At 44.1% G+C, this 57,435-nt stretch overlaps 2 protein-coding genes and 3 non-coding genes across 5 annotated transcripts; 2 read left to right on the top strand and 3 right to left on the bottom strand.

The window, feature by feature from the left end:
* The first annotated feature begins 408 nt into the window (after positions 1-408).
* Positions 409-16,583, top strand: LOC137310789 (zinc finger protein 664-like). Its single transcript, XM_067978405.1, has 2 exons — positions 409-656; positions 10,922-16,583. Exon 2 carries the CDS (start codon positions 11,272-11,274, stop codon positions 11,731-11,733), a length of 462 nt encoding a protein of 153 aa, XP_067834506.1. The 5' UTR covers positions 409-656; positions 10,922-11,271; the 3' UTR covers positions 11,734-16,583.
* On the bottom strand, positions 15,656-15,749 carry trnay-gua (transfer RNA tyrosine (anticodon GUA)). Its single transcript has 2 exons — positions 15,713-15,749; positions 15,656-15,691 (listed from the first exon to the last, which is right to left on the bottom strand). It is a non-coding gene; the product is annotated as a tRNA-Tyr (tRNA).
* A 12,659-nt stretch (positions 16,584-29,242) lies between the features above and the next one.
* trnay-gua (transfer RNA tyrosine (anticodon GUA)) lies at positions 29,243-29,336 on the bottom strand. The gene is made up of 2 exons: positions 29,300-29,336; positions 29,243-29,278 (listed from the first exon to the last, which is right to left on the bottom strand). It is a non-coding gene; the product is annotated as a tRNA-Tyr (tRNA).
* A 20,295-nt stretch (positions 29,337-49,631) lies between these two features.
* On the top strand, positions 49,632-55,488 carry LOC137310791 (zinc finger protein 79-like). Its single transcript, XM_067978406.1, has one exon. It carries the CDS (start codon positions 49,974-49,976, stop codon positions 50,955-50,957), a length of 984 nt encoding a protein of 327 aa, XP_067834507.1. The 5' UTR covers positions 49,632-49,973; the 3' UTR covers positions 50,958-55,488.
* Positions 55,489-56,777: 1,289 nt separating this feature from the next.
* trnas-cga (transfer RNA serine (anticodon CGA)) lies at positions 56,778-56,859 on the bottom strand. The gene has a single exon. It is a non-coding gene; the product is annotated as a tRNA-Ser (tRNA).
* Positions 56,860-57,435: the final 576 nt, after the last annotated feature.

The raw sequence follows: 57,435 nt of genomic DNA, 5'->3' as shown, positions 1-57,435 counted from the left end.
ATTATCTGTAATCACCAGGCATTGTGCTCTGACTATGGAATCCCACACTCACCTGACAAAGGAGAAAGCCTCCGAAAGCTTGTGATTTTCAGATAAAACTGTTGGACTATAACCTGGTGTTGTAAGATTCCTTACATAATATCTCAAAGGCTGAAGCAGGGAGCTCCCCGGGGGTAGGGGATGGCCGTGTGTCTCGTCCCAAACCCTCCCCAGGGGCGGGGACAATCTCTCAGTCTGCCGGGGTCCTCCAGCCTGTCCTGAGTGTATTTCTCTCTCTGTCTCTCTCCCAACTTTTCTCTCTCTTTCGATTCTCTTGTTTGTAACCGGGATTTGTGTTTCAGTGTTGGGGCTGAGGGATTGTCGGTGTAACTGGGAGAGGGAGTGGGAGGGAGGGGGGAGGGAGAGAGAGGGGGAGTGGGAGGAGAGGAAACTCTGGGCTCTTGCTGTGCCTTTTTAATCCCTTGCTTTTGTGTTGTAATCAATTCCCTCTCTCCCCTCAGGAAACTTTTCGATGAAATGCTGCAAGGAGATGATCCAGGAAAGAGACATTTTGTGAGAAGGAGGAGGATGAGGGGGAATCCTGGGCCAAGAATCGTTCTCTCCGCTGGGAACTGACTGACAGACCTTCACCGCAGCCTGGACCCGATGGGGGCCACGTGAGTCATGTCTGGGTTACTCTGGGGTCACTGGGACATTCTGGGGATCACTGGGACATTCTGGGGACACTGGGGGATCACTGGGACATTCTGGGGACACTGGGGGATCACTGGGACATTCTGGGGACACTGGGGGTTCACTGGGACATTCTGGGGACACTGGGGGATCACTGGGACATTGTGCAGGAGCTGACACTGAGACACACACTGACCGTCTGACAGTGCAGCGCTCCCTCAGTACCGACCGTCCAACTGAATATCACCATCTGTTCACTGCAAGTGCAACTTTTCAGAAATAACACAAAGTGGATCAAACTATTCTTCAGAGGCTGACAATGTGACATATCTGGGGTCTTAATTGAAATTAAAAGCTCTTTCAGGGAGCGTCCTGCAGCACGCAGAGGGCCCAAATGTGAAAACAGCCTCCAAATGTTTTCTTAGTTTGAAGTTTAATTTTTGAAAAGGTCACTGACAACTCAGAAAGAAATCGTGTTAATTCTCAAGCCATTTTGGGCCCCCATGTGAAATTGTATTGTAATGGAATCACACAGACACATGGGGAAGCTCGGGTGCAAACTGATTGGAATTTGAGATTTTAATCCCATATTCATTTGTGGCACAGCTCAGCTCAATTCAAACCCAATGTCTGTGCAAGGGACACGTGTCTCCTGACTGTACAGTCTGTGTCTGTGTGTGTGTGTGTGTGTGTGTGTGTCTCAGTCTCACTGGTCTCATAACATAACTTTAAAGCAGTAAAATTAACCAGAACTTGCTCCAAAGACAAAACCGATCCGCACCCATGAGGACGGCCTCAACCGGGATCTTGGGTTCATGTCACGCTGCACGTAACCCCACCAGCGAACAAAAGCTATCTGTTTTTAATATAACGGGTCATATGCTGGCTTTCTCTGCCTTCTGGATGTTTCTGCCTCTCTCTTTTCTGTTTTTATTTGTGTTGACTGTATATTCGGGGGCTCTGTAGGTAACACCTCTCTGTCTGAACACTGTGATTGCCTTGGCAACGGGCAGTTGCAAAGATTATCTATAATCACCATGTATTGTTCTGTGATTTATAAATGCGTAGGCTTCGAGGAGTTCCTGACATTTACCTGAGGAAGGAGGAAGCCTCCAAAAGCTTGTAAATTTCAAATAAAATCGTTGGACTATAACTTGGTGTTGTAAAATTGTTTACAATTGTCAACCCCAGTCCATCACCGGCATCTCCACATCATGGCTAAAACCGATCCAGATCTTGAAGGTGTGATGATTTCCTCCTTCTCTCTGCTCTGTTGGTGGGAGGCTCATTTCCAGTCCCAGGTATTTGTCTATTCCCCATGTCTGATGGGTTGGTTCCTGTGAACAGTTTGTCAGAGAGTGTTTCACTGCCTCAGGGTGTTTACAGAGAGTGCCTCAGGGTGTTTACAGTTTTTTTCTACACCGTTCACGTGAGGAAGGAGGAAGCCTCCGAAAGCTTGTGGAATTTAAAATAAATTTGTTGGACTATAACTTGGTGTTGTAAAATTGTTTAGAATTTACAGAGAGAGAGATAAGCAGCTCCCATCCTGGTCTGAAAGACCCAGTCAATGAGAGATTTATAAACAATCCAGCCCAGTGCAGTTAAACCTTGTCCCCCATTAATCCAAACACACCATATTGTGAGCAAAATTCAATATTTCACAGGGCCAGTGAGTCCCAGACACGGATTGTACCCACCTCCCTAAACTCAACTCCTTACTGTAAAAAGTGTCTGTCAAAACACAGCCCGTTTAGGAACTGAACCCCTCAAATAACCGTTACAGTCAACATTGCAATCTCTCGGTGAATCGTTCCCTTTTACCCACTGTGTGCTGTACATGTACAGGAGCTGACACTGAGACACACACGGGCCGTACCGTACCTGAGTACTTTTCAATCAAGAGAAATTCAGAAAGACAAGAGAGAGAGGGGGCGAGAGGCAGAGAGAGAGAGAGAAAAAGGCAGAGCGGGGAGAGAGTCAGAGAGAGAAAGACAGAGAGGGTGAGAGAGAGAGGAGGCGAGAGGCAGAAGGAGAGAGGGGGACAGAGAGAAAGAAAAAGAGAGAGAGGGGCAGAGAGTGTGGTAGAGAGGCAGAGAGTGGATTGGTCCTGCCTGGTGATTTACCCGATTCCCGCGAGCAGCCAGGCCTCTCTGGGCTGTTTAATGGCTTCTCACCAGCAAGGGAGGGCCCCATCTCCCACCTCGCAATAAACTCTTTCAATCAGATGCTTCCTCTCACCCTCACACATTACCACTGTTGCAAGCCGCACACCCACAACCCACAGGTCACACACACTGGCAGCTATTCAACCATGACAGGCACATCACCCAAACAACCACCAGGTCCCTCACCGACACACGTCCCGTTTTCTTGCAGGGAGTCCCTCTCTCTCTCTCTGTTCCCCCCTCTATCCATCCCTCTCTCTCTGTCCCCATCTCTCTCTTTCTTTTTCTCTCCACCTGTCCCCCTCTCTCTCTCTCCCCCCCCCTCGCTGCCGCTCTTCCTCTCTCTGTCCCTATCTCTCTCCCCCTGTCTCTCTCTCTCTCTCTCTTGCTGCCTCTCTCCCTTCTCTGTCTTTTTCTCTCTCTCTCTCTCTCTCTCTATCTTTTTCTCTGTCTCTCTGTCCCTCTCTCTCCCTCTGCCTCTTTGCCCCTCTCTCTCTGTCTCTCTCTCTGTCTTTTTCTCTCTCTCTGTCCCTCTCACCCCTCTCTTTCTCTCTCACCCCTCCCACTCTGTCTTTTTCTCTCTCTCTCTGTCTCTCCCCCTCTCTCTCACCCCCCCTCTCTCTGCCTCTCTCCTGCTCTCACTCTGTCTCTCTCTCTTTTCCCCTCTCTTTCGCTGCCTCTCTTCCTCTCTCTGCCTTTTTCTCTCTCTCTCTCTCTCTCTCTATCTCTCTCTGCCTCTCTCTCTGTCTTATTCTCTGTCTCTCCCCCATCCTCTGTCGTTTTCGCTCTCTCTCTCTCTGCCTCTCTCCCCCTCTTCCTCTGTGTCTCTCTCTGTCTTTTTCTCTGTCTCTCTGTCCCTCTCTCTGCCTCTGCCTCTTTCCCCCTCTCTCTCTGTTTCTCTCTTACTCTGTGTGTGTCTCTCTCTCTGCCTCTCTCCCCCGTCTCTCCGTCCTTTTCTCTCTCTCTATCCCTCTCTCTCTGTCTTTTTCTCTCTCTATCCCTCTCTCCATCATTCTCTCTCTCTCTCTGCCTCTCTCCTCCACTCTCTCTGTCCCTCCCTCTCTCAGCCTCTCCTCCTCTCTCTGACCTTTTCTCTCTCTCTCTCTCTTCCCCCTCTCTCTCTCTGTTTTACTCTCTATCTATCTGTCCCCCTCGCTTTCTCGCTGCCTATCTCCCCCTCTCCCTCTGTCTTTTTCTCTCTCTCTGTCCTTCTCTCTCTCTCTCTCTCTCTCCCCCTCTCTCTCTCTGTCCATTTCTCTCTCTCTCCCCCTCTCTCTTGGCCTCTCACACCCTCTGGCACTGAGACACACACGGGCCGTACAATACCAGACAGGAGTGAATCGTTCCCTTTTACCCACTGTGTACTGTACATGTGCAGGAGCTGACACTGAGACACACACGGGCCGTACCGTACCTGAGTACTTTCCTAACAAGAGAAATTCGGAAAGACAACAGAGAGAGAGGGACAGAGAGAGAGGGGGTGAGAGGCAGAGAGAGAGAGAGAAAAAGATGGAGACAGGGCGAGAGAGAGGCAGAGAGTGGATTGGTCCTGCCTGGTGATTTACCCGATTCCTGCGAGCAGCCAGGCCTCTCTGGGCTGTTTAATGGCTTCTCACCAGCAAGGGAGGGCCCCCATCTCCCATCGACCAATAAACTCTTTCAATCAGATGCTTCCTCTCACCCTCACACATTACCACTGTTGCAAGCCGCACACCCACAACTCACAGGTCACACACACTGGCAGCTAGTCAACCATGACAGGCACATCACCCAAACACCCTGCAGGACCCTCACTGACTCACGTCCCACTTTCTGGCAGGAGACCCCCCTCACACTCTCTCTCCCCCTCGCTCTGTCTTTTTCTCTCGCTCTCTGTTCCTCTGTCTTTCTCTGCCTCTCTCCCCTCTCTGTCATTTTCTCTCTCTCTCTTTCTCTCTCTCTATCTCTCTGCCTCCCTCTGTTATTCTCTCTCTCTCCCCCCACTCTCTCTGTCTTTTTCTGTCTCTGCCTCTCTCTCTGCCTCTCTCCCCTTCTCTCTCTGTCCCTCTCTCTCCCTCTGCCTCTTTACCCCTCTCTCTGTCTCTCTCTCTCTGCCTCTCTCGCCCTGTCTTTGCCTTTTTCTCTGTCTATCTCTCGCTCTCTTTCTATCTCTCTCTCCATCATTCTCTCTCTCTCTCTCTCCTCCACTCTCTATCCCCCTCTCTCTCTCTAACCCCCTTTCTCTCTCTCGGCCTCTCTTCCCCTCTCTCTCTGACTTTTTTTCTCTCTCTCTCTCTCCCCCTCGCTCTCTTTCTCTCTCTCTCTGTTTTTCTCACGACCTATCTGTCCCCCTCGCTGTCTCTCTGCCTATCTCCCACTCTCCCGCTGTGTTTTTCGCAATCTCTGTCTCTGTCTCTCTCTCTCTCTCTCTCTCTCGCTGTTACTCTCTCTCTCTCTCTCTATCTCTGTCACCCTCTCTCTGTCTCGGCCTCTCACACCTTTGACACTGAGACACACACGGGCCGTACAGTACCAGACAGGAGTGAATCGTTCCCTTTAACCCACCATGTACTGTACATGTACAGGAGCTGACACTGAGACACACACGGGCCGTACAGTACCAGACAGGAGTGAATCATTCCCTTTAACCCACCATGTGCTGTACATGTACAGGAGCTGACACTGAGACACACAGTAACAAACTTTATATGGTATCAGGAGTTAACCCCTTACATGCTGTTTCAAGCAATACAAAAATATAAGTTAAATTAGATGGTGGGGAGGGCAGGAATGCTGTGGACCCAATCGCTCATCTCTGCCCAGCTCCGTCATGCCAGAATATCACCATCTGTTCGAGCCCAAATTCCTCCCTTCGTTCATTACAAGTGCAACTTTTCAGAAATAACACAAAGTGGATCAAACTATTATTCAGAGGCTGACAATGTGACATATCTCGGGTCTTAATTGAAATTAAAAGCTCTTTCAGGGAGCGTCCTGCAGCACCCAGAGGGCCCAAATGTGAAAACAGCCTCCAAATGTTTTCTTAGTTTGAAGTTTAATTTTTGAAAAGGTCACTGACAACTCAGAAAGAAATCGTGTTAATTCCGAAGCCATTTTGGGCCCCCATGTGAAATTGTATTGTAATGGAACCACACAGACACATGGGGAAGCTCGGGAGCAAACTGATTGGAATTTGAGATTTTAATCCCATATTCATTTGTGGCACAGCTCAGCTCAATTCAAACCCAATGTCTGTGCAAGGACCACGTGTCTCCTGACTGTACAGTCTGTGTGTGTGTGTGTGTGTGTGTCTCAGTCTCACTGGTCCCATAACATAACTTTAAAGCAGTAAAATTAACCAGAACCTGCTCCAATGACAAAACCGATCCAGATCTTGAAGGTGTGATGATTTCCTCCTTCTCTCTGCTCTGTTGGTGGGAGGCTCATTTCCAGTCCCAGGTATTTGTCTATTCCCCATGTCTGATGGGTTGGTTCCTGTGAACAGTTTGTCAGAGAGTGTTTCACTGCCTCAGGGTGTTTACAGAGAGAGAGAGAGAAGCAGCTCCCATCCTGGTCGGAAAGACCCAGTCAATGAGAGATTTATAAAACAATCCAGCCCAGTGCAGTTAAACCTTGTCCCCCATTGATCCAAACACACCATATTGTGAGCAAAATTCAATATTTCACAGGGCCAGTGAGTCCCAGACACGGATTGTACCCACCTCCCTAAACTAAACTCAACTCCTTACTGGAAAAAGTGTCTGTCAAAACACAGCCCGTTTAGGGACTGAACCCCTCAAATAACCGTTACACTCAACATTGCAATCTCTCAGTGAATCGTTCCCTTTTACCCACTGTGTGCTGTACATGAACAGGAGCTCACACTGAGACACACACGGGCCGTACAGTACCAGACAGGAGTGAATCCTTCCCTTTTACCCACCGTGTGCTGTACATGTACAGGAGCTGACACTGAGACACACACGGGCCGTACAGTACCAGACAGGAGTGAATCGTTCCCTTTTACCCACTGTGTACTGTACATGTACAGGAGCTGACACTGAGACACACACAGGCCGTACAGTACCAGACAGGAGTGAATCGTTCCCTTTTACCCACTGTGTACTGTACATGTACAGGAGCTGACACTGAGACACACACGGGCCGTACAGTACCAGACAGGAGTGAATCGTTCCCTTTTACCCACTGTGTACTGTACATGTACAGGAGCTGACACTGAGACACACACGGGCCGTACAGTACCAGACAGGAGTGAATCGTTCCCTTTTACCCACTCTGTGCTGTACACGTACAGTACAGTTGTGGTGGTTGTTGTGGCGGCCCAAACGCAAAGGCCGCCGCTCTGGCATCGCTCTGGGATCCCCGGCTGCACCCTGGCCTCACTCTGGGCTGACTGGGTGCACGCTGGGATCCCGGCATCACTCTGGGGTCACTGGGACATTCTGGGGTCACTGCGGGATCACTGGGACATTCTGGGGTCACTGCGGGATCACTGGCGACACTCTGTCGGCCTCTTGCCGCCATCTGATAAGATGACGGCGGCGGCCACTTTTTCCAAGATGGTGGCCGTGCTTGCCGCCATTTTATCCAAGATGTCGGCCGCGCCTGCCGCCATGTTTTCCAAGATGGCGGCCGTGCTTGCTGCCATTTTTTCCAAGATGGTGGCCGCGCCGGCCGCCATTTTGTCCAATACGGACTCTGCGCTTGCCTCCATTTTGTCCAAGCTGGCTTCATTTATTATATAAATAATTGAAAAGTTTAAAATGTAAAATAAATAACTCAATATTTTAATTCATTAAATAAATGCTTATTTTATTATATCAATAATCAAATTGTTTTCAAGTGTTTAATTTATTATATGAATACTTCAAATGTTTCATTTATTATAAAGTGAATTCAATAGTTTAAATTATTCGATTGATTAATTTATTATGTAAATAACCGAGTTTAATTTATTGTATAAAAAATTCAACAGCTAAATTTATTATGTAAATAGTTCAATTGTTTAATATTTTATAAATAATTCAAGCGTTTAATTTTTATGTAAATTATTGAATTGTTTAATTTATTATATGAATAATTAAATTGATATATTTGATAAATAATTCAGTAGTTTAATTATATAATTGAAGTGTATAATTTACTATATAAATAGCTCCGTTTAATTTATTGTATAAATAATTCAATTTGTGAATTTATTATACAAATAAACAAGTGTTTAATTTATTATATGAAGCATTCAAGTGTATAATTTATTACGTAAATACTTCATTTGTTTAATTTATTATCTAAATAATTCAACTGTTTCATTTATTATATAAATAATTCAATAGTTTAATTCATTATATAAATAATCATTTGTTTAATTTCTTACATAACTACGTCAGTTGTTAAATTAAACTATTGAATTATTTTCATAATAAATTAAATATCCAAATCATTCAATAGTTTAATTTATTATATAATAATGCATGTCTAATTTATTATATAAAAAAATCAATTGTTTAATTTATTATATAAATAATTCAAGTGTTAAATTTATTCTATGAAGAAACAATGGTTTAATTCATTATACAAATAATTTGTGTTTAATTTATTATATAAATAATTCAACAGCTTAATTTATTACATAAATCACACAAGTGTTAAATTTATTATATAAATAACCAATTATATTGTTTAGTTTATTATATAAATAATCCAAGTGTTAAAATTATTATATAAAGAGGTCAAGTGTTTAAATTGTATAATTAATTCACAGGTTTAACTTATCATACAAAGATTCAAGTGTTTATTTAATCATATTAATAATCCATTATTTAATTTATTGAATGAAGAATTTCAAAACGTTATTCATTATATAAATAATCAAGTGTTTCATTCATTATATAAATAATCAAGTGTTTCATTTATTATATAAATAATCAAGTGTTTCATTTATTATATAAATAATCAAGTGTTTCATTTATTATATAAATAATCAATTGTTGACTTTATTACATAAAGAAGTCTCGTGTTTAATTTATTATATAAATAATTCACCTAAATATTGAGTTCTTTATATAATAAATTAAACGAAGGAATATTTATATAATGAATTAAACTATTGAATTATTTCTATGATAAATTAAACACTAATTTTTTATGTAATAAATTAAAGAATTGATTATTTAATGAATTGAACTATTCAATTATTTATGAAATGAATTGAATGATTGAATTATTTAGAAAATAAATTAAACACTTGAATTGTCTGCTTCCAATGTTTTTGTTTTCCGGCCTGATATTAAGATCATCAATGGCGGCTGCATCACCCAGCATGCAGCGCGGTTCAGATTGTGCCCTATCTGAATCAGTGGAGCCCAGTGCGCAGGCGCAGTAGTGACTCATTATCGGGCAGTGTGTCCTGAGCATGCGCGGCCAGTCGAGGCTGCGGGAGGAGCGCGTTCGGTGCAGGTCAGAGGATCGGAGCAAGAGGCTCAATAAACCCCGGGGCCCGGGTCCGGGCTCAGGCCCAGGCTCAGGCTTTACAAACCCCGAGTGCGGCCCCAGACCCGAATATAAAACAGTGAACATTATCCCCCCCTCACTACCCGCCGGGAAATGAAGGGGAAATGGGGATCGGTCAGGGAGCGTCTGTAAATGAAGGAGAAATGGTGATCGGTCAGGGAGCGTCTGTAAATGAAGGAGAAATGGTGATCGGTCAGGGAGCGTCTGGAAATGAAGGAGAAATGGTGATCGGTCAGGGAGCGTCTATAAATGAAGGAGAAATGGTGATCGGTCAGGGAGCGTCTATAAATGAAGGAGAAATGGTGATCGGTCAGGGAGCGTCTGTAAATGAAGGGGAAATGGGGATCGGTCAGGGAGCGTCTGTAAATGAAGGAGAAATGTTGATCGGTCAGGGAGTGTCTGTAAATGAAGGGGAAATGGGGATCGGTCAGGGAGCGTCTGTAAATGAAGGGGAAATGGGGATCGGTCAGGGAGCGTCTGTAAATGAAGGGGAAATGGGGATCGGTCAGGGAGCGTCTGTAAATGAAGGAGAAATGGAGATCGGTCAGGGAGCGTCTGTAAATGAAGGAGAACTGGTGATCGGTCAGGGAGCGTCTGTAAATGAAGGAGAACTGGTGATCGGTCAGGGAGCGTCTGTAAATGAAGGGGAAATGGGGATCGGTCAGGGAGCGTCTGTAAATGAAGGAGAAATGTTGATCGGTCAGGGAGCGTCTGTAAATGAAGGAGAAATGGAGATCGGTCAGGGAGCGTCTGCAAATGAAGGGGAAATGGGGATCGGTCAGGGAGCGTCTGTAAATGAAGGAGAAATGGGGATCGGTCAGGGAGCGTCTGTAAATGAAGGAGAAATGGGGATCGGTCAGGGAGCGTCTGTAAATGAAGTAGAAATGGAGATCGGTCAGGGAGCGTCTGCAAATGAAGGGGAAATGGTGATCGGTCAGGGAGCGTCTGTAAATGATGGAGAAATGGTGATCGGTCAGGGAGCGTCTGTAAATGAAGGAGAAATGGTGATCTCTATATCTTCAGTCATCCAGGGAGCTCTAGCTTTGGATGCTGTTCCTTTCCTCCTCGTGGGAATTTGTCTACTCTGTACCCAAACCAACTCCTCCTTGAAGGCCTCCCACTGTTCAATTACTGTTCTGCCTGCCAATTTTTGATTCCAATCCACCTGGACAAGATCCCTTTTTAACTCACTGGAATTTGCCCTCCTCCAGTTAAGTATTTTCACATTTGACTGTCCCCTGTCCTTTTCCATAACTGTTCTAAACCGAATGAGATTATGATCACTGCTGCCCCACTGAAACATGCTCCACCTGCCCCACTTCATTCTCCACACCGAGCCCACTGCTGCTCTCACACTCACTCACTCTCTCACCCTTTCACTCATGGTTTTGGGCCACTGAAAGATGATGCGATGGGTTTGGATTTCAGCACAGGGAGGAGGGAGAGTGTGTGGGACGGGGATTTACAGCTTTGAGGAATGAGAGAGGAAATAATGTTCCATAGAAAGTAGAGTTATCTGATCTGAATTTCTATCCTGCAATTACAGTGATAACTTTTACAAACTCCTTTTACAGGGGAGGATTTACAGAAGGAAACTCAAACCAAAGATCACGTCAAGATCTGACAGAGTCACTCGATTCATCAGGACCTGAATATCATCGGCCTTTGAATGTTGAAGGAGAAATGTTTGTCTGTTCTATCCGTGGGAGAAGATTTCAAACATCAGTGTGAGTGGAAAAGCACCGAGACACACACACGAGTGAGAGTGTTCCAGTGCACTGATTGTGGAAAGAGCTTTAACCAGTTGCACAGCCAGAAAAAACATCGCACCATTCACAGCGGGGAGAAACCGTACACGGGTTCTGTGCTTGGACGAGGCTTCAACTGATCGTCCAACCTGGAGAGACACAAGGACACCCAGACCATGGAGAAACCGTGGAAATGTGGGGACTGTGGGAAGGGATTCAATTACCCTTCAGAGCTGGAAACTCATCGACGCAGTCACACTGGGGAGAGGCCGTTCACCTGCTCCTTGTGTGGGAAGGGATTCACTCAGTCATCCGACCTGCTGAAACACCAGCGAGTTCACACTGGGGAGAGACCTTTCAAATGTTCTGACTGTGAGAAGAGATTTAAAAGCAAAATTGAACTGCTGAGACACCAACGCACCCACACTGGGGAGAGGCCGTTCACCTGCTCCGTGTGTGGGAAAGGATTCGCTCAGTCATCCAACCTGCTGTCACACCAGCGAGTTCACACTGGGGAGAGACCTTTTAAATGTTCTGACTGTGAGAAGAGGTTTAAAAGCAAATTTAATCTGCTGAAACACCAACGCACTCACCAGCGAGTTCACACTGGGGAGAGGCCGTTCTCCTGCTCTGTGTGAAAGAAGAGATTCACTCGGTCATCCCTCCTTCTGTCACACCAGCGAGTTCACACTGAAGAGAGACCTTTCAATGTTCTGACTGTGAGAAAAGATTTAAAATCAGAAATGATCCGCTGAGACATCGACGCACTCACACTGGGGAGAGACTGTTCACCTGCTCCGTGTGTGGGAAGGGATTCACGAATTCATCCCACCTTCTGAAACATCCACTTGTTGACACTATTGAGTGACCTTTTAACTCAGTGACTGTGAGAAGAGCTTTAAAAGCAGAAATGAACTGCTGACACATCAACGCATGCCCATTGGTTGAGAGACTGTTCACCTGCTCTGTGTGTGGGAAGGGATTCACTCAGTCATCACACGTGCTGAGACTCCAGCGAGTTCACAGATGACTGCAGGGGTTGGATTCTGCTGTTAATCCCATCCAGGACTGAACCATGTTCATTCTGACAGTTGGGGTTTGTTTCTGCTGATGTTAATAAGCCCTATAACTGGGCTGGAGTTTAATATTCTGCGGTACCAGAGGAATCCTTACTAAGGAACCGTCTGGGGTTTTACCTCTCAGTGTGGGTCTAGCGGTGAATGATTCCTGACTCCCCGAACTGTCTTACATTTAACCCAGATCGGATCAGGATGAATTCAGTTTACAGGAGAATTGGGTCAAATATCACCCACAATCGAGGGAGACAAAAGCAGCCATTAGAGAAGCTCAGAGATCTTTGGAAAAGAAGATGGTGCCCAATTCTGAGAATAATAGCAAATGTCTTTCCAGCTACGTCAGGAGTCAGAAGACCATTAAAGATGCTTTAGGGCCACTGAAAGACAGTTCAGGACAGATTCCTGGGCTATGGCAGAGCTGTTGAATGACTATTTCTCATCAGTCTGTGGATGAGGCTCAGATTCCAGCTGTGGGATGTGCTGTCAACAATAACATCATAAATATTAAAATAGAATGGGATGTCACTTTGGATAAAATATGAACTCTCAAAATGCATTGTGCTCCAGGTCCAGATGATATCCACCCCCGGGTGTTTAAAGAGATGGGACGGGTGCTCTGTGAGCCCCTTGCCTGTATCTTCAACAGCTCAATAGAGTCAGGGATTGTCCCCTGAGATTGGAAGGGAGCTCATGTAGTTCCCATTTTCATTAAAGGGGACAAATCAGAGCCGGGGAATGACAGGCCCATCAGTGTGACCTCGATCAGAGGGAAGATGCTTGAAGGGATCCTAAGAGATGCTGTTTATGATCACGGGGAAAGAGAGGGAGCCATTAGAGATACTCAACACGGCTTCTGGGAAAGAAAATGGTGTCTGACAAACTTGCTTGAGTTTTTTGAAGAAGTTGCTGGGTTAGTGGATGAGGGTAATCCGGTTCACATTGTCTATCTCAGGGATGTCAAACTCATTTCCGATGGTGAACCTGACCCGATATCCTGGCACTTGGCCTGGGCCACATTCAGCAAAAGTTATTAAACTAGAAATAGATGAAGATGAACTGTATTGGTATTTACTTACATTTAGATTTTATTTACAGCTACTGCTGCTCCCGATACCTGGCACCTCTGAGCTTGAACTATTGCACCAACATTTGGAGTAAATGACTGGGCTGAGGCCTGTCTTGGATAAAAACATGAGGACCACTTGTCATTACAGAACTGTGTGCCCCAAACACTAACCGTGGAAGTGAATTCCACAGACTGCCTACTCCCTATGTAAAGAAGTTTCTCTTGACTACTGCTCTAAAACAGAGAGTGGGGTTAATTGTAGCGACTCACACTGTATAAGGTGGAAAGTGGGGCTCCACAAGGATTGGTTCTGGGACCACTGTTCACAATTCACATCAACGAATTGGACTCGGGAATCGGAAGTACAATTTCAAAATTTACAGATGACACCAGATTGGCGGGGTGGGGTGGAGTTTGGATAATATTGATGAAGATTGCGACCAAATACAAAATACATTAATAAACTTGCAAAATGGGTGTATAATTGGCCAATGAATTTTAATGCAGATGACAGTGAAGTGGAGCATTTTGGTAGCAAGAATTTGGAAATTGTGCCCTGTATCCCCAAGTCCAAGTCATTAATGTATATCAAGGAAAGCAGTGGTCCCAGCACCGACCCCTGGGGAACACCACTGTACACCTCCCTCCATTCCGAAAAACAACCGTTCACCACTACACTCTGTTTCCTGTTATTTAGCCAATTCTGTATCCATGCTGCTACTGCTCCTTTTATTCCATGGGCTTCAATCTTGATGACAAACCCATTATGCGGCACTTTATCTGACGCCTTTTCGAAGTCCATACACACCACATTAACTGCATTGCCCTCATCTACTCTCTGTTACCTCATCAAAAAACTGTATCAATTTAATTAAACACGATTTGCCTTTAACAAATCCGTGCTGGCTTTCCCTAATCCTTGTCCAATTGACTGCTAATTCTATCCCGGATTATCGTTGCTAGAACTTTCTCCACTACCGAGGTTAAACTGACTGGTCAGTAGTTGCTGGATTTTTTCTTTCACCCTTTCTTGAACAGGGGTGTAACATTTGTAATTCTCCAGTCCTCTGGCATCAACCCCATATCTAAGGATGTTTGGAGGTTTTTTGCCAGTACCTCTGCAATTTCCACCGTTACTTCCCTCAGCAACCGAGGATGCATCCCATCCGGACCAGATGACGGATCTACTTTAAGTACAGCTAGCCTTTCCAGTACCTCCTCTTTGTGAATTTTTAGCCAATCCAGTATCTCTACAACATCTTCCTTTACTGACACTCTGGCAGCGTCTTCTTCCTTGGGAAAGACAGATGCAATGTATTTATTTCGTACCTCCGCCATGCCCACTGCCTCCCACTGCTACTAATTCGTTATAATCTGGGCCAGTGGTGCAATGGATAACGCATTAGGTTCGATTCCGACCTGGCTTGGATTTTTTAATGCAAAATTTTATGGCATTCAATACCTTGCAAGCTGTCCTACTTGGTGGTGCTGCCTGGCTCCATACCTGGTAAGTGCCTTCTCAGTGCAGCAAGCAGTGCATCAGTGTCATAATCTAAAGGGCTTGAATTCAATCTTCAGCGAAGGCATCAAGGATTACGAAGCTTTTTTTCCATCTCTCACCTCATCTTTCCATCTTTGCTGCATAGCAAAATCAAGAACTTTTGCTTACTGCAGCACATCAAAAGATTTGCTGCCCCTTGATCTCTCTGTACCCAAACACACAGTGAAGTTTAGGAAGTCCATGGGCAATGGACTCACTGACAGCACTCTTGTTTCTGTATAATTGCCCCAAGACAAACGGTGAGTGGAGAATATAATCAACGATCCCGCTACTTCTCACAGGCCAAGTGAGCGCTCCACCAGTTGAGCTAATTCCTCGTTTGCTGTTTGTAAATCGCCCCTCACAGTTCCTGCCTCACACTCGCCTTCAAGCTGCTCCAAGACCAGCAGAGAAATCTTGCCTTGGGTTGCCGCTCCCTGAATATATTAAATACTTTGCTCCAATCGGCGGTATCGAGCATCAGCAAGTGAGGAACAGCAGAACGGGAAGCCACAGTAATCATGAGTGATGCTGAGAAGAGCCCGAGCCTTCGGAAGGAAGACGAGGTCACCGGAAAGCAACAGCCGCCCGAGCTCGAGGAGCAGCGAGAGCCCTGACTGACTGACTGATCGAAGACCATTTTGCCTGAAATTGAGGGCGATTTGAAGTGTTGCTGCTCAAAGGCACTCCCTGCTGGTGAGCAGAGGGAAATGCTCGAGTGAAACAGCCGTGTTCAGGCAGACACAGAAAGTCTTTTGGTTTTGGAAAGGAGAAGAGGCGTCCTGTGCCTGAGTGACAACATGTTAATCTGTGAGCTGCCTGTGAAGTTCAGAGAGTGACCTTGAGGTAATTGCTGCTTATTCCAAAATCACACTCACTCCTTCGAGCCGGAATTGAACCAGCGACCTAAGGATGACTTTATTTTGTTTTATTCACTACAGTCCTCCGCTCTCCCAGCTGAGCTATCGAAGGGAAGTGATAAACAGTGCTGTCTTTGGTGATTGTTCACCGTGCGCCTGTTGACACGTTCAGACTCGTGGAGTCCGGTGCTGATCGAAGACTTCTTTTGCCTGAAAGCGAGAGCTGAGTGTTTTGAAGTATTGCTGCTCAAAAGCGCTCCCTGCTGGTGAGCAGAGGCAGAGCAGCCTTGTTTGGGCAGACACAGAAAGTTTTCAGGTTTGAGAAAGGAAAAGAGGCGTCCTGTGCCTTCATGGCAACATGTTAATCTGTGAGGTGCCTGTAAAGTTAAGAGAGCGACCTTGAACTAATTGCTGCTTATTGCAAAATCACACGTTCTCCTTCGAGCAGGAATTGAACAAATGACGGAAGGATGACTTTGTCTTATTTTCCACGACAGTCTTGTCGCTCGACCAGCTGAGGTATCGAAGGGAAGCGGAAAAATGTTTCACTTTGGTGATTGTTCACCGTGCACCTTTGACACACCCGGACTCGTGGATTCCAGTGCTCATGACTGAGGCTGACTCGGTACCTGCTCATACCGCAGTGCTGTGGGAGTGGGAGCTGCTCCGTGTTCTCCACAGCCTGGGCCAGTGACACAATGAATAATGGGACTGATCATTGATCTGGAGATTGTGGGTTCAAGTTTACGGAGGGTGTAAAGTGGAAGGCCGGGCCTGGAGAGCATTGGAATAGTCGAGTCTGGAGGTAAACAAAGGCACGGATGAGGGTTTCAGCAGCAGAACATCATTCTGGAAGTTGGGATTTGTTTCTGCTGATGTTAATAACCGCAATAACTGGGCTGAAATTCAATCGATGTCAAATAAATCAACTTTGTTTCAAATAGAATGGGTCAATTACTTGATGAATTCAAGATAAGAGACTAATTGATGTCCTCATTACCGATTATTTTGCCTTTTCTCCTTTCTCACTGGAGATTATTTCAGTTCTCATACCTTCAATTACTCTCATGGCCAAGTCCCAGCTCCCCGGTCCTTCCCGAGTGCCTCTCCCAGCCTTGGGATCCAGGGAAGGTATCAGTAATGTACCCGGGATCACTAAACACAAAACCCAGTCTGTGAATCACTTTCAGCTACTGGACTTATCGTGTGTCCCACAGCATCTCTCTCACCTTCGATGTGTGAATAGAGCATCAGGCCTGGGAATCTCGTCTTAAATTTAAATACACTCAGCAAATGTATTTAACAAAATACAAACAAGTAAACACATCACGGCCCAATAATCCAGCACTAAATTCAAAGGAGTAAGTCTGTTATCAAACTCCTTGAGTGGACAGAATAAAGAAAAATCCCAACTCTGAGATCCCCTCGAATCCTTTGCAAATACCTTACAAATCTTGACAATAATCAACAAGTCTAATTGAATGTTGACCTTTATCTCGAGTGGGGTTGGAATACAGAAGTGATGCTTCAGTTGTAATGAACCTTGGTCAGACCCCACCTGGAGAACTGGGCACCGAACCGAGGGAGAGATAAATCGGCCTTAGAAAAGGTCCAGTGCAGATTCACCAGAATGATGCCGGGGTTAAAAGGGTTAAATTATGAGGAGAGGTGGCATAAACTTGGTTTTTATTCCCATAAGTTTAGAACATTGAGATGTGACCTCATCGAGGTGTTTAAAATAATAAAGGGATTCAATAAGGTAGATACAGAGAAATGATTTCTTCTGGAGGGGAATCCAGAACAAGAGTCATAAGAAATAGGAGCAGGAGTGGGCCATATGGCCCCTCGAGGCTGCTCTGCCATTCAGTCAGAACATGGCTGATCTTCGACCTTAACTCCACTTTCCTGCCTGATTCCTTGATTCCCTTGGTGTCCAAAAATCTCTCGATCTCATTCTTGAATATACTCAATGACGGAGCATCCACAGCCCTCTGAGGTGGAGAATTCCAAATATTCACAATCCTCTGAATGAATAATTTTTTCCTCATCTCAGTCCTAAATGGCTGATCCCTTATCCTGAGACTGTGCCCCCTCGTTCTAGACTCTCCAGCAAGGAGAAACAGCCTCTCAGCATCTATCCTGTCAAGCCCTCCAAGAATTTTAGACGTTTCAATGAGATCACCTCTCATTCTTCTAAACTCCAGAGAATATAGGGCCATTCTGCTCAATCTCTCCTCATACAAGAACCCTCTCATCCCAGGAATCAATCTAGTGAACCTTTGTTGCACCCCCTCTAAGGCAAGTATATCCTTCCTCAGGTAAGGAGACCAAAACTGTACACAGTACTCCAGGTGTGGTCTCACCAAAGCCCGATATAATTGCAGCAAGGCTCCCTTACTCTTATTCTCCAACCCACTTGCAATAAAGGCCAACATAAGATTTGCTTTCCTAATTGTTTGCTGCACCTGCATATTAACTTTCTGTGATCCGTGTACAAGGACACACAAATCCCTCTGAACACCAACATTTCATGGTCTCTCACCTGTTCAAAAAATATTCTGCTTTTCTATTCTTCCGACCAAAGTGAATAATTTCACATTTCCCCACATTATACTCCATCTGCCACCTTCTTGATAATCTTAAAATTCGAGCTCGGTCATTTACGAGCAAAATAAGATGGCAATTTTTCACACAAAGGGTGGTGGAAATCTCAAGCTCAACTCCCCAAAAGGCTGTGGATGCTGGGGCTCGATTGAAATGTTCAATATTGAGATCGATAGATTTGTGTTGTGTGAGGGTTGAAAGGGATATGAAGCAAAGAAGAGCAAATGGAGTTGTGGTACAGATTAGTCCTGATCCAATTGAACGGCGGAGTGGGCTTCAGGGGCTAAATGGTTAATTCCAGTTCCTGAAACAAGTCACTGACACCAATCTCATCCACTCTGATATAAACCAATCCCACAGTCACTGACACCAATCTCACTGAATGGTGGAACAGGATCGAGGGGCTGAATGGCCTAATCCTGTTCCTAATGTTCCGATGTCACACTGAAGTTGCTAACATTCATCTTCACAGTTCTTAATGCTCCCGATCTTGGTGTTGTCAGGAAATGTTGATCTGATGCCCTTGTACCCAAGCCCAGGTCATTGCTCCATACTGAGAAGAGCAATGGTCCCAACACTGCCCCTGGGGGACACCACTGTTTACATCCCCACAGTCTGAAAAACATCCATTAACCAATACTCTGCCCATTATCCAACTTCCCATCCACACTGACCCACTCCCTGTAACACCGTGAGCTTTAATCTGATCAACAAGCCTCCTGTCCGGCATCTTATCAAACACTTTTTAACAATCCATCTTCACAACATCCATTGCATTTTATCCCTACACTGTGTTATTTCCTCCAATATTCCCTGCTGTCTGTCCTGAATTAATCCATTTTATCCCTACACTGTGTTATTCCCTCCAATATTCCCTGCTGTCTGTCCTGAATTAATCCATTTTATCCCCACACTGTGTTATTCCCTCCAATAATCCCTGCTGTCTGTCCTGAATTAATCCATTTTATCCCTACACTGTGTTATTCCCTCCAATAATCCCTGCTGTCTGTCCTGAATTAATCCATTTTATCCCTACACTGTGTTATTCCCTCCAATAATCCCTGCTGTCTGTCCTGAATTAATCCATTTTATCCCTACACTGTGTTATTCCCTCCAATATTCCCTGCTGTCTGTCCTGAATTAATCCATTTTATCCCTACACTGTGTTATTCCCTCCAATATTCCCTGCTGTCTGTCCTGAATTAATCCATTTTATCCCTACACTGTGTTATTCCCTCCAATATTCCCTGCTGTCTGTCCTGAATTAATCCATTTTATCCCCACACTGTGTTATTCCCTCCAATATTCCCTGCTGTCTGTCCTGAATTAATCCATTTTATCCCCACACTGTGTTATTCCCTCCAATATTCCCTGCTGTCTGTCCTGAATTAATCCATTTTATCCCTACACTGTGTTATTCCCTCCAATATTCCCTGCTGTCTGTCCTGAATTAATCCATTTTATCCCTACACTGTGTTATTCCCTCCAATATTCCCTGCTGTCTGTCCTGAATTAATCCATTTTATCCCTACACTGTGTTATTCCCTCCAATATTCCCTCCTCTTTGTCCTTTATTAAAGTCCAGTTTTTCCCTCGAGTTTGACATCAATCAGGTTTAAAATTGATGCAGAGTTTCAGCCAATGAGGGAGATCCGGGCTCAGCCCCGCCCACTCGGTGCCGCAAGTCCCGCCCCTCACCCACTCCCATTGGTTGGAGGACCAACCGCCCGCTCGGTCCTCCAGCCCCTCTCCGCTCTTCCTATTGGTCCGGAGCTCCCGTCAATCACCCGGGCAGTGTGAGCTGAGCATGCGCGGCGGGCGGGGAGTGAGGCCGAGATCGTGTCGGCAACAGGTGAGAGATGGGCGGGGGGAGCGGGTTAATAAACCCCGGGGGAGGGGGCGGGGGCTTCACAAACCCCGAGTGCGGCCCCGGGCCCGAATATCAAACAGTGAACATTCTCCTCTCTCTCTCTACACTCCGGGGGCTCCGGTTTAGATCAGACCCGAAACTCAACACACGGCCCGCGGCCTCCGAGCATGCGCAGTGTCAGCGTCAAACCTCGTGACTCATCGAATCAGGGAGCGTCTGTAAATGAAGGAGAAATGGTGATCGGTCAGGGAGCGTCTGTAAATGATGTAGAAACGGTGATCGGTCAGGGAGCGTCTGTAAATGATGTAGAAATGGTGATCGGTCAGGGAGCGTCTGTAAATGAAGCGGAAATGGTGTTCGTTCGGGAGCGTCTGTTAATGAAGGAGATGCTGTGATCATCAGGGAGTGTCTGTAAATGAAGGAGAAACGGTGATCAGTCAGGGAGCATCTGTAAATGAAGGAGAAATTGTTATCGGTCAGGGAGCGTTTGTAAATGAAGGAGAAATGGTGATCGGTCAGGGAGCGTCTGTAAATGAAGGAGAAATTGTGATCGGTCAGGGAGCGTTTGTAAATGAAGGAGAAATGGTGATCGGTCAGGGAGCGTCTGTAAATGAAGGAGAAATGGTGATTGGTCAGGGAGCGTCTGTCAATGAAGGAGAAATGGAGATCAGTCAGGGAGCGTCTGCAAATGACGGAGAAATGGTGATCGGTCAGGGAGCGTCCATAAATGAAGGAGAAATGGAGATCGGTCAGGGAGCGTCTGTAAATGAAGGAGAAATGGGGATCGGTCAGGGAGCGTCCGTAAATGAAGGAGAAATGGAGATCGGTCAGGGAGCGTCTGTAAATGAAGGAGAAATGGTGACGGTCAGGGAGCGTTTGTAAATGAAGGAGAAATGGTGATCGGTCAGGGAGCGTCTGTAAATGAAGGAGAAATGGTGATTGGTCAGGGAGCGTCTGTCAATGAAGGAGAAATGGAGATCAGTCAGGGAGCGTCTGTAAATGAAGGAGAAATGGTGATCGGTCAGGGAGCGTCCGTAAATGAAGGAGAAATGGAGATCGGTCAGGGAGTGTCTGTAAATGAAGGAGAAATGGTGATCGGTCAGGGAGCGTCCGTAAATGAAGGAGAAATGGAGATCGGTCAGGGAGCGTCTGTAAATGAAGGAGAAATGGGGATCGGTCAGGGAGCGTCCGTAAATGAAGGAGAAATGGAGATCGGTCAGGGAGCGTCTGTAAATGAAGGAGAAATGGTGATCGGTCAGGGAGCGTCCGTAAATGAAGGAGAAATGGAGATCGGTCAGGGAGCGTCTGTAAATGAAGGAGAAATGGAGATCGGTCAGGGAGCGTCTGTAAATTAAGGAGAAATCGTGATCAGTTCTGGAGTATCTGTAAATGAAGGAGAAGTGGTGATCAGTCAGGGAGCATCCGTTGATAAAGGACAAATGGTGATCGGTTCGGGAGCTGCTCCAACCGCCTTGCAATAAATTCCATCATTCTATTTGCTTTCCTGATTGCTCGCTGTACCTGCAAGTTAACTTTCTGTGTTTCTTGTACGAGGACACCCAAATCCCTCTGAACACCAACATTTAATAGTTTCTCACCATTTAAAAAGTATTCTGTTTTTCTATTCTTCCTACCAAAGTGAATAACCTCACATTTCCCCACATGATACTCTATCTGCCACCTTCTCGCCCACTCACTTCACCTGTCCATATCCCTTTGCAGACTCTTTGTGTCCCCCTCACAACTTACTTTCCCACTTAGCTTTGTATCATCAGCAAACTTGGATACATTGCACTTGGTTCCATCATCTAAGTCATTGATATATATTGTAAACAGCTGAGGCCCAAGCACTGATCCTTGCGGCACCCACTGGTTACACTTCTAGGTCATTAATATATCTCAAAAAAGAGTCATGGTCCGAATACCAACCCCTGTGGAACATCACTGTATACTTCCTTCCAGTCTGTAAAACAACGGTTCATCACTGATCTCCACGTTCTGTCTCTCAGCCAATTTTGTATCCATGCTGCCATGGGCTTCAATTTTACCAACAGGTCCATTTGGTGCTACTTTACCAAACGCCTTTTAAATGTCCATGTACACAACATCGAGTCACTACCCTCATCAACCCTCTCGTTATTTCATTGAAGAACTCAATCAAATTAGTCAGACATGATTTTACTTTTATCAAATCTATATTGGCTCTCATTTATTAACCCACGTTCTTCCAAGTGAGAATTAATTTTGTCCCAGATTCGGGTCTCTCGAAGTTTCCCACCACCGACGTTAGGCTGACTGGCCTGTAATTGCCGGGTTTATCCCTCTCCCACATTTATGAACAGGGGTGTGACACTTGCAATCCTCCAGTCCTCAGACACCACTCCCACATCCAAGGAGGATTGGAAGATTGTGGTCAGAGCCTCTGCTATCTACACCCTTACTTCCCTCAGTAATCGAGGAGGCATCCCATCTGGACCGAAAGACTTTTTTACTTTGAGCACTGCCAATCTTTTAAGTACCTCCTCTTTATCGATTTTTATCGTCTCCAATATCAGAACGACCTCCTCCTTTCCTGCTAAAATGGCAGAATCCTCTTCTCTTGTGAAGACGGATGTAAAGTAATCATTTAGTGCCTCAGCCATGCCCTCTGCCTCCACAAGAAGATCTCCTTTTTTGTCCCGAATCGACCCCACCCTTCCTCTGACTCCCCTTTTACTATTTGTATGTTTATAAAAGACTTTTGGATTCCCTTTTATGTTTACCACCAATATATTCTCATACTCCCTCTTTGCACCTCTTATTCCCTTTTTTAGATCTCTGTGCTTTCTTTGTTCAGCCTGGTTCACGACTGTATTATGAACCTTACATTCCTCATAAGCCTCCTTTTTCTGTTTCATTTTAATCTCTATCTCTTTCGTCATACAGGGAGCTCTAGCTTTGGATGCCCTTCCTTTCTCTCCCGTGGACATCTGTCTACTCTGTACTCGAACCAACTCCTCCTTGAAGGCCTCCCATTGTTCTGCCTGCCAATTTTTGATTCCAATCCACCTGGACAAGATCCCTTTTTAACTCACTGGAATTTGCCCTCCTCCAGTTAAGTATTTTCACATTTGACTGTCCCCTGTCCTTTTCTGTAACTATTCTAAACCTAATGAGATTATGATCACTGCTGCCCCACTGAAACATGCTCCACCTGCCCCACTTCATTCTCCACACCGAGCCCACTGCTGCACTCACACTCTCTCACACTCACTCTCTCACACTCACTCTCTCACACTCACACTTTCTCACACTCACTCTCACACTCACTCTCACATTCACTCTCACATTCTTCTCTCACCCTTTCACTCACGGTTTAGGCCCACTGAAAGATGATGCGATGGGTTTGGATTTCAGCACAGGGAGGAGGGAGAGTGTGTGGGACGGGGATTTACAGCTTTGAGGAATGAGAGAGGAAGTAATGTTCCATAGAAAGTAAAGTTATCTGATCTGAATTTCTATCCTGTACTTACAGTGATAACTTTTATAAACTCCTTTCACAGGGGAGGATTTGCAGAGGGAAACTCAAATCAAAGATCACGTCAAGATCTGACAGAGTCACTCGATTCATCAGGACCTGAATATCATCGGCCTTTGAATGTGGAAGGAGAAATGTTTGTCTGTTCTATCTGTGGGAGAAGATTTCAAACATCAGTGTGAGTGGGAAAGCACCGAGACACACACACCCGAGTGAGAGTGTTCCAGTGCACTGACTGTGGAAAGAGCTTTAACCAGTTACACAGCCTGAAAAAACATCGCACCATTCACAGCGGGGAGAAACCGTACACGTGTTCTGTGTGTGGACGAGGTTTCAACTGATCGTCCAACCTGGAGAGACACAAGGACACCCGGACCACGGAGAAACCGTGGAAATGTGGGGACTGTGGGAAGGGATTCAATTACCCTTCAGAGCTGGAAACTCATCGACACAGTCACACTGGGGAGAGGCCGTTCACCTGCTCCATGTGTGGGAAGGGATTCACTCAGTCATCCATCCTGCTGAGACACCAGCGAGTTCACTCTGATGAGAGACCTTTTAAATGTTCTGACTGTAAGAAGAGGTTTAAAAGGAAAACTATTCTGCTGATACACCAACGCACTCACACGGGGGAGAGGCCGTTCACCTGCACCGTGTGTGGGAAGAGATTCGCTCAGTCATCCAACCTGCTGTCACACCAGCGAGTTCACACTGATGAGAGACCTTTTAAATGTTCTGACTGTAAGAAGAGGTTTAAAAGCAAAATTGAACTGATGAAACACCAACGCACTCACACTGGGGAGAAGCCGTTCACCTGCTCCGTGTGTGGGAAAGGATTCACTCAGTCATCCGCCCTGCTGACACACCAGCGAGTTCACACTGGGGAGAGACCTTTCAAATGTTCTGACTGTGAGAAGAGGTTTAAAAGCAAATTTAATCTGCTGAAACACCAACGCACTCACACTGGGGAGAGACCGTTCTCCTGCTCTGTGTGAAAGAAGAGATTCACTCGGTCATCCCTCCTTCTGTCACACCAGCGAGTTCACACTGAAGAGAGACCTTTAAATGTTCTGACTGTGAGAAAAGATTTAAAATCAGAAATGATCTGCTGAGACATCAACGCACTCACACTGGGGAGAGACTGTTCAGCTGCTCCGTGTGTGGGAAGGGATTCACTAATTCATCCCACCTTCTGAAACATCCACTTGTTCACACTATTGAGTGACCTTTTAACTCAGTGACTGTGAGAAGAGCTTGAGAAGCAGAAATGAACTGCTGACACATCAACTCACCCACATTGTGGAGAGACTGTTCACCTGCTCCGTGTGTGGGAAGGGATTCACTCAGTCATCACACGTGCTGAGACTCCAGCGAGTTCACATATGACTGCAGGGGTTGGATTCTGCAGTTAATCCCATCCAGGACTGAACCATGTTCATTCTGACAGTTGGGGTTTGTTTCTCCTGATGTTAATAACCCCTATAACTGGGCTAGAGTTTAATATTCTGGATATCTGTTCAATAAATCAGCTTTGTTTTAAACACCTTGTTGTAGATTTTGGCCTTTCCCACCTGAGTGTTTAGCATCACCTGACTGGAGCTCAGAAAGGACAATCTGGGGGGAGGATCGTCCGGTGGGAACAGAACTTCAGCCTGGACACAGTCCTTCAGGGCCACACTGAGAGGGGCAAACGGCACTTTGGTCTTTCTCGTCTCTCTTCACAGACAGAAAAGTCACTGTGCGGCGTCCAGTTTAAAACTGACTGTGGTAATTATTCTATGAAGATTTAACCTGTTTGTGTGACAGTCCTGAGTCTACCATTTAAGGCAGGCGTTGACTCATTTAAAATAAACCCACTTAAAATAAATGATTTAAAGTCTGAATTAAAATAGCAGAGGGAGGAGTTCCCAGGAGCCTGTGAACTGCTGGTACAATTATACAACAGTCATTTGATCTCCAAATAAAGAAGGACCTGCAGTGTGTTTCCAGAATTCCCGGTTTTATTGATGTGTGCGTGTTAGACACCAGGATCACTAAAAATACACGATCCGGACCATCCACAGAGTGGGGGCGATCCCGACAGTTACTCTGGGATCACTCCCACTGCGGAACTCCACCACTGACCCTGCTGAAGGTTGTAGGCTCAGGGAGTGGGGCCTCCAGGAGTGGACTGTAAGATAGCTGACAAAGATATGCTGAGGTACCAGAGGAATCCTTACTGAGGAACCGTCTGGGGTTTTACCTCTCAGTGTGGGTCTAGCGGTGAATGATTCCTGACTCCCCGAACTGTCTTACATTTAACCCAGATCGGATCAGGATGAATTCAGTTTACAGGAGAATTGGGTCAAATATCACCCACAATCGAGGGAGACAAAAGCAGCCATTGGAGAAGCTCAGAGATCTTTGGAAAAGAAGATGGTGCCCAATTCTGAGAATAATAGCAAATGTCTCTCCAGCTACGTCAGGAGTCAGAAGACCATTAAAGATGCTTTAGGGCCACTGAAAGACAGTTCAGGACAGATTCCCGGGCTATGGCAGAGCTGTTGAATGACTATTTCTCATCAGTCTACACTCCTGTGGATGATGCTCAGATTCCAGCTGTGGGATGTGCTGTCAACAATAACATCATAAATATTAAAATAGAATGGGATGTCACTTTGGATAAAATATGAACTCTCAAAATGCATTGTGCTCCAGGTCCAGATGATATCCACCCCCGGGTGTTTAAAGAGATGGGACGGGTGCTCTGTGAGCCCCTTGCCTGTATCTTCAACAGCTCAATAGAGTCAGGGATTGTCCCCTGAGATTGGAAGGGAGCTCACGTAGTTCCCATTTTCATTAAAGGGGACAAATCAGAGCCGGGGAATGACAGGCCCATCAGTGTGACCTCGATCAGAGGGAAGATGCTTGAAGGGATCCTAAGAGATGCTGTTTATGATCACGGGGAAAGAGAGGGAGCCATTAGAGATACTCAACACGGCTTCTGGGAAAGAAAATGGTGTCTTACAAACTTGCTTGAGTTTTTTGAAGAAGTTGCTGGGTTAGTGGATGAGGGTAATCCGGTTCACATTGTCTATCTCAGGGATGTCAAACTCATTTCCGATGGTGAACCTGACCCGATATCCTGGCACTTGGCCTGGGCCACATTCAGCAAACGTTATTAAACTAGAAATAGATGAAGATGAACTGTATTGGTATTTACTTACATTTAGATTTTATTTACAGCTACTGCTGCTCCCGATACCTGGCACCTCTGAGCTTGAACTATTGCACCAACATTTGGAGTAAATGACTGGGCTGAGGCCTGTCTTGGATAAAAACATGAGGACCACTTGTCATTACAGAACTGTGTGCCCCAAACACTAACCGTGGAAGTGAATTCCACAGACTGCCTACTCCCTATGTAAAGAAGTTTCTCTTGACGACTGCTCTAAAACAGAGAGTGGGGTTAATTGTAGCGACTCACACTGTATAAGGTGGAAAGTGGGGCTCCACAAGGATTGGTTCTGGGACCACTGTTCACAATTCACATCAACCAATTGGACTCGGGAATCGGAAGTACAATTTCAAAATTTACAGATGACACCAGATTGGCGGGGTGGGGTGGAGTTTGGATAATATTGATGAAGATTGCGACCAAATACAAAATACATTAATAAACTTGCAAAATGGGTGTATAATTGGCCGATGAATTTTAATGCAGATGACAGTGAAGTGGAGCATTTTGGTAGCAAGAATTTGGAAATTGTGCCCTGTATCCCCAAGTCCAAGTCATTAATGTATATCAAGGAAAGCAGTGGTCCCAGCACCGACCCCTGGGGAACACCACTGTACACCTCCCTCCATTCCGAAAAACAACCGTTCACCACTACACTCTGTTTCCTGTTATTTAGCCAATTCTGTATCCATGCTGCTACTGCCCCTTTTATTCCATGGGCTTCAATCTTGATGACAAACCCATTATGCGGCACTTTATCTGACGCCTTTTCCAAGTCCATACACACCACATTAACTGCATTGCCCTCATCTACTCTCTGTTGCCTCATCAAAAAACTGTATCAATTTAATTAAACACGATTTGCCTTTAACAAATCCGTGCTGGCTTTCCCTAATCCTTGTCCAATTGACTGCTAATTCTGTCCCGGATTATCGTTGCTCGAACTTTCTCCACTACCGAGGTTAAACTGACTGGTCAGTAGTTGCTGGATTTTTTCTTTCACCCTTTCTTGAACAGGGGTGTAACATTTGCAATTCTCCAGTCCTCTGGCATCACCCCCATATCTAAGGATGTTTGGAGGTTTTTTGCCAGTACCTCTGCAATTTCCACCGTTACTTCCCTCAGCAACCGAGGATGCATCCCATCCGGACCAGATGACGGATCTACTTTAAGTACAGCCAGCCTTTCCAGTACCTCCTGTTTATGAATTTTGAGCCAATCCAGTATCTCTACAACATCTTCCTTTACTGACACTCTGGCAGCGTCTTCTTCCTTGGGAAAGACAGATGCAATGTATTTATTTAGTACCTCCGCCATGCCCACTGCCTCCCACTGCTACCAATTCGTTATAATCTGGGCCAGTGGTGCAATGGATAATGCATTAGGTTCGATTCCTACCTGGCTTGGATTTTTTAATGCAAAATTTTATGGCCTTCAATACCTTTCAAGCTGTCCTACTTGGTGGTGCTGCCTGGCTCCATACCTGGTAAGTGCCTTCTCAGTGCAGCAAGCAGTGCATCAGTGTCATAATCTGAAGGTCCTGAATTCAATCTTCAGAGAAGGCATCAAGGATTACGAAGCTTTTTTTCCATCTCTCACCTCATCTTTCCATCTTTGCTGCACAGCAAAATCAAGAACTTTTGCTTCCTGCAGCGCATCAAAAGATTTGCTGCCCCTTGATCTCTCTGTACCCAAACACACAGTGAAGTTTAGGAAGTCCATGGGCGATGGACTCACTGACAACACTCTTGTTTCTGTATAATTGCACCAGGACAAACGGTGAGTGGAGAATAGAATCAACGATCCCGCTACTTCTCACAGGCCAAGTGAGCGCTCCACCAGTTGAGCTAATTCCTCGTTTGCTGTTTGTAAATCGCCCCTCACAGTTCCTGCCTCACACTCGCCTTCAAGCTGCTCCAAGACCAGCAGAGAAATCTTGCCTTGCGTTGCCGCTCCCTGAATATATTAAATACTTTGCTCCAATCGGCGGTATCGAGCATCAGCAAGTGAGGAACAGCAGAACGGGAAGCTGCAGTAATCATGAATGATGCTGAGAAGAGCCCGAGCCTTCGGAAGGAAGACGAGGTCACCGGAAAGCAACAGCCGCCCGAGCTCGAGGAGCAGCGAGAGCCCTGACTGACTGACTGATCGAAGACCATTTTGCCTGAAATTGAGGGCGATTTGAAGTGTTGCTGCTCAAAGGCACTCCCTGCTGGTGAGCAGAGGGAAATGCTCGAGTGAAACAGCCGTGCTCGGGCAGACACAGAAAGCTTTTCGGCTTTGGAAAGGAGAAGAGGTGTCCTGTGCCTGAGTGACAACATGTTAATCTGTGAGCTGCCTGTGAAGTTCAGAGAGTGACCTTGAGGTAATTGCTGCTTATTCCAAAATCACACTCACTCCTTCGAGCCGGAATTGAACCAGCGACCTAAGGATGACTTTATTTTGTTTTATTCACTACAGTCCTCCGCTCTACCAGCTGAGCTATCGAAGGGAAGTGATAAACAGTGCTGTCTTTGGTGATTGTTCACCGTGCGCCTGTTGACACGTTCAGACTCGTGGAGTCCGGTGCTGATCGAAGACTTCTTTTGCCTGAAAGCGAGAGCTGAGTGTTTTGAAGTATTGCTGCTCAAAAGCGCTCCCTGCTGGTAAGCAGAGGCAGAGCAGCCTTGTTTGGGCAGACACAGAAAGTTTTCAGGTTTGAGAAAGGAAAAGAGGCGTCCTGTGCCTTCATGGCAACATGTTAATCTGTGAGGTGCCTGTAAAGTTCAGAGAGCGACCTTGAACTAATTGCTGCTTATTGCAAAATCACGCGTTCTCCTTCGAGCAGGAATTGAACAAATGACGGAAGGATGACTTTGTCTTATTTTCCACGACAGTCTTGTCGCTCGACCAGCTGAGGTATCGAAGGGAAGCGGCAAAAATGTTTCACTTTGGTGATTGTTCACCGTGCACCTTTGACACACCCGGACTCGTGGATTCCAGTGCTCATGACTGAGGCTGACTCGGTACCTGCTCATACCGCAGTGCTGTGGGAGTGGGAGCTGCTCCGTGTTCTCCACAGCCTGGGCCAGTGACACAATGAATAATGGGACTGATTATTGATCTGGAGATTGTGGGATCAAGTTTACGGAGGGTGTAAAGTGGAAGGCCGGGCCTGGAGAGCATTGGAATAGTCGAGTCTGGAGGTAAACAAAGGCACGGATGAGGGTTTCAGCAGCAGAACTTCATTCTGGAAGTTGGGATTTGTTTCTGCTGATGTTAATAACCGCTACAACTGGGCTGAAATTCAATATTCTGGATCGATGTCAAATAAATCAACTTTGTTTCAAACAGAATGGGTCAATTACTTGATGAATTCAAGATAAGAGACTAATTGATGTCCTCATTACCGATTATTTTGCCTTTTCTCCTTTCTCACTGCAGATTATTTCAGTTCTCATACCTTCAATTACTCTCATGGCCAAGTCCCAGCTCCCCGGTCCTTCCCGAGTGCCTCTCCCAGCCTTGGGATCCAGGGAAGGTATCAGTAATGTACCCGGGATCACTAAACACAAAACCCAGTCTGTGAATCACTTTCAGCTACTGGACTTATCGTGTGTCCCACAGCATCTCTCTCACCTTCGATGTGTGAATAGAGCATCAGGCCTGGGAATCTCGTCTTAAATTTAAATACACTCAGCAAATGTATTTAACAAAATACAAACAAGTAAACACATCACGGCCCAATAATCCAGCACTAAATTCAAAGGAGTAAGTCTGTTATCAAACTCCTTGAGTGGACAGAATAAAGAAAAATCCCAACTCTAAGATCCCCTCGAATCCTTTGCAAATACCTTACAAATCTTGACAATAATCAACAAGTCTAATTGAATGTTGACCTTTATCTCGAGTGGGGTTGGAATACAGAAGTGATGCTTCAGTTGTCATGAACCTTGGTCAGACCCCACCTGGAGAACTGGGCACCGAACCGAGGGAGAGATAAATCGGCCTTAGAAAAGGTACAGTGCAGATTCACCAGAATGATGCCGTGGTTAAAAGGGTTAAATTATGAGGAGAGGTGGCATAAACCTGGTTTTTATAACACTGAGTTTGGAACATTGAGATGTGACCTCATCGAGGTGTTTAAAATAATAAAGGGATTCAATAAGGTAGATACAGAGAAATGATTTCTTCTGGAGGGGGAATCCAGAACAAGAGAGCACAAGAAATCGGAGCAGGAGTGGGCCATACGGCCCCTCGAGCCTGCTCTGCCATTCAGTCAGAACGTGGCTGATCTTGTACCTTAACTCCACTTTCCTGCCCGATTCCTTGATTCACTTGGTGTCCAAAAATCTCTCGATCTCATTCTTGAATATATTCAATGACTGAGCATCCACAGCCCTCTGGGGTAGAGAATTCCAAAGATTCACCACCCTCTGAGTGAAGAAATTTTTCCTCATCTCAGTCCTAAATGGCCGATCACTTATCCTGAGACTGTGCCCCCTCGTTCTAGACTCTCCAGCCAGGGGAAACTTCCTCTCAGCATCAACCCTGTCAAGCCCTCTAAGAATTTTAGACGTTTCAATGAGATCACCTCTCATTCTTCTAAAATCCAGAGAATATCGGGCCATTCTACTCAATCTCCCCTCATACAACAACCCTCTCATCCCAGGAATCAATCTAGTGAACCTTCGTTGCACCCCCTCTAAGGCAAGTATATCCTTCCTCAGGTAAGGAGACCAAAACTGTACACAGTGCTCCAGGTGTGGTCTCACCAAGGCCCAATATAATTGCAGCAAGACTTCCTCACTCTTATACTCCAACCCACTTGCAATAAAGGCCAACATAATATTTGCTTTCCTAATTGTTTGCTGCACCTGCATATTAACTTTCTGTGATCCATGTACAAGGACACCCAAATCCCTCTGAACACCAACATTTCTTAGACTCTCACTTTTCAAAAAAATATTCTGCTTTTCTATTCTTCCGACCAAAGTGAATAATTTCCACATTTCCCCACATTATACTCCATCTGCCACCTTCTTGATAATCTTAAAATTAGAGCTCGGTCATTTACGAGCAAAATAAGGTGGCAATTTTTCAAACAAAGGTTAGTGGAAATTACAAACTCACTTCTCCGAAAGGCTGTGGATGCTCGGGCTCGATTGAAATTTTCAATATTGAGATTGATAGATTTGTGTTGTGTGAGGGGTGAAAGGGACGTGGAGCAAAGAAGAGCAAATGGAGTTGTGGTACAGATTAGTCCTGATCCAATTGAATGGCGGAGTGGACTTCAGGGGCTAAATGGTTAATTCCAGTTCCTGAAACAAGAAACTGACATCAATCACCTCCAGTCTGATATAAAAAAAAACCACAGTCACTGACACCAATCTCCTCCTGTTTGATATAAACCAATCCCACAGTCACTGACACCAATCACCTCCACACTGATATAAACCAATCCCACAGTCACTGACACCAATCACCTCCACTCTGATATAAACCAATCCCACAGTCACTGACACCAATCTCCTCCACTCTGAAAAAACCAACCCCACAGTCACTGACACAAATCGCACTGAATGGTGGAACAGGCTCGAGGGGCTGAATGGCCGACTCCTGTTCCTAATGTTCCAATGTCACACTGAAGTTGCTAACATTCCTCTTCACAGTTCTTAATGCTCCCAATCTTGGTGTTGTCAGGAAATGTTGATCTTATGCCCTTGTACCCAAGCCCAGGTCATTGCTCTGTATTGAGAAGAGCAATGGTCCCAACACTGCCCCTGGGGGACACCACTGTTTACATCCCCACAGTCTGAAAAACATCCATGAACCAATACTCTGCCCTTTATCAAACTTCCCATCCACACTGACCCATTCCCTGTAACACCGTGAGCTTTAATCTGATCAACAAGCCTCCTGTCCGGCATCTTATCAAACACTTTTTAACAATCCATCTTCACAACATCAATTGCATTTAATCCCTACACTGTGTTATTTCCTCCAATAATCCCTGCTGTCTGTCCTGAATTAATCCATTTTATCCCTACACTGTGTTATTTCCAACAATAATCCCTGCTGTCTGTCCTGAATTAATCCATTTTATCCCTACACTGTGTTATTTCCTCCAATAATCCCTGCTGTCTGTCCTGAATTAATCCATTTTATCCCTACACTGTGTTATTCCCTCCAATAATCCCTGCTGTCTGTCCTGAATTAATCCATTTTATCCCTACACTGTGTTATTTCCTCTAATAATCCCTGCTGTCTGTCCTGAATTAATCCATTTTATCCCTACACTATGTTATTTCCTCCAATAATCCCTGCTGTCTGTCCTGAATTAATCCATTTTATCCCTACACTGTTATTTCCTCCAATAATCCCTGCTGTCTGTCCTGAATTAATCCATTTTATCCCTACACTGTTATTTCCTCCAATAATCCCTGCTGTCTGTCCTGAATTAATCCATTTTATCCCTACACTGTGTTATTTCCTCCAATAATCCCTGCTGTCTGTCCTGAATTACTCCATTTTATCCCTACACTGTGTTATTTCCTCCAATAATCCCTGCTGTCTGTCCTGAATTAATCCATTTTATCCCTACACTGTTATTTCCTCCAATAATCCCTGCTGTCTGTCCTGAATTAATCCATTTTATCCCTACACTGTTATTTCCTCCAATAATCCCTGCTGTCTGTCCTGAATTAATCCATTTTATCCCTACACTGTGTTATTTCCTCCAATAATCCCTGCTGTCTGTCCTGAATTAATCCATTTTATCACTACACTGTTATTTCCTCCAATAATCCCTGCTGTCTGTCCTGAATTAATCCATTTTATCCCTACACTGTGTTATTTCCTCCAATAATCCCTGCTGTCTGTCCTGAATTAATCCATTTTATCCCTACACTGTGTTATTTCCTCCAATAATCCCTGCTGTCTGGCCTGAATTAATCCATTTTATCACTGCACTGTTATTTCCTCCAATAATCCCTGCTGTCTGTCCTGAATTAATCTATTTTATCCCTACACTGTGTTATTTCCTCCAATAATCCCTGCTGTCTGTCCTGAATTAATCCATTTTATCCCTACACTGTGTTATTCCCTCCAATAATCCCTGCTGTCTGTCCTGAATTAATCCATTTTATCCCTACACTGTGTTATTTCCTCCAATAATCCCTGCTGTCTGTCCTGAATTAATCCATTTTATCCCTACACTGTGTTATTTCCTCCAATAATCCCTGCTGTCTGTCCTGAATTAATCCATTTTATCCCTACACTGGGTTATGTCCTCCAATAATCCCTGCTGTCTGTCCTGAATTAATCCATTTTATCCCTACACTGTGTTATTTCCTCCAATATTCCCTGCTGTCTGTCCTGAATTAATCCATTTTATCCCTACACTGTGTTATTTCCTCCAATAATCCCTGCTGTCTGTCCTGAATTAATCCATTTTATCCCTACACTGTGTTATTTCCTCCAATAATCCCTGCTGTCTGTCCTGAATTAATCCATTTTATCCCTACACTGTGTTATTTCCTCCAATATTCCCTGCTGTCTGTCCTGAATTAATCCATTTTATCCCTACACTGGGTTATTTCCTCCAATAATTCCTGCTGTCTGTCCTGAATTAATCCATTTTATCCCTACACTGTGTTATTTCCTCCAATAATCCCTGCTGTCTGTCCTGAATTAATCCATTTTATCCCTACACTGTGTTATTTCCTCCAATATTCCCTGCTGTCTGTCCTGAATTAATCCATTTTATCCCTACACTGGGTTATTTCCTCCAATAATTCCTGCTGTCTGTCCTGAATTAATCCATTTTATCCCCACACTGTGTTATTTCCTCCAATAATCCCTGCTGTCTGTCCTGAATTAATCCATTTTATCCCTACACTGTGTTATTTCCTCCAATATTCCCTGCTGTCTGTCCTGAATTAATCCATTTTATCCCTACACTGTGTTATTTCCTCCAATAATCCCTGCTGTCTGTCCTGAATTAATCCATTTTATCCCTACACTGTGTTATTTCCTCCAATATTCCCTGCTGTCTGTCCTGAATTAATCCATTTTATCCCTACACTGTGTTATTTCCTCCAATAATCCCTGCTGTCTGTCCTGAATTAATCCATTTTATCCCTACACTGTGTTATTTCCTCCAATATTCCCTGCTGTCTGTCCTGAATTAATCCATTTTATCCCTACACTGTGTTATTTCCTCCAATATTCCCTGCTGTCTGTCCTGAATTAATCCATTTTATCCCTACACTGTGTTATTTCCTCCAATATTCCCTGCTGTCTGTCCTGAATTAATCCATTTTATCCCTACACTGTGTTATTTCCTCCAATAATCCCCCCTGTCTGTCCTGAATTAATCCATTTTATCCCTACACTGTGTTATTTCCTCCAATATTCCCTGCTGTCTGTCCTGAATTAATCCATTTTATCCCTACACTGTGTTATTTCCTCCAATATTCCCTGCTGTCTGTCCTGAATTAATCCATTTTATCCCTACACTGTGTTATTTCCTCCAATATTCCCTGCTGTCTGTCCTGAATTAATCCATTTTATCCCTACACTGTGTTATTTCCTCCAATAATCCCCCCTGTCTGTCCTGAATTAATCCATTTTATCCCTACACTGTGTTATTCCCTCCAATATTCCCTGCTGTCTGTCCTGAATTAATCCATTTTATCCCTACACTGTGTTATTTCCTCCAATATTCCCTGCTGTCTGTCCTGAATTAATCCATTTTATCCCTACACTGTGTTATTTCCTCCAATATTCCCTGCTGTCTGACCTGAATTAATCCATTTTATCCCTACACTGTGTTATTTCCTCCAATAATCCCTGCTGTCTGTCCTGAATTAATCCATTTTATCCCTACACTGTGTTATTTCCTCCAATAATCCCTGCTGTCTGTCCTGAATTAATCCATTTTATCCCTACACTGTGTTATTCCCTCCAATATTCCCTGCTGTCTGTCCTGAATTAATCCATTTTATCCCTACACTGTGTTATTTCCTCCAATAATCCCCGCTGTCTGTCCTGAATTAATCCATTTTATCCCTACACTGTGTTATTTCCTCCAATAATCCCCCCTGTCTGTCCTGAATTAATCCATTTTATCCCTACACTGTGTTATTCCCTCCAATAATCCCTGCTGTCTGTCCTGAATTAATCCATTTTATCCCTACACTGTGTTATTTCCTCCAATAATCCCTGCTGTCTGTCCTGAATTAATCCATTTTATCCCTACACTGTGTTATTCCCTCCAATAATCCCTGCTGTCTGTCCTGAATTAATCCATTTTATCCCTACACTGTTATTTCCTCCAATATTCCCTGCTGTCTGTCCTGAATTAATCCATTTTATCCCTACACTGTGATATTCCCTCCAATAATCCCTGCTGTCTGTCCTGAATTAATCCATTTTATCCCTACACTGTGTTATTTCCTCCAATAATCCCTGCTGTCTGTCCTGAATTAATCCATTTTATCCCTACACTGTGTTATTCCCTCCAATAATCCCTGCTGTCTGTCCTGAATTAATCCATTTTATCCCTACACTGTGTTATTCCCTCCAATATTCCCTGCTGTCTGTCCTGAATTAATCCATTTTATCCCTACACTGTGTTATTTCCTCCAATAATCCCTGCTGTCTGTCCTGAATTAATCCATTTTATCCCTACACTGTGTTATTCCCTCCAATAATCCCTGCTGTCTGTCCTGAATTAATCCATTTTATCCCTACACTGTGTTATTCCCTCCAATAATCCCTGCTGTCTGTCCTGAATTAATCCATTTTATCCCTACACTGTGTTATTTCCTCCAATAATCCCTGCTGTCTGTCCTGAATTAATCCATTTTATCCCTACACTGTGTTATTCCCTCCAATAATCCCTGCTGTCTGTCCTGAATTAATCCATTTTATCCCTACACTGTGTTATTTCCTCCAATAATCCCTGCTGTCTGTCCTGAATTAATCCATTTTATCCCTACACTGTGTTATTCCCTCCAATATTCCCTGCTGTCTGTCCTGAATTAATCCATTTTATCCCTACACTGTGTTATTCCCTCCAATAATCCCTGCTGTCTGTCCTGAATTAATCCATTTTATCCCTACACTGTGTTATTTCCTCCAATATTCCCTGCTGTCTGTCCTGAATTAATCCATTTTATCCCTACACTGTGTTATTTCCTCCAATAATCCCTGCTGTCTGTCCTGAATTAATCCATTTTATCCCTACACTGTGTTATTTCCTCCAATAATCCCTGCTGTCTGTCCTGAATTAATCCATTTTATCCCTACACTGTGTTATTTCCTCCAATAATCCCTGCTGTCTGTCCTGAATTAATCCATTTTATCCCTACACTGTGTTATTCCCTCCAATAATCCCTGCTGTCTGTCCTGAATTAATCCATTTTATCCCTACACTGTGTTATTCCCTCCAATATTCCCTGCTGTCTGTCCTGAATTAATCCATTTTATCCCTACACTGTGTTATTCCCTCCAATATTCCCTGCTGTCTGTCCTGAATTAATCCATTTTATCCCTACACTGTGTTATTCCCTCCAATATTCCCTGCTGTCTGTCCTGAATTAATCCATTTTATCCCTACACTGTGTTATTCCCTCCAATATTCCCTGCTGTCTGTCCTGAATTAATCCATTTTATCCCTACACTGTGTTATTCCCTCCAATATTCCCTGCTGTCTGTCCTGAATTAATCCATTTTATCCCTACACTGTGTTATTCCCTCCAATAATCCCTGCTGTCTGTCCTGAATTAATCCATTTTATCCCTACACTGTGTTATTTCCTCCAATATTCCCTGCTGTCTGTCCTGAATTAATCCATTTTATCCCTACACTGTGTTATTTCCTCCAATAATCCCTGCTGTCTGTCCTGAATTAATCCATTTTATCCCTACACTGTGTTATTCCCTCCAATATTCCCTGCTGTCTGTCCTGAATTAATCCATTTTATCCCTGCACTGTGTTATTTCCTCCAATAATCCCTGCTGTCTGTCCTGAATTAATCCATTTTATCCCTGCACTGTGTTATTTCCTCCAATAATCCCTGCTGTCTGTCCTGAATTAATCCATTTTATCCCTGCACTGTGTTATTTCCTCCAATAATCCCTGCTGTCTGTCCTGAATTAATCCATTTTATCCCTACACTGTGTTATTTCCTCGAATATTCCCTGCTGTCTGTCCTGAATTAATCCATTTTATCCCTACACTGTGTTATTCCCTCCAATAATCCCTGCTGTCTGTCCTGAATTAATCCATTTTATCCCTACACTGTGTTATTCCCTCCAATATTCCCTGCTGTCTGTCCTGAATTAATCCATTTTATCCCTACACTGTGTTATTTCCTCCAATATTCCCTGCTGTCTGTCCTGAATTAATCCATTTTATCCCTACACTGTGTTATTCCCTCCAATATTCCCTGCTGTCTGTCCTGAATTAATCCATTTTATCCCTACACTGTGTTATTCCCTCCAATAATCCCTGCTGTCTGTCCTGAATTAATCCATTTTATCCCTACACTGTGTTATTCCCTCCAATAATCCCTGCTGTCTGTCCTGAATTAATCCATTTTATCCCTACACTGTGTTATTCCCTCCAATAATCCCTGCTGTCTGTCCTGAATTAATCCATTTTATCCCTACACTGTGTTATTTCCTCCAATATTCCCTGCTGTCTGTCCTGAATTAATCCATTTTTTCCCTACACTGTGTTATTTCCTCCAATAATCCCTGCTGTCTGTCCTGAATTAATCCATTTTATCCCTACACTGTGTTATTCCCTCCAATATTCCCTGCTGTCTGTCCTGAATTAATCCATTTTATCCCTACACTGGGTTATTTCCTCCAATAATCCCTGCTGTCTGTCCTGAATTAATCCATTTTATCCCTACACTGTGTTATTTCCTCCAATAATCCCTGCTGTCTGTCCTGAATTAATCCATTTTATCCCTACACTGTGTTATTTCCTCCAATATTCCCTGCTGTCTGTCCTGAATTAATCCATTTTATCCCTACACTGTGTTATTTCCTCCAATATTCCCTGCTGTCTGTCCTGAATTAATCCATTTTATCCCTACACTGTGTTATTCCCTCCAATAATCCCTGCTGTCTGTCCTGAATTAATCCATTTTATCCCTACACTGTGTTATTTCCTCCAATATTCCCTGCTGTCTGTCCTGAATTAATCCATTTTTTCCCTACACTGTGTTATTTCCTCCAATAATCCCTGCTGTCTGTCCTGAATTAATCCATTTTATCCCTACACTGTGTTATTCCCTCCAATATTCCCTGCTGTCTGTCCTGAATTAATCCATTTTATCCCTACACTGGGTTATTTCCTCCAATAATCCCTGCTGTCTGTCCTGAATTAATCCATTTTATCCCTACACTGTGTTATTTCCTCCAATATTCCCTGCTGTCTGTCCTGAATTAATCCATTTTATCCCTACACTGTGTTATTTCCTCCAATATTCCCTGCTGTCTGTCCTGAATTAATCCATTTTATCCCTACACTGTGTTATTCCCTCCAATAATCCCTGCTGTCTGTCCTGAATTAATCCATTTTATCCCTACACTGTGTTATTTCCTCCAATATTCCCTGCTGTCTGTCCTGAATTAATCCATTTTTTCCCTACACTGTGTTATTTCCTCCAATAATCCCTGCTGTCTGTCCTGAATTAATCCATTTTATCCCTACACTGTGTTATTCCCTCCAATATTCCCTGCTGTCTGTCCTGAATTAATCCATTTTATCCCTACACTGGGTTATTTCCTCCAATAATCCCTGCTGTCTGTCCTGAATTAATCCATTTTATCCCTACACTGTGTTATTTCCTCCAATAATCCCTGCTGTCTGTCCTGAATTAATCCATTTTATCCCTACACTGTGTTATTTCCTCCAATAATCCCTGCTGTCTGTCCTGAATTAATCCATTTTATCCCTACACTGTGTTATTTCCTCCAATAATCCCTGCTGTCTGTCCTGAATTAATCCATTTTATCCCTACACTGTGTTATTTCCTCCAATATTCCCTGCTGTCTGTCCTGAATTAATCCATTTTATCCCTACACTGTGTTATTTCCTCCAATATTCCCTGCTGTCTGTCCTGAATTAATCCATTTTATCCCTACACTGTGTTATTTCCTCCAATATTCCCTGCTGTCTGTCCTGAATTAATCCATTTTATCCCTACACTGTGTTATTCCCTCCAATAATCCCTGCTGTCTGTCCTGAATTAATCCATTTTATCCCTACACTGTGTTATTTCCTCCAATATTCCCTGCTGTCTGTCCTGAATTAATCCATTTTTTCCCTACACTGTGTTATTTCCTCCAATAATCCCTGCTGTCTGTCCTGAATTAATCCATTTTATCCCTACACTGTGTTATTCCCTCCAATATTCCCTGCTGTCTGTCCTGAATTAATCCATTTTATCCCTACACTGGGTTATTTCCTCCAATAATCCCTGCTGTCTGTCCTGAATTAATCCATTTTATCCCTACACTGTGTTATTCCCTCCAATATTCCCTGCTGTCTGTCCTGAATTAATCCATTTTATCCCTACACTGTGTTATTTCCTCCAATATTCCCTGCTGTCTGTCCTGAATTAATCCATTTTATCCCTACACTGTGTTATTTCCTCCAATAATCCCTGCTGTCTGTCCTGAATTAATCCATTTTATCCCTACACTGTGTTATTTCCTCCAATAATCCCTGCTGTCTGTCCTGAATTAATCCATTTTATCCCTACACTGTGTTATTTCCTCCAATATTCCCTGCTGTCTGTCCTGAATTAATCCATTTTATCCCTACACTGTGTTATTTCCTCCAATATTCCCTGCTGTCTGTCCTGAATTAATCCATTTTATCCCTACACTGTGTTATTTCCTCCAATATTCCCTGCTGTCTGTCCTGAATTAATCCATTTTATCCCGACACTGTGTTATTTCCTCCAATAATCCCCCCTGTCTGTCCTGAATTAATCCATTTTATCCCTACACTGTGTTATTTCCTCCAATATTCCCTGCTGTCTGTCCTGAATTAATCCATTTTATCCCTACACTGTTATTTCCTCCAATATTCCCTGCTGTCTGTCCTGAATTAATCCATTTTATCCCTACACTGTGTTATTTCCTCCAATAATCCCCCCTGTCTGTCCTGAATTAATCCATTTTATCCCTACATTGTGTTATTTCCTCCAATATTCCCTGCTGTCTGTCCTGAATTAATCCATTTTATCCCTACACTGTGTTATTTCCTCCAATAATCCCCGCTGTCTGTCCTGAATTAATCCATTTTATCCCTACACTGTGTTATTTCCTCCAATAATACCTGCTGTCTGTCCTGAATTAATCCATTTTATCCCTACACTGTGTTATTCCCTCCAATAATCCGTGCTGTCTGTCCTGAATTAATCCATTTTATCCCGACACTGTGTTATTCCCTCCAATATTCCCTGCTGTCTGTCCTGAATTAATCCATTTTATCCCTACACTGTGTTATTTCCTCCAATATTCCCTGCTGTCTGTCCTGAATTAATCCATTTTATCCCTACACTGTGTTATTTCCTCCAATAATCCCTGCTGTCTGTCCTGAATTAATCCATTTTATCCCTACACTGTGTTATTCCCTCCAATAATCCCTGCTGTCTGTCCTGATTTAATCCATTTTATCCCTACACTGTTATTTCCTCCAATAATCCCTGCTGTCTGTCCTGAATTAATCCATTTTATCCCTACACTGTGATATTCCCTCCAATAATCCCTGCTGTCTGTCCTGAATTAATCCATTTTATCCCTACACTGTGTTATTCCCTCCAATAATCCCTGCTGTCTGTCCTGAATTAATCCATTTTATCCCTACACTGTGTTATTCCCTCCAATAATCCCTGCTGTCTGTCCTGAATTAATCCATTTTATCCCTACACTGTGTTATTCCCTCCAATATTCCCTGCTGTCTGTCCTGAATTAATCCATTTTATCCCTACACTGTGTTATTCCCTCCAATAATCCCTGCTGTCTGTCCTGAATTAATCCATTTTATCCCTACACTGTGTTATTTCCTCCAATATTCCCTGCTGTCTGTCCTGAATTAATCCATTTTATCCCTACACTGTGTTATTCCCTCCAATATTCCCTGCTGTCTGTCCTGAATTAATCCATTTTATCCCTACACTGGGTTATTTCCTCCAATAATCCCTGCTGTCTGTCCTGAATTAATCCATTTTATCCCTACACTGTGTTATTTCCTCCAATATTCCCTGCTGTCTGTCCTGAATTAATCCATTTTATCCCTACACTGTGTTATTTCCTCCAATAATCCCTGCTGTCTGTCCTGAATTAATCCATTTTATCCCTACACTGTGTTATTTCCTCCAATAATCCCTGCTGTCTGTCCTGAATTAATCCATTTTATCCCTACACTGTGTTATTTCCTCCAATAATCCCTGCTGTCTGTCCTGAATTAATCCATTTTATCCCTACACTGTGTTATTTCCTCCAATATTCCCTGCTGTCTGTCCTGAATTAATCCATTTTATCCCTACACTGTGTTATTTCCTCCAATAATCCCTGCTGTCTGTCCTGAATTAATCCATTTTATCCCTACACTGTGTTATTTCCTCCAATATTCCCTGCTGTCTGTCCTGAATTAATCCATTTTATCCCTACACTGTGTTATTTCCTCCAATATTCCCTGCTGTCTGTCCTGAATTAATCCATTTTATCCCTACACTGTGTTATTCCCTCCAATAATCCCTGCTGTCTGTCCTGAATTAATCCATTTTATCCCTACACTGTGTTATTTCCTCCAATATTCCCTGCTGTCTGTCCTGAATGAATCCATTTTATCCCTACACTGTGTTATTTCCTCCAATAATCCCCCCTGTCTGTCCTGAATTACTCCATTTTATCCCTACACTGTGTTATTTCCTCCAATATTCCCTGCTGTCTGTCCTGAATTAATCCATTTTATCCCTACACTGTGTTATTTCCTCCAATATTCCCTGCTGTCTGTCCTGAATTAATCCATTTTATCCCTACACTGTGTTATTTCCTCCAATAATCCCCCCTGTCTGTCCTGAATTAATCCATTTTATCCCTACACTGTGTTATTTCCTCCAATATTCCCTGCTGTCTGTCCTGAATTAATCCATTTTATCCCTACACTGTGTTATTTCCTCCAATAATCCCCGCTGTCTGTCCTGAATTAATCCATTTTATCCCTACACTGTGTTATTCCCTCCAATAATCCGTGCTGTCTGTCCTGAATTAATCCATTTTATCCCTACACTGTGTTATTTCCTCCAATAATCCCTGCTGTCTGTCCTGAATTAATCCATTTTATCCCTACACTGTGTTATTCCCTCCAATAATCCCTGCTGTCTGTCCTGAATTAATCCATTTTATCCCTACACTGTGTTATTTCCTCCAATAATCCCTGCTGTCTGTCCTGAATTAATCCATTTTATCCCTGCACTGTGTTATTCCCTCCAATAATCCCTGCTGTCTGTCCTGAATTAATCCATTTTATCCCTACACTGTTATTTCCTCCAATATTCCCTGCTGTCTGTCCTGAATTAATCCATTTTATCCCTACACTGTGATATTCCCTCCAATAATCCCTGCTGTCTGTCCTGAATTAATCCATTTTATCCCTACACTGTGTTATTTCCTCCAATAATCCCTGCTGTCTGTCCTGAATTAATCCATTTTATCCCTACACTGTGTTATTCCCTCCAATAATCCCTGCTGTCTGTCCTGAATTAATCCATTTTATCCCTACACTGTGTTATTTCCTCCAATAATCCCTGCTGTCTGTCCTGAATTAATCCATTTTATCCCTACACTGTGTTATTCCCTCCAATAATCCCTGCTGTCTGTCCTGAATTAATCCATTTTATCCCTACACTGTGTTATTTCCTCCAATATTCCCTGCTGTCTGTCCTGAATTAATCCATTTTATCCCTACACTGTGTTATTTCCTCCAATATTCCCTGCTGTCTGTCCTGAAATAATCCATTTTATCCCTACACTGTGTTATTTCCTCCAATAATCCCTGCTGTCTGTCCTGAATTAATCCATTTTATCCCTACACTGTGTTATTCCCTCCAATAATCCCTGCTGTCTGTCCTGAATTAATCCATTTTATCCCTACACTGTGTTATTCCCTCCAATATTCCCTGCTGTCTGTCCTGAATTAATCCATTTTATCCCTACACTGTGTTATTCCCTCCAATATTCCCTGCTGTCTGTCCTGAATTAATCCATTTTATCCCTACACTGTGTTATTCCCTCCAATATTCCCTGCTGTCTGTCCTGAATTAATCCATTTTATCCCTACACTGTGTTATTTCCTCCAATAATCCCTGCTGTCTGTCCTGAATTAATCCATTTTATCCCTACACTGTGTTATTTCCTCCAATAATCCCTGCTGTCTGTCCTGAATTAATCCATTTTATCCCTACACTGTGTTATTCCCTCCAATCATCCCTGCTGTCTGTCCTGAATTAATCCATTTTATCCCTACACTGTGTTATTCCCTCCAATAATCCCTGCTGTCTGTCCTGAATTAATCCATTTTATCCCTACACTGTGTTATTTCCTCCAATATTCCCTGCTGTCTGTCCTGAATTAATCCATTTTATCCCTACACTGTGTTATTTCCTCCAATAATCCCTGCTGTCTGTCCTGAATTAAGCCATTTTATCCCTACACTGTGTTATTCCCTCCAATATTCCCTGCTGTCTGTCCTGAATTAATCCATTTTATCCCTACACTGTGTTATTCCCTCCAATATTCCCTGCTGTCTGTCCTGAATTAATCCATTTTATCCCGACACTGTGTTATTCCCTCCAATATTCCCTGCTGTCTGTCCTGAATTAATCCATTTTATCCCGACACTGTGTTATTCCCTCCAATAATCCCTGCTGTCTGTCCTGAATTAATCCATTTTATCCCTACACTGTGATATTCCCTCCAATAATCCCTGCTGTCTGTCCTGAATTAATCCATTTTATCCCTACACTGTGTTATTTCCTCCAATATTCCCTGCTGTCTGTCCTGAATTAATCCATTTTATCCCTACACTGTGTTATTTCCTCCAATAATCCCTGCTGTCTGTCCTGAATTAATCCATTTTATCCCTACACTGTGTTATTTCCTCCAATAATCCCTGCTGTCTGTCCTGAATTAATCCATTTTATCCCTACACTGTGTTATTTCCTCCAATAATCCCTGCTGTCTGTCCTGAATTAATCCATTTTATCCCTACACTGTGTTATTCCCTCCAATCATCCCTGCTGTCTGTCCTGAATTAATCCATTTTATCCCTACACTGTGTTATTTCCTCCAATAATCCCTGCTGTCTGTCCTGAATTAATCCATTTTATCCCTACACTGTGTTATTCCCTCCAATAATCCCTGCTGTCTGTCCTGAATTAATCCATTTTATCCCTACACTGTGTTATTCCCTCCAATATTCCCTGCTGTCTGTCCTGAATTAATCCATTTTATCCCTACACTGTGTTATTCCCTCCAATATTCCCTGCTGTCTGTCCTGAATTAATCCATTTTATCCCTACACTGTGATATTCCCTCCAATAATCCCTGCTGTCTGTCCTGAATTAATCCATTTTATCCCTACACTGTGTTATTCCCTCCAATATTCCCTGCTGTCTGTCCTGAATTAATCCATTTTATCCCTACACTGTGTTATTCCCTCCAATAATCCCTGCTGTCTGTCCTGAATTAATCCATTTTATCCCTACACTGTGTTATTTCCTCCAATATTCCCTGCTGTCTGTCCTGAATTAATCCATTTTATCCCTACACTGTGTTATTCCCTCCAATAATCCCTGCTGTCTGTCCTGAATTAATCCATTTTATCCCTACACTGTGTTATTCCCTCCAATATTCCCTGCTGTCTGTCCTGAATTAATCCATTTTATCCCTACACTGTGTTATTCCCTCCAATAATCCCTGCTGTCTGTCCTGAATTAATCCATTTTATCCCTACACTGTGTTATTCCCTCCAATATTCCCTGCTGTCTGTCCTGAATTAATCCATTTTATCCCCACACTGTGTTATTTCCTCCAATAATCCCTGCTGTCTGTCCTGAATTAATCCATTTTATCCCTACACTGTGTTATTCCCTCCAATAATCCCTGCTGTCTGTCCTGAATTAATCCATTTTATCCCTACACTGTGTTATTCCCTCCAATATTCCCTGCTGTCTGTCCTGAATTAATCCATTTTATCCCTACACTGTGTTATTCCCTCCAATATTCCCTGCTGTCTGTCCTGAATTAATCCATTTTATCCCTACACTGTGTTATTCCCTCCAATATTCCCTGCTGTCTGTCCTGAATTAATCCATTTTATCCCCACACTGTGTTATTTCCTCCAATAATCCCTGCTGTCTGTCCTGAATTAATCCATTTTATCCCCACACTGTGTTATTTCCTCCAATAATCCCTGCTGTCTGTCCTGAATTAATCCATTTTATCCCTACACTGTGTTATTCCCTCCAATATTCCCTGCTGTCTGTCCTGAATTAATCCATTTTATCCCTACACTGTGTTATTCCCTCCAATATTCCCTGCTGTCTGTCCTGAATTAATCCATTTTATCCCCACACTGTGTTATTTCCTCCAATAATCCCTGCTGTCTGTCCTGAATTAATCCATTTTATCCCTACACTGTGTTATTTCCTCCAATATTCCCTGCTGTCTGTCCTGAATTAATCCATTTTATCCCTACACTGTGTTATTCCCTCCATTATTCCCTGCTGTCTGTCCTGAATTAATCCATTTTATCCCTACACTGTGTTATTCCCTCCAATAATCCCTGCTGTCTGTCCTGAATTAATCCATTTTATCCCCACACTGTGTTATTCCCTCCAATAATCCCTGCTGTCTGTCCTGAATTAATCCATTTTATCCCTACACTGTGTTATTTCCTCCAATAATCCCTGCTGTCTGTCCTGAATTAATCCATTTTATCCCTACACTGTGTTATTCCCTCCAATAATCCCTGCTGTCTGTCCTGAATTAATCCATTTTATCCCTACACTGTGTTATTTCCTCCAATAATCCCTGCTGTCTGTCCTGAATTAATCCATTTTATCCCCACACTGTGTTATTCCCTCCAATATTCCCTGCTGTCTGTCCTGAATTAATCCATTTTATCCCTACACTGTGTTATTTCCTCCAATAATCCCTGCTGTCTGTCCTGAATTAATCCATTTTATCCCTACACTGTGTTATTTCCTCCAATATTCCCTGCTGTCTGTCCTGAATTAATCCATTTTATCCCTACACTGTGTTATTTCCTCCAATAATCCCTGCTGTCTGTCCTGAATTAATCCATTTTATCCCTACACTGTGTTATTTCCTCCAATATTCCCTGCTGTCTGTCCTGAATTAATCCATTTTATCCCTACACTGTGTTATTTCCTCCAATATTCCCTGCTGTCTGTCCTGAATTAATCCATTTTATCCCTACACTGTGTTATTTCCTCCAATATTCCCTGCTTTCTGTCCTGAATTAATCCATTTTATCCCTACACTGTGTTATTTCCTCCAATATTCCCTGCTGTCTGTCCTGAATTAATCCATTTTATCCCTACACTGTGTTATTTCCTCCAATATTCCCTGCTGTCTGTCCTGAATTAATCCATTTTATCCCTACACTGTGTTATTCCCTCCAATATTCCCTGCTGTCTGTCCTGAATTAATCCATTTTATCCCTACACTGTGTTATTCCCTCCAATAATCCCTGCTGTCTGTCCTGAATTAATCCATTTTATCCCTACACTGTGTTATTCCCTCCAATAATCCCTGCTGTCTGTCCTGAATTAATCCATTTTATCCCTACACTGTGTTATTCCCTCCAATATTCCCTGCTGTCTGTCCTGAATTAATCCATTTTATCCCTACACTGTGTTATTCCCTCCAATATTCCCTGCTGTCTGTCCTGAATTAATCCATTTTATCCCTACACTGTGTTATTCCCTCCAATAATCCCTGCTGTCTGTCCTGAATTAATCCATTTTATCCCTACACTGTGTTATTTCCTCCAATATTCCCTGCTGTCTGTCCTGAATTAATCCATTTTATCCCTACACTGTGTTATTTCCTCCAATATTCCCTGCTGTCTGTCCTGAATTAATCCATTTTATCCCTACACTGTGTTATTCCCTCCAATAATCCCTGCTGTCTGTCCTGAATTAATCCATTTTATCCCTACACTGTGTTATTCCCTCCAATATTCCCTGCTGTCTGTCCTGAATTAATCCATTTTATCCCTACACTGTGTTATTTCCTCCAATATTCCCTGCTGTCTGTCCTGAATTAATCCATTTTATCCCTACACTGTGTTATTCCCTCCAATATTCCCTCCTCTTTGTCCTTTATTAAAGTCCAGTTTTTTCCCTCGAGTTTGACATCAATCAGGTTTAAAATTGATGCAGAGTTTCAGCCAATGAGGGAGATCCGGGCTCAGCCCCGCCCACTCGGTGCCGCAAGTCCCGCCCCTCACCCACTCCCATTGGTTGGAGGACCAACCGCCCGCTCGGTCCTCCAGCCCCTCTCCGCTCTTCCTATTGGTCCGGAGCTCCCGTCAATCACCCGGGCAGTGTGAGCTGAGCATGCGCGGCGGGCGGGGAGTGAGGCCGAGATCGTGTCGGCAACAGGTGAGAGATGGGCGGGGGGAGCGGGTTAATAAACCCCGGGGGAGGGGGCGGGGGCTTCACAAACCCCGAGTGCGGCCCCGGGCCCGAATATCAAACAGTGAACATTCTCCTCTCTCTCTCTACACTCCGGGGGCTCCGGTTTAGATCAGACCCGAAACTCAACACACGGCCCGCGGCCTCCGAGCATGCGCAGTGTCAGCGTCAAACCTCGTGACTCATCGAATCAGGGAGCGTCTGTCAATGAAGGAGAAATGGTGATCGGTCAGGGAGAGTCTGTAAATGAAGGAGAAATGGTGATCGGTCAGGGAGCGTCTGTAAATGAAGGAGAAATGGTGATCGGTCAGGGAGCGTCTGTAAATGAAGGAGAAATGATGATCTCCATATCTTCAGTCATCCTGGGAGCTCTAGCTTTGGATGCTGTTCCTTTCCTCCTCGTGGGAATCTGTCTACTCTGTACCCAAACCAACTTCTCCTTGAAGGCCTCCCATTGTTCAATTACTGTTCTGCCTGACAATTTTTGATGCCAATTAACCTGGACAAGATCCCTTTTTAACTCATGAAATTCGCCCTCCTCCAGTTAAGAATTTTCATATTTGACTGTCCCCTGTCCTTTTCCATAACTATTCTAAACCGAATGAGATTATGATCACTGCTGCCCCACTGAAACATGCTCCACCTGCCCCACTTCATTCTCCACACCGAGCCCACTGCTGTACTCACACTCTCTCACACTCTTTCACACTCTCTCACACTCACTCTCTCACATTCATTCTCTCACATTCACTCTCTCACATTCACTCTCTCACATTCACTCTCTCACACTCACTCTCTCACACTCACCCTCTCACACTCACTCTCTCTCTCTCACCCTTTCACTCATGGTTTCGGGCCACTGAAAGATGATGTGATGGTTTTGGATTTCAGCACAGGGAGGAGGGAGAGTGTGTGGGACGGGGATTTACAGCTTTGAGGAATGAGAGAGGAAATAATGTTCCATAGAAAGTAGAGTTATCTGATCTGAATTTCTATCCTGTACTTACATTGATAACTTTTATAAACTCCTTTTACAGGGGAGGATTTGCAGAGGGAAACTCAAACCAAAGATCACGTCAAGATCTGACAGAGTCACTTGATTCATCAGGACCTGAATATCATCGGCCTTTGAATGTGGAAGGAGAAATGTTTGTCTGTTCTGTCTGTGGGAGAAGATTTCAAACATCAGTGTGAGTGGAAAAGCACCGAGACACACACACCCGAGTGAGAGTGTTCCAGTGCACTGACTGTGGAAAGAGCTTTAACCAGTTACACAGCCAGAAAAAACACCGCACCATTCACAGCGGGGAGAAACCGTACACGTGTTCTGTGCTTGGACGAGGCTTCAACTGATCGTCCAACCTGGAGAGACACAAGGACACCCGGACCATGGAGAAACCGTGGAAATGTGGGGACTGTGGGAAGGGATTCAATTACCCTTCAGAGCTGGAAACTCATCGACGCCGTCACACTGGGGAGAGGCCGTTCACCTGCTCCGTGTGTGGGAAGGGATTCATTCGGTCATCCCACCTCCTGACACACCAGCGAGTTCACTCTGATGAGAGACCTATTAAATGTTCTGACTGTGAGAAGAGGTTTAAATGCAAAAGGAATCTGCTGACACACCAACGGACCCACACTGGGGAGAGGCCGTTCACCTGCTCCGTGTGTGGTAAAGGATTCACTCAGTCATCCGCCCTGCTGACACACCAGCGAGTTCACACTGATGAGAGACCTTTTCAATGTTCTGACTGTGAGAAGAGGTTTAAAAGCAAAATTGAACTGCTGAGACACCATCGTGCTCGCACTGGGGAGAGGCCGTTCACCTGCTCCGTGTGTGGGAAGGGATTCGCTCTGTCATCACACTTTCTGTCACACCAGCGAGTTCACACTGGGGAGAGGCCGTTCACCTGCTCCGTGTGTGGGAAGGGATTCGCTCAGTCATCGACCCTGCTGACACACCAGCGAGTTCACACTGGGGAGAGGCCGTTCCCCTGCTCAGTGTGTGGGAAGGGATTCACTCAGTCATCGACCCTGCTGACACACCAGCGAGTTCACACTGGGGAGAGGCCGTTCACCTGCTCAGTGTGTGGGAAGGGATTCACTTGGTCATCCACCCTGCTGAAACACCAGCGAGTTCACACTGGGGAGAGGCCGTTCACCTGCTCAGTGTGTGGGAAGGGATTCGCTCAGTCATCGACCCTGCTGACACACCAGCGAGTTCACACTGGGGAGAGGCCGTTCACCTGCTCAGTGTGTGGGAAGAGATTCACTCAGTCATCGACCCTGCTGACACACCAGCGAGTTCACAGTGAGAGACCTTTAAATGTTCTGACTGTGGGAAGAGATTTAAAATCAGAAACGAACTGCTGAGACATTGACGCACTCACACTGGGGAGAGACTGTTCACCTGCTCCGTGTGTGGGAAGAGATTCACTCGATCATCCCACCTTCTGAAACATTAACTTGTTGACACTATTGAGTGACCTTTTAATGCAGTGACTGTGAGAAGAGCTTTAAAAGTAGAAATGAACTGCTGACACATCAACGCATGCCCATTGGTTGAGAGACTGTTCACCTGCTCCGTGTGTGGGAAGGGATTCACTCAGTCATCACACGTGCTGAAACACCAGCGAGTTCACGAAATGAGCAGGTCCAACGAGCCGGTCTGTAACACAGGCCAATGACTCAGTGCAGCTCGTTACCCAGTCACTGGGCTCCGTTATAGCCTCTCCTTTGAGTAACACACAAGGAGAAATTGTAAATCTGAAACAGAAAGAGATAATGTATAACACTTCATATCAACCACCAGTTTTTCCCTCTTTCCGGCTTTTAAAACAATCTCACAGTTTGTCAAACCCGAAACAGCCTCTGGGATTTGCTGATTGAGAATTTCCGAGGAAATTGGGACCGTCACGAAGTATCGGAACAAATGTCCCCGCTGAGGTTTCGGGGTTGTTACTGGTTTATTTATATCAGTGAGTGACCAATTTTAAACTAGGTGAGGGTCTAAACCTAAGGTAAGAGCCTGGGATAGACAAGAGATTCTTCAATGTATCAAGTTAAATTACACTGATTCCACCAACACTGGACATCACATCCCTCAAACATTGTTACCTGTTACTGTATAAAACTGGTGAGGGTGGAAATGGGAAATAACTGCAAAAAACTTCATTGTATCAAAGTTAATTCTGATCATTATTATTATACAAACATTCTACAGCCGGTCCCTTAAAAAGGACCCAATATCAAACCAGTCCCCAGTCCTTGGGCCTGTGCCTATGTTGTGATTTGCACCCGCTTCTGACTGACTTGGTATCAGACGCACTCCCGTCAACAGTAAACGGATGGAGCCGGATCCACAAGAGAAAAATGAGGACCGACCTCCGCGGTTCTCCCAGAGTGCGGGAGGCGGAGTAACAGCAGCAGACAGAGAGATCTCTAAACCAGCCGCTGCCGCCGGAGAGAAGCGAGTCCCGTTCCGAGCCGTGTCTGTCAGGCGCCCGCTGACCCTCTCTTCACTGAAGGGGACCGATTCAGCACCAACTCACACACCCACCATTGGATCATTGAATCACCTTCAACACCTGAATTACATCACCACTTAATCCTCTATACACGAGGAAATACAAACCTTGTCCATGCAACCTGTCCTCATAATTTAAACATTTTAGCCCCGGTATCATTCTGGTCTTTCTGCGCTGCATCCCCTCCACGGCCAATATATCCTTCCTGAGGTCTGGTGCCCAGGACTGAATGCCGTGCTCTAAATGTGGTCTCAACAGAGTTTATAGAATTGTAACATAAATTCCACCCTTTTGAATTCCAGTTCCCTTGAGATAAAGGCCGACATTCCATTAGCCATTTTAATTATTTTTTGCACCTGTCTGCCAACTCTTCGTGATTTCCCGAAGTATCTCTGCTCACCCACAGTTCCTGGCTTCTCACCATTTTGAAAATACTCTGATTTATCTTGCTTCGGGCCAAAGTGGATGGCCTCACACTTCCCCAGATTGAAACTTTGAACACTCTGGGGCTCTTTTGTATAGAAAAGAGAAGGCTGAGGGTGACCTGATACAGGACTTTAAGATTATGCAAGGGTTTGATCGGTCAGATGTCGATAAGGTGTTTGTACTTTTGGGAGTGGGGACGTCAAAACTTCGGGCCATGAATATAATAGTCATCAATAAATCCAATCTGGCATTCAAGAGAAACATATTTATCCAGAGAGTCGTTAGAATGTGCAGCTCTCTCCCACAAGGAGTAGTTGAGGCGAATCGCATGGATGCATTTACAGGGAAGCTGGATAAACACATGGAGGAGAATGGAATATTCGGGTTTGCTCATAGGGTTAGATGAAGAGGGGTTGGAGGAGGCTCGTCTGCAGCATAAACACCGGTATAGTCTAGTTGGGCCGAATTGCCTGTTTCTGTGATGTACATTCGATGTAATTCTATGTAAGCTCCATCTGACACAGTTTTACCAACTCACTGAATCTATCAATTTCCCTTTGTAACTTTATGCTCCCATCTACACTACTCACTGTGCACCCAAACTTGGTGTCGTCGACAAACCTGGATATACCGCTCTCTGTTCCTTTATCTGCCTCATTTATGCAGATCCCTGGGGGACACCACTAATCAAATCCTGTCAATTTGAGTACATACCTATTAACCCTCCTCTCTGTCCCCAACTCCAAATCAACTCCCTCCCCATGTCAATCGGTTGCTTTGAATTCCACATGTTCTCATTTCTGTTAACAGTCTCTGATGTTAAACCTTATCGAATGCCTCTGGAAGTCAATATACACATAACCCCCATAGACACTCCATCATTTACCACATTAGTTACATCTTCAAAAAGGTCAACTAGTTTTGTTAGACTTGACTTACACTTTACAAATCCATGCTGGCTCTCTCTGATCAATTCAGGATTATCCAAGTGCTCAGTCATTCTTTCCCTAATAATGGATACTGGTAACTTCCCCACAACAGACGTCAGACTAATAGGTCTATAATTTCCTGCTTTATCTCTCCTACCCTTCGTATAAAACGGAATGACATTGGCAATTTTTTCAATCCATGGAACAATTCCTGAATCAAGAGAGCTTTGAACGATCATGACTAAAGCATGTACAATTTCCTCACCTATTCCCCTTAGTCCCCTGGGATGGTCACCATCAGGTCCTGGAGATTTGTCTATCTTTAATTTAATTATTTTCTCCAATACCATTATTTTACTTACACTGAATCCCCTTGATTTATTTTCAGTTTTCCTCGTGCCTCTGGTACATTATCCTCATGATTTTCTGTGAGTATTTAGCAAGTCTGCCATTTCTTGAATTTCAATTACAATATCACCCCTATCCATCTTTAAGGGCCCACATTACTCTTCGTCACCCTTCTTTCTCTTAATATACGTGTAAAAACCTTGAAAGTTGTCCTTAATTTCACTCACAAGTTTTTCTCGTTTTCCCTCTTTGCACCTTTTACAATTTTTTTTCGTTTCAGCACCACAATAAACAACACTTCACTGTGAAATTTGCTAAATTAGTTCTTCAGTGTCAGAGCGAGAATTGTCCATCCCTAATTTATTTAAAGTAACAAACACAAGCACAAATATTCATTCGTGTATCAAAGCACTGATGGACACAGAAAGATAAACACAGCCTGAAACGCAGTCAGTATCGGGATTCACAGGGAAACTGGCAAGTGAAACAGACAAAGATCAAACAGTCTGAACCCCCAACAGAATGTGACGTGTAGCTGATAGATATTAATGAGAGGAGGTGGGAAATTATCCCATGGCTTGGCTCCGAGGCTTAGTTGGTTAAAGCGCTTGGCCAGTAAACAAGAGATCCTCGGTTCAAACTCCCAGCGGTGCCTTTGTGTAATTCATGGTGTTCAGTGAATTTTAGAATGAAAAACGCACAGTGTGGTGTTTGTGTTTTGTGCAGGAGCCAATACGGAACTGATCAGGAAGTCTCTTCAAAAATGCCTTTTCATTATACAGACAGCCCTCTCATAGAATGTGTCCGTGACACGTTCTTGTTTCTGGGCTCGTTGAGGTCGGGGTATAATTCTCGATTCGAGGGTCATACCCTGGAGAAGCCCTAATTTAACCCTAGACTTTTGATCCTTGAACTGCGGTTCAAACTTTTGCAAAGAGGAAAAATAAATCCCCAAATCACTCCACCTGAATCTCACGCGGTCTCGGAAGAAGTTTAGTTCAAACAATCAGGACTTTCATTGAACGAGCTTTGCTTCCAATTGCATTCGACCTTGAAACCGCTCTGGGTTTTCATCTCACTGAAGCAGAGTGTGGCCGCTTTGTATCTGTGAGCATGTCGGTGACGAGGTTACCTCTGATATTGGTCGCTTTCAATTTTTAAGATCTCGCCAAGCTCTGGGAAAAGAAACCGCGAATCGAATTGTCCCTGTAAGCGATGAATTGAAGGGATTGGTGCTCCAAGCAGATCTGGAAAATTCACAGTGCGGTCGCTCAGGAATTCCAAATCCACCCTCTCACCACTCGACGATCATATTAACTGAGCAGAGAATAAATGTCACACCCTTTATTTTGGAAAAGCAAAACGGTGGGGATTTTTATCATAGCCCGATGCCTTTCGTGTTGGATCAGATGTTCCCCATTGCGTTACTTTCATCTTCATCGGAGAACCGGTTCAGGCGTTCCTGTGATAAACGGCGACAATTGCCTGTTAATGTTAAATTTAAGATGCAGTCTATAAAATGATGAAATTTCATCACATGCAAAGCACAAAAATCTTATTAAAGTTTTGACTGTCTCTCGGTAACCACGTCAGCATCTCCTTCAGTCTGAAATAGAAAGTTATTGGTTGATTAATGGTGATTAAAACAGTCATTCAACTACGAACAGGGTTTAATTAGCTTCATGTAATTATTTATTAAGTTCATAACTCTTGTTAAATTTAATTCTCTGACTGGGAATGGAACCACGCGGTGATGGGAGCACTGAATTTTAACCACCAGTCCATCGGGGAGCTCCCAGGATTGAGCACCGGACACTATGGAACTGATGACATTTATTTTTGTTTCATTCAGCTCTGTGTTTATTCTCAGGCCTCTTATCTCTCCCTTCTTTTCAGCTTCTGACTGCGGATATTCCTCTGGTCAAATATGAATAATATAGAATATCTCACAGCCCCGCTATATTTGCTCCTTCTCTGCACAGTTCTGTACAAAATCAAACTGTCGGCAGATACCGACAGTGTCTCTCCCTCACTCCCCACAGGAGCAGCAGGAGATGACACTTTAAACTGCCAGTTGCTTCAAACGATGCCCGATAGACCTGCGTTGCCTTGGAGTTTTCCCAGCAGCTGCATTGATTCGATGCGTGAATTTTGGAAATGGAAACATGTCCATCAGCAGCTTGTGGGAGTATTTTCCCTCACTTTCCATTCCATGTCCATGCCTACTTGCACTTGGTGCTGTCATTGCCTGAACATCACCTTCTGTCCCGATAGTCCTTCGAACAGAAAATGCCATTTTGTGCGAGCAGCTTGTCTGGCCCGAAAATGACCTGAATTACAAAGGGGCGAGTGGGAAAGGCCGCGTTGGTCTGCTTGTTCACAGCAAAGAATTTTCAGCGTTTCCTTGTGGTCCAGTGTTTAGGATTCGGAGCTTTCATCACCACGGAACGGTTCGATTGGTGTCTGTCTCAACATCCACATATTATCCACTCTACCATAAGTGGACTGGACTCAAATTGCTGATGTTTCACTGTGAGGGTGAAGAGACATAAATGTGTGGACATTAGTTACGAATTCATCAGCTGGGTTGCACCTTTGCTTCTCCCCCCGTCTCAGTCTTTCCATCTTTACCCTTCACTGCCGGTGTTCCAGGTTCGATCATCCGTGGCCGTTCAACGAAGCCTGAGAAGTCCATGAGGGAAAAACACAGAGAGTCAGAGACAGAGACAAGGTGGGATCAAAGTATAGGAAGAAATAGGATCAATGTCAAGTTCTGCGAACGGGCAGAATTTAAGATGGAGCTTGGGAGAGATTCCTTCACGTGTCTCGCAATTTTGCAAGAGACCATTGGGCTCCGAATTAAAAGCATAAGCCGCGCTGGAGAGTCTCTCTGAGAGAGGGAATGCGGTTCGTCAACTCCAGTTCATCGTTATTTGAGCAGTAAACAAACCTTTAAGAAGTAGCGCTGCGAGGAGGATTCGAACGTACGCAGGAAATCCCCAGGGGATTTCGAGTCCAACGCCTTAACCACTCGGCCATCGCAGCTACAAACATCTGTTATGCACGGCTGTAAATCAGAATGTGATCTGTGATACAATGTTCTCTCTGACAGGTGAAAGGCCCTGATCCCTGGTCTGTGCTGATTCTCTGACAGTTTACTGGGTAAAGGCCCTGATCCCTGGTCTGTGTTGATTCTCTGATAGTTTACTGGGTAAAGGCCCTGATCCCTGGTCTGTGCTGATTCTCTGATAGTTTAGTGGGATTCATTCTGTATCTGTCAGTCTCTGGTACAGTGTGTGAGTGTGGGATTCATTCTTTATCTGTCAGTCTCTGGTACAGTGTGTGAGTGTGTGATTCATTCTGTATCTGTCAGTCTCTGGTACAGTGTGTGAGTGAGGGATTCATTCTGTATCTCTCAGTCTCTGGTACAGTGTGTGAGTGTGGGATTCATTCTGTATCTGTCAGTCTCTGGTACAGTGTGTGAGTGTGGGATTCATTCTTTATCTGTCAGTCTCTGGTACAGTGTGTGAGTGTGTGATTCATTCTGTATCTGTCAGTCTCTGGTACAGTGTGTGAGTGAGGGATTCATTCTGTATCTCTCAGTCTCTGGTACAGTGTGTG

The sequence above is a fragment of the Heptranchias perlo genome, unplaced genomic scaffold (genome assembly GCF_035084215.1).
Source record: "Heptranchias perlo isolate sHepPer1 unplaced genomic scaffold, sHepPer1.hap1 HAP1_SCAFFOLD_275, whole genome shotgun sequence".
Classification (NCBI taxonomy): Eukaryota; Metazoa; Chordata; class Chondrichthyes; order Hexanchiformes; family Hexanchidae; genus Heptranchias; species Heptranchias perlo.
This window is presented reverse-complemented; position numbering and strand designations above follow the sequence as displayed.

Bases quoted from the DNA above. Each gene is read 5' to 3' on its own strand.
- LOC137310789 (XM_067978405.1), top strand. From the start codon at position 11,272: ATGGAGAAACCGTGGAAATGTGGGGACTGTGGGAAGGGATTCAATTAC.
- LOC137310791 (XM_067978406.1), top strand. From the start codon at position 49,974: ATGGAGAAACCGTGGAAATGTGGGGACTGTGGGAAGGGATTCAATTAC.